Below are 70,934 nucleotides of genomic sequence, written 5' to 3'. Positions count from 1 at the left end.
AAAAATTTTTCACTGAAATTTCTGGTAAGTCTTAAAAATTTCTAACAAGTTATATTTCGCCTGAAATATCAAGGAATTTTATCATCGAAAATTCTTAATTTCATGAAAAAAATCGTGGGAACCATCAATTTCTTGTTCAATCATTCCGGAAAAATTAATGAAAAATCAGAGAAATTCATAGAAATCTCTCCTTGAATTTTAGATTTCTCTGAATTCCAAAAATAAAAAAAAATTCTTGAAAATTCAAGGAACTTTGGCAGTGAATATTAATTTTCACTTGAAGATTCATCTAAAAAAACGGGACTTCACTAGAATTTTCAAATAAACTTGAAATTTCATTGACTTTTCCCCTTAAATCGAATTCAAGGTCTTTTTCCAGAGAATTCAGCCAAATTTTTGAAACAATGTAGTTCAAAATAATTCCCCTCTTGTATTTTTAGGAGTACCAGCCGGCCCTGCTTTATTGTTTGTTCAGTCCATAAATTCATTTGATACTCACTAATAAATATTTTTTATCTACTGCATGAAGCACCTGAGCTCATAAAACGTGACATCCGAAAAAAATCACAGAACGTATGGTCAGACTAGCATCGGTAAAAATTACTACATGCGAAACGATCAAGATATCTAATCCGTTGCGTCACGCTGGGTTTTATAGTGATCATAAGAGGAGGAGTGCAGTGGTGTAGGTGACGGGGCTGCGGTTTATCGGGAGGGGAGGCTGGACGCGGTGAAACCGATTGAAATATAAGGGCGGAAACGCTGCCAATTAATAGCATTATAAATTCAGCCAAGTCGACCAGTCCTGGGCGAACAATGGACTCCGGTTCACTGTTACCATATCACTTGGTAACTCTCTCTCTCGCTCTCTTTTTCGCTTTATTAGCCGCGTGCTTGCCACTTGGTAATGGCTTCTGATTATCTTTTTTCGATGTATGATCACATTTTTTATGTCCAGACATTTTTATCTTTTCCATTTAATGAGAAAAAATTTATAAAATTCTTCTCATGAATTTTTTTTTGCAATTTTTCTTTCATTATTATTATTGCCTATTATTATTATTTATTTATTTATTATGTTTTCCTTCATTATATATTTATTGATTATTCACATTTCATATTTTTAAAGTGAATAAAAATTGTTTTTCTTTCAATTTTTCAAACATTATTTATTGCTTTTGATCTTTTGCAATTCAAAATTTATATTAAAAATTATTCAATGTTGGATTTGCTAATTTAATAATAAGGACTACATTGTTGATCCTGATACTGTTAATCATGTTTAAGCCTCCGCACTTACCTCACAAATTAATTCAACAGTAGTGAATACTCATATTTATGGGATTCGGTGATTATTGATACATTTCAACTACCTCACATTGTACCGTATGCACATTAGCTCACGCAATTTCTAACCGGGCGTGATCGTAGATCACTAATAGGATTCTCACCCACACGTGTTAGTCACTTCTCGTTCACCATGAAACAGCTACGGGAATTTAATTTTTTCTCATCGATACAGATGAATACGGCGCCACAGTGAATTATCAATTCATAATTGAACATATCCATCAATTTGTGACGCATATCACCGAGATAATACTCGAAAAATACTGCAAACTATTAAATCAAAGGGAGTAAAAAACTCTGTTTATAGAATTTTTAGATCTCGATAATTGATAATTGGATAGATTACAGTTCTATTTATCTTCATCGGATGTATAAGTGTGTAATCGAGACGCGATGTTGATGATACAAATATATTATAATGTTGCAAAGTAAACAATGTTTAATTTTTTTTGTTTTATTAGAAACAAAAAATGAAGATAATTAAATTAGTAGTGAAGTGGAAACCGGTCTAGTTTTCAATGAATATCTCGGAATGTAAGGCAGATATCAAAATTTTTGTCATGACCTTTTTTGAAGAGCGAATTGAGAGCTACAAAAAAGGTTTCAATAAAAATTGCGCTATCTTCCTTAAATTCTGAGATATTCCTCGAAAACTCAGCGAAGAGGCAAGTTGACTTGAATCGTTTTACCGTTCCACTACTGAAATTTGAAAATTCTCAAGCTTACGTGAATTTTTATGCAAAGCATTAATATTTGATACCACATAACGCTGAATTTTCGACTAACTCGAGAGATATTGGAAACTATTAATCAAATATTAATAAAAAATATTGCAACGTGTTAAACAAAGTGAGCAAAACGGACTTCATAAAATTTTTAGATCTCAATAATTGATAATTATATAGGTTACAGTTCTATTTATCTCAATCGGATGTATGTAGAGTTCACGGGCCCTTTCCGATTGACTAGATCGCGTCGTAATTGCCACCCAAGAATTAGATAGTTATTGTGTACATTATCGCCCCAGACGATCGACTCCAGTCTCACACATTATTATATTTCCCACAGATATATCTAACCCCGTGCCACCGACCGCGTGTTAATGCTCCCTGCAGCAAAAAACAAATGGAAAAATCATCTCCTTTTTTTGCCTGAAAAATATTTACGTTCGGTGGAAAATATCAACTCGGAAAGTGGAAGCGCTACGAGGGGCCTCGGCCGTCACGTTTCGCGTATACAGAGCAATAAATAACATACTCACGGTATCGGTAATCGCCTCTGTGGTACCAGTACAGGAACCGACGGTGTACTATCATGTGGGAGATTTCACTCGTATTAGTAACAGTGGAAAACAATTTGTACATTTGATTCTTCGGAGATTGTTGGAATTTTTTTATGAATTTTTTTGGCTGAAAATTTTGGGAAGTGATTTTTTTTTAAAGAGAGGGAATTATTAACCATTAATTATTCATTATTATTAATAATAAGAGAAGAGGAAAAATTGTTGAATTGGAGAATATTAAATATTCTTCATTCAAGAATCCTCCAGCCGTTGGCTCAGGAGTTTTTTTGTTATTGAATAGAAAATGTCTCCATGTTCTTTAAACCTCGATATTATTTTTTCCGTAATATTAATAGTTTTTCAATTAATAATTATTCTCCCACCATTAATCCACTTCCATTACTAAAATGCATGAAATTCTTCATACAAATGAATTAATAATTAATAATTAATTACTATTATTAATACGGGAGAGGGAAGAATTATTGAGTGGAGAATATTAAAGATTCTTCACTTATTTTTTATTTCCGGAATTAAAAAAATGTCTACGTTCCTCGAACTTTGATATTACTTCTTCATTAATGATAATTCAATTCGTCACGATTCTCCAATAATACTCCACAATAAATAACATACGGTATCGGTAATCGCCTCTGTGGTACCAGTACAGGAACCGACGGTGTACTATCATGTGGGAGATTTCACTCGTATTAGTAACAGTGGAAAACAATTTGTACATTTGATTCTTCGGAGATTGTTGGAATTTTTTTATGAATTTTTTTGGCTGGAAATTTTGGGAAGTGATTTTTTTTAAAGGGAGGGAATTATTAACCATTAATTATTCATTATTATTAATAATAAGAGAAGACGAAAAATTGTTGAATTGGAGAATATTAAATATTCTTCATTCAAGAATCCTTCAGCCGTTGGCTCAGGAGTTTTTTTGTTATTGAATAGAAAATGTCTCCATGTTCTTTAAACCTCGATATTATTTTTTCCGTAATATTAATAGTTTTTCAATTAATAATTATTCTCCCACCATTAATCCACTTCCATTACTAAAATCCATGAAATTCTTCATACAAATGAATTAATAATTAATAATTAATTACTATTATTAATACGGGAGAGGGAAGAATTATTGAGTGGAGAATATTAAAGATTCTTCACTTATTTTTTATTTCCGGAATTAAAAAAATGTCTACGTTCCTCGAACTTTGATATTACTTCTTCATTAATGATAATTCAATTCGTAACGATTCTCCAATAATAATCCACAAATTTCAAACATCGACAACTCCCCAAAGCGCCTAAAATCATAACCCCCAATAATTCCCTCACCCACCGACATCTGAATCCCTTTATTTACGATCCCTCGATACCCTCCACCGCGTTGTTGTCCCCATATCACCCATTCCAGAAGGATTGGCAAGACCCCAGGTGAATTATCGGCATCTCGTGGCAGTCATGATCGGTAAGTGGTGCGCGCGCACTTCGTCGCGTTTCAGTGGCGCCAATCGAGTGCCGAAGGAACGCGTGTATCACCGTCTCGGCTCAAAACACACTCATGCAATCCCAATTTTTCTCCCCCCGCGGACTAGAACGCGCCGGAGATTTGCCCATTATGCTAGTGTGAGTAGACCTGCGCGCCACCCGGCACATATGTGATTATTGATAGCCACGCGACGTATTTCGTCAGATTTAAGGTACCCGAGTTATCCCACGCACTGTTTCAACCACTTCCATCGCTCCATTTATACCGATTTTCCGTCAGTCGGGGCTGTATCACGCTCCATCGAAATACATATTATTCATATTGATGGGGGATTTCAATATACCGTACGTGCAACACTCTATTTAACGCCGCTATTACTCCTTGATAACAATAATTAGCGGACGATTTTCCCACGAATTTGTCGATACACCGCCGAAAAAATTGTCTACCCACTGCGGGAAATTCCGGCGATAGTTTCATGAGAAAATTTTGCCTGGAATTGCCGGTCTTTTATTGACGGAAATTCGCGACAAATTTGGTTATAAGAAAGGTTGAAGTAATTTTAGGATAACTATCATTTTTATTAATTCACATAGATATTTTTTGTCTTTGTCTATAGACATTTTGACAAATGTATAGACAATTTTTGGTTCCTTCGGCAAAAATTGCCATACGGAACGGTATAATTTATTTTACATATGATAAATTTTATTATTTAACATCATTTTTTGTCAAGCTTCGAGTTGTAAATCTCCATTAAACACGGTGGTTAGCCTTCCGGGACGGTGATTTTTACGAAAAAAATTTGTCCGTGCGCGCGATAGGTCGGGATAGTACTTTTTAGTTTCCTTAACCATCTAACTGAACAAGCGTTTTTCCGGCGGAATTCTACTGTCGTATTTTCCCAGATTGGTATTCTCGTCCCACCATCGCCAGATGTCTTGACAGATTCTGAGTACCTTAAATTGTTAAAAAAATGGATTTATTACTTAGTTTCTATTCATACTTTTTATTCAACTAATTTAAAAGTAATCTTTTGGTAATATCTCATGGTCCAAGGAGGGTACCGGAATTATTTTGAGAATTTATTATTAGGTTTTATGATATTCACCAGAAATCTGTTCTTTCCAATTTGGTAGCGAAGTGGTAAAACGGTTCAAGTCAATTTCGAATATTGGCCAGTTTCCAATGAATATCTCGGAATCTAAAGAGATAGCAAAATTTTTCTTATGACCTTTTTTGCAGAGCCGATTGAGAGCTACAATAAATGTAATTACGAAAATTTCGCTATCTCCTTTAGATTCCTCAAAAACTCAAGGTGAAATTTGAAAGTCTTCGGTTGATGACTAAGTCTAAAGCAGAATAACAATGGAAAAAATCAGAATTTAACTGCAATATCTCAGGATGACTACATTCCCTTTTTAATATAAAAATATTTACCTGCAAAATTGATGCAACACAAGGGATTACCCCAGCTTATTCCGTCGAAGAAAAATCTCCCCTCAATGATTTTCCCCAGATCCTATCCAACTCTTTGGAATTTTCATCTAAAAAACATTCGGAGACAGCGCGAAGAATCAAATAGAGAAATCCGCGGGTTCCATACTTCCCGTGCCGACTCCGTGGAATCAGATGAGTCGTCCTTTGAGTTTGTTACACTCCCCGGCTACCCGGGGATAGTACAACGTTGGTAAAAGGCAAAAGAATACAACGAAGGTGCTTGATTTAGTGATACGCGGTACACTGGGCGCCTTATGCCATCCCGGTAAAGACCCACAACTCTCAGCGTTATAGTGGAGTCTGAGGAGTGATTCATTTCGCGGTAATTACCTACCGGTCCGCCAGTCAAGATTAGTTGTCCGACTAATGTGTCGGGTGAGAGAGAGATGGGGCATTAAAGGGAGATGAGATGGGTTATACTGTAGCAAGTGAGATTTGTGAGTCTGTGTTCAGCGACGTATAATTCAAGAGCCCTGGTGGGTGCCCACTGTCCGCTGGGTTATTATATCTATTGAGAGAAAAATTGGAGAGAGTCGTCGAATCACTCGACGACAATTGGACGGTGGATTAATTTTTTTATATATTTTTTAGGCTGATGGAAATTAATTCGACCGAGTGCATGCATTTTTTCGGAAATTCGAACTCCTCGGCTACAATTATATTATCAAATTCTTGGGAATTGTCATCGGGTGACTGTTTCATTGAAATTTCAAGGAATTTTGTCGTTGGAAATTGATAATCAGGCGAAAGCAAGTGGAAAATTGCTCTTGTGTTGAATATAGTATAGTTATTTTTCATAATAAATTAGCCGTATGCTTCCGAATGGTTATTTTACACATCATTTACTTGGATCATGTATGATTCATTGCTTATTTCATTTTATTGAATTGAAGACGATTTCTATTCAACTAATTTTGTCGGATTTTTATGATAGTTTAATGTTATCATCATTAGTCTCATTATGCCTTTTTTCTATACAACCGATTGTTTTTTTTACAGTTCTCTCTTCCCCTCAGCCCTTCACGTATTTGAATAAATTTCAGGAGCGAAGCAGTAAACCGGGTCAAGTCGATTTTAACTGTTGGCCAGTTTTTGACGAATATCTCGGAATCTAAAAGAGATACAAAAATTTTTGTCATAACCTTTTTTGTAGAGCCAACTAAGGGTTACAAAAAGGTCATGAACAAAATTTTGCTATCTCTCTTAGATTCCGAGATATTCATCAAAAAATGGCCAAAAGTAAAAATCGACTTAACCCGGTTTACCGCTTCGCTACTGATTTGAAACATCACATTTGAAGAAACCATCAAAAAGCTCACTTTTAGGGAAATTCATGAAAAATTCGAAATTTTGGCAAATGAAATATTGAGTTCAAATTTAAATTCCTTTGAATTTCCGCTGAAATTTGAAGTTTCAGGATTTTTTTCCCATTTTTTCTTTGATTAAAAAAAATCTAAAACACAATTTCGCTCTTCGATTACCCAGATTGTACACAAATTTTTCGTATAATTTTTTTCTCTCCATACAATAACCATTCGCACCTTTTTCCACCGTGACATTTTCAAATCTCTCCCGAAAAAAAATACCAAATCGTTGGGAGCGTGAAATTTGTCCAGGAACTCACTAAAAAAACCCCTACATTATAGCTTTTGTCAATGTAGAAACAACTCTTCTCCGAGTCGATACGTCTTCGTATAAACTCAAACATTACAGTCCTCTGCTCACTTATTCGACAATATTTATCGCATACACTTCGACGCAAATGCGAATGTCTTCCTGGGTCCGTGGGAGTCGATAGTTTCCATGTAGCCCATTGTACATCCACCTATACCATGTATCTATGTTTCAGGGAGAATGTCAATTCGTGATGTCGATGAATGGAGAAAGAATGATCCATCAAAATTGAAGAATGCAGAGTGTATTGTTTATCCATTCGCTCTGTTGTTCATTGTCGAGGGATGAGTTGTCATAATTTTCACGGGAATGAATGGATCATGTTGTGCAGCAGGTACCATTCATCATGTTAATTTCGCCCCATTTGAGCTTTCTTGTTCACTTCGAGTTGCTTTACTAATGGTGGCAATTCAGTTCGTCATGGGTTGGGAGGAAATTTCATCCGCACTGCAGTCAACTGTCATCCCCAGTCGACTATCGACACGTGGCTTTTGTTACAGTGGCACGAGGCGAGACCATTAAAATTACCAATACTCCATCCAAGTTACTAGACGCATCGGAAGTAGATAGAGATTGAGGGAGAACGAAATGTTTCTTGTCACGTACGAAAAAAAGTCACGAAAAAGCTGGGAAATTCGATAGGAAATTCTTTTGGATTTCTGGTAAACTTTCGATCAATTTTTTAACGGTTTCATTGAAAAGTCCCACAGCTTATCTATACAATTTACTCTATTGAGATGTTTTGTATAGAAATTCCTTGTTTTGAATTTTCTACATTTTTTTTGTTTGATTTTTTTAATTAAAGAAAAGGGGAGAAATATGAAGTGAAAACCTTCAAACATTCATGTCGAGAAATTCTTCTAGAAAATGGCTCAATAGAAACAGTCGTATAAAAGAATGAAATTCTACTGATTTTTGCTATAAAATAGTTTTTACTTTAATACAAATCATCACTATCAAATTCTTCGTAAATCGTCAACACTGAACGTCAATTACGCAATTCTGATTGTTTTGACGTTCTTATGTCGCACCCGACCCGGAAAAGCCATTAGGCGATCTGGTATGTTTCTCCCATAATGGGAGAAATATGTCACTCTACTATTGAGAGGCCTAGTTCATATCTATATTGATTGTAGAACTGGTTTATCGCTGAATAATCGTAAGAAGGTTTGGCACTTGCGACAGATTCAAATCGTCTCTGTCAATACCGTTATCAGTTATCCAAAGACTGATATGAAGGCATAAAAACTTTGGAAACTTTGGATTACCACTAGTATCACCATGTTGGCCAAGTATCTTGTGTTAGCTGTGCTGCTTGTTCACAGTGGGTAACCAATTTTTCAAATCTCGAATCTTGTGCTCAATTCCACGAGCACAAGATTCTTGAGAGAATTTCTTAATTCGAAATTTCCTCTTGTCTACGTTGTCTTTGCGCTTCGCTGCGAAGGCACCATCAAAGAATATTGGAAAATATTGTTTCCGTGAATATTCCAGGTTGTCAGGCCGTGCCAAATGGCCACGAAGTGCTGCAGCATCAGTACCCATTTCAAGTAGCGATTTACACTAAATATCCCATACTCGGCAGGGAAGAAATGGTCTGTGGGGGTGTAATTGTAAATTCTGATTGGATTTTGACGTCTGCTCAGTGCATCTCCAAGTGGAAGGACATGGTCGTCAAAGCTGGGAAGCACAAGCTATCCGCGAAGGAACCACGCCAGGAAGTGCGATCTGTTAAGAAAAGTTTCAAGCACAGTCAATATAAGTGAGTTGAAGGCAGAATCTTTTTTCGGGTTTGAAGAATAATTTTTGGCAAATTAAGAAGCCGGTGAGAGACGAATAATTGTTCTCCAGTTAAGAGCGAAGTTGCATTTACTTGATAAACTTTGTTTAAAACGACGTTGATTTGTCTAATACCGTGCGGAGAATTGTGTTGAACCCTCTTGCTTTATAAAAGTTGCATTCATACTGTCATATTTCCAAACAAGAAGAATAGTTCTTTAATTGAGAATAATGTTCCTGATTCAAAGAATAGTCTTCTCAATTCTATATCTCTCATTTTCAATCTCTTACCAAAGTTTACATTCGTCCTCTTGGGCAGCAGCAAAGGCAAGGACTTTCCTGTCTTCTAATGATATTGGTCGCACTTTTTCATATCATCCTGTCTTAAAAGAAGAAGAATTGTTCTCAAGTTAAGATTGAGCCAGTTGCATTCTTTCGATAAACTTTGTTCATAACAAAATCGATTTGTCCAATTGCCATCTCTTGCTCTACCAACCTCGTCATGTTCCCAAACAGGAAAAATTGCCCTTGAATTGGGAATAACAGTCTTGATTGCAGGAACAGTCTTCCCAATTATCAATCTTTGATTCCCCATCGCTCGTCAAATCTTATCTATGTTTTCTTCAAGGCCCGTATACTGGTTCCATAAGATCGCCGAAAACGATATAGCCCTCTTGAGGCTGGCTAAGCCTCTAACTTGGAACGAGCACGTGCAGCCGATAGCTCTCCCGAAAGCCGGAGTGGAGCACACAGGAATTGGATACTTAATAGGCTGGGGTGGAGCTGACGCTGATGAAACGTCTGATGTTCTTCAAGATGGCAGAGTATCCTTCTTGGATTCCGACAATTGCACGAAAATCATCAAGAAGAAGTACAAGGTGAAGCCTATCTCGAGCGACCAGGTTTGCACCGGATCGATCGACAGAGTCTTCGTCTCGGCTTGTTCCAAGGACCTCGGCGGACCGGTTGTGCAGTACCAGGCTGACTCATCACCACAGTTAGTTGGGATCGTCTCCTGGGATGACTCGTGTCGTAGCAGAGGTCTTCCTACAGTCTACACCAGGGTGTCAGCTTACGTTGGCTGGATTGAGAAGACTGTCCGTAGCCCGAAATTTGTGAGAAGTTATGGGTGAAGGCGATCGTGACAGCTGATGACAGCGGTCATTTCCATAATGATCGATTGAGATTGAATGCATAAATAACCACTTTGATTAAATTGTCAAGGATGCAACCTTTCGATAGCATTTTAAGCTCACTCATCTTTAGAAGGATTCAGTACGAACAACAGCCACAACTTGATAAAGTCAATTTCGAAGCACATTATATTAATGATAACCATGAGAATAAATCACGTCATAAAGATCACATGTACCAACTTCCTCATCACAAATGTAAGCAAAGAAAATCCTAATGGTGAAGTTTTCAAATAAATATCATACGCTATAATTCCCTGACTATGTGACTAATTCCTAAAAAAACCTCATAACGAATAAAAGTTATACACTAATGTCGCAAATGAACAAATTACCAAGCGCTAAAAAACGTAATTTTAATTAGTGAAGTGGCTATCTTGTTAGCCGATGTAATAGAATCCAATAGGCGATAAAGTGGCCACAACACGTACGGTGCATTAACCCCTTGAGTAGTTCGATTTCTTCGTTACATAGGTTCGATAAATACAGGCCCATGGCGGCTTCACTGCACTAACGAGCTGAATTAATTTATGTCCATTGAGTCCAGTGTGGGGGGCTGAACCCGCTTTTCACTGACTCGTAATAACGAGACACGTACCAGGACAATTTGAACAAGTTAAATATGTACGTATGATGCATGTACTTGATACTTCAGGGTTATTATTTATCGCGGGAGTCGATGGGTTTCGGGGGGTGGAGATGAGAGGAGTTCCCACAGGTCCACTCGCATTTCACATTGTGTGTCACGCAGCATATTGATGCTGTTGACAATGGGATGGGGGATGCGAAGAACCCACCAACACCCCCGTGCGTGAGGGAGGGGGACAGCCTCATTGATGGGTGGGAAACCATGACCACCATCTCATTACTGGTTCCCATGAGGCCTGATCAGGGAATTGTTGATGGAGTCCCGGTGGACCCCCTTGATTCACCAACGGGGTGCGTCGTATTATGTAATTGTTGAGCGGCAGTCGTATTTTTTGAAATGAGTGGGTTGTTTTATGTGAGAAAGCAAATATCGGGTCTCGTGAGAGCTCTTTTAGGGAGTTTTTTTTTTAAATGGGCAATTAGGGAGGCAGGATTTATCGCGGAGAGGAAAATTGGATAGAAATTACACTGTTAACAATTTTCGATGGAAATTTTCGGTAAGGGTCTTGGAAATTTGTAACATGTAGTATGTCCACTGTAATTTTAGGGGATTTTGCCATTGAAAATTCATAATTTCAGGGAATAATGTGCGGGGATTGGGAATTTCAGTTTAATTATTCCGGGGAAATTAATGAAAAACCTGGAAGAGTCAGAGAAATCCCTCCTTGAATTCCAGATGACTTTGAATTTTAAAAAAATTGAAAATTTAAGAATTTAAATTCAAAATTCTTGGAATTTTAGGAATTTTTGAAGGAATTCTCTGAAAATTCAAAGGAATTTGGCAGTGAATATTTATTTTCACTTGAAAATTGATGTAAATTGGGGAATTTCCGTCTTTCAGTCGCTAAAAAATTTCGGGCTTCAGTTGAATTTTCAATGAAAAAGAAAAAGAAATTTTGCAATGACATTGAACTAATTTTCTCATTACAGAATTTTTTTCTATTAATTTTCTAGATTAAAGAAAAAATTCAACAGTGTGATATTTCCGAGACAATCAATCTCATGATCGATTAAAAAAAGAATCAACATGATAAAATGTAGTTCGAAGATAATTGAATTGATCAACATGTATTGACAATACGTATGTTTGAAGATTGAGATTTTTATTACTCGTAAGACGTAATCTCGTTCTTCATTGAAAAATATATTTTCATCCCGCTGATTCCAACTGAAAACCAAGAGCTATAAATGAAATATTCATCACTGCATATTTACATTTTAGTGTCCTTAGTTTCCTGTAAAAATCTCTGAATTCAGTGAGAAATCCTGCAGATATGCAAGATTTCCAATGATTTAAAAAATTTCTTCCTTGAAAATCCTACAAAATTGCCGAATGCTCTAATTTTATTCGAAATAACCCCTAATTTCAATTCTTTTGAAAAAAAAATTGTGCTTAAATTACAAAAATTTATATTTTTAACTTTCTCCTTCGCCCGAAAATACATTTTGATCCTCTTAATTTACAAAATAACACAAAAAAAAACATTTTTTCCAACGCAAGTAATTTCTGTGTTCCTGTCAAGATCGTAAGACACCATTTCCTTGAATTGAAGAAATACTTTAACAAAAACTTTATGTTCATAATTGAATGATTTTGTTACATCATTGTCACAAGGAGAAAAAACCTGTTTTCAAAATAATTCGGTAAATGCGCATAAAGACTCCACCCCTCGCGACTGTTCTGCAAGTTTGTAAGTTGATCCTAAGTATTACTACAACAATAACTGAAATATAATTTGCAAAAGGAAAATCAAAGGCTGCGAAATATTATTATTACATTTTCACATCAATCCCCCTACTCCAAAAATAACCAATTTGAATACTCCCCGAGATATGCGGCATTCAACCACCACTATTTCCCCTTTAATCAAAGAAAAGTGGTGGATAGCAACTGCTGACGACTGTTGTTATCGTGTGCTACCATTGTTAGCTGATAGCCACAGACAACTGGGTGAAACGATCGCATGTAGGTATCGGCACGTGGCCCCCACCCCTTCTCAAGCACTTTAGCCACAGAATCCTTGTGTACAGTATACATTATTCAATTGCGGGGCCCGTGCAGCAAAACCCGAAGCGGTACAAATGCGTCGGGAGTTTTAATGCCAAAGATATATCTACTCGATATTTTGTGGCATTGTTCGGGGGCTTTTTATCTCAATGGCACTCATATAGCACGTGCTGAGGTTCAAAAAATCTTGGAGAGATAATGGTGGAATTGTCGGAGTATATAAAATACACGATTGTCTTCGGTGGATTGTCCTCACCTTTTCCACAATCGCGGTATTCTTAACGTAAACTGGTGCAAGCGGTGGCTTCAGTGTCATTGACACCAGCGCTGTCATGCCAGTGGCACTTAGTTTAATCGTCTAGAAATCCTCTGTATGACGCACATCCGGTGGGCTTGTGACGATGGACCTCTTGTGCAAATCGGAAGGAGGAGATAACGATGAACAGTGGAAATAAAAATCGTCGTGGGGATCTTGTGCACACGCTCAGTGCCACTCGTTGCCAATCGGAAACTGGTTGTTTCGACACTCGCCCCACCCCCTCTGTCAGCGGAGACCATTCGACGATAGCACGGGGCGAGGAACGTGCAAATTAAATGCAATTCACTGTCGGATCTGTCTAGCCGGAAGCTCTCGCTCACGTTTGTCATTCTTCGGGCTGGAGAATCGGGGGAGGAAACGTTTTTTATGGGGGAGGCTTCAGGCTGAGAATTATTGAAATGGTTTGGGGGTGGGGGGCTCAATGCTAGTTTATTTATTATAATTATAAGGTGGTATTAGGTTTTTTTTTAAGTAGGGAAAAGGCGCGCTACGCGAGTTAAAGGAGTTTAGGAGTCTCAAGTTAAGTCTTCATCATAGATGCACGGAGAGAAATTTTTGATAAAAATTATCCTACCGTTCTATAAAACTGTATCATGAGTCGTCGTTCCCTCATTTCTATCCCGAAATTTAGGAAAAATTAATATATGATGATCAAATTTTATTCTACGTTAGAGATAGTTTATCCTGGCGCAGAATAAATTTTGATTTTCCAGTCCAATTGTTGTTATGTAGATAACAATGAAAATTCTAGAACGGTTGGTAAATTTTATCCGATCGGTACAGTAATTTTTATTAGAAATTTTTGGTGTAGAATTCATTGACCAATCAGTTGATTTCTTGAATATTCAAGTAATTCTCGATTTTCAGGCCCGTACGGCACTGAAAAACCTTGAAAATTGTGAAAATTCAGGCGATAACTTCTCTGAATTTTCAATCTATTGAAAATTGAATTGTATGTGATGTTCAATTTTCACAATGAATGAGAAATGTAGTGAACGTTTTCATTTGAAATTGAATTCAAACTCACAACATTGAAAATTCAGATGACATTGTGGCTGAAATTTCAACAAATTTCTAACAGTGTGCTTGAATTAAGATTATTTCTTAAGATTGAATGAAGATTATAATAAGAAAACATTTAAAATTTGTTTATTATAATATAAAAAATATAGATACATATATCTATGAATAAAAAAATTATATATTATAATTTTACTTTTACAACTCTTTCGACACAAAGAAAACATTTACCTCAGTAGAAATGCGACCAACAACAATGTTTTCGTCCTATCAGCCGTATCGGAAAAATTATTTGCGACGTTGATTGCCCGCTAGTACAGCGTGTCGACTTATGACTCATCCGCGGAACGTGACATGTACCTCAACTGATAACGAGAGAACTAGAAAAACCGAAGACAAAAATTACTTCTTCACTTCGTACGTTGAAAGAAATTTCAGTGGATATGTTACGTATCAAAAATTTCCAAGGCCCTTACCGCAAATTTCCGTGAAAAATTCTCAACAACGTGAGAGCTATTTTTATAATAACCAAAATTCAGTAGCGAAGTGGTGAAACGGTTTAAGTCGATTTTGGCGATTGGACAGTCTTCAAGAAATATCTCGAAATGTAAGGGAGATAGCAAAATTTTTCGCATGACCTTTTTAGTAGCGCTCCATTCGCTCTACAAAAAAGGTTCTCACGAAAATTTTGCTATCTTCCTTAAATTCGGAAATATATCTGGAAAACTCAACTAAAGACCAAATTGACTTGAGCCGTTGGACCACTTCGCTACTGAATTATCAATGAAAATATGCAAAGAAACAAATTCTCGAGTAAGACACCTGGAATCTCCAGAATGTACCCTCAATGTCTCAATTTTCCTCACCAAAACTCAAAAATTCTCTCAAAAAAGGACAAAACGATCCTAATTTCAGGCACCAGTTTTTCCAGTTCGGATGCTCGATGAAAAAAAAATCCAATCAATGATGAATAAAAATCACACGGGTTGTCAGCAGCAGTGCAGAGTTCTGCAGGTTTTCAGCGCGGACACGTGTCAATACACCGTGGGACCGGGTGTACATTCTGTTTGGTGCATTGCACACTAGCAAAAGGCTCGATTATTGGCACGCGGCATATTGCGATCATCCTACTTCCCTCACCCCCTTTCACCAGCGGCTGTGATTCAGTGTTTCCACGGGTAACTGACAGTTAAGTAGGGGTGGCCCTGACTGCTGGCCCCATCCACATCATTGAAGTCGTGTTTGGAGAGCAATCCCACCCCCCCTCTGGGTACACTAACCCTTGGGAATCTCGTGGCATGAATTCCAGTGACTTCCAGCAGCTGGGGGAGCTGCATTTTGTCGCAATTGATATAAATCAAATCTTAATTGGACTGTGGGCTCTTTTTTGTTATCGTTCGGATAGATATACTTTCTTTCTCAGTTCTCGCGTCAATTCATTGGGATATTGCGGGACAGTGGGACTCGGGTACCTGCACGGTGACAGGTTAAGCGGGTGTCCGGGAGAAATGGGAGAATTTTGCCTCGTGGGAGGCTAGTCGATCCCACGTTCTTTCGGCGGGGTGGCCCGCATAAACTCCAGGTGGTGGACCACAATTTTTTCGGTTTCACCGATGACGTCTGACCCGTATTAGTTTGGAGAGTTTAATAGAATAGGAGTTTGGGATTTTTAAATTATTTGAGTGATTTTGGTGAGTGGGGTCATGAGGGGGATGTCTTTCTCATGGACGTCGATTCAGTTTTGGTCAGGGAGCTCATGGGAATGTAATTCCTCTATAAATTGATGATTTATTTATATAAAGAGAGAAATTTCTAGTTCTCAGAATGAAGTTGAGTATTTCTCGTAGAATACGAGAACCTCTTTCGAGTGAAAACTGTTCTTGAAATTGAGGATTAGTTGAAGATTAATTTAGTATTGAGTTGAGAGTTTTAGATATATTTTGAAAGGTACTTGAATTAATAAAAAAAATGAATTAAATGAATGAATTAAAATTCTCTTAATAAATTGAATGAAAAAATTGAGAATTAGTTGATCATTAGTTCAATATCAATTCAGTTCAGGCAAGTACTTGAATTAATGAAAAAATAAGAACAAATTTTACATTTGAAGGATGCAAACGTCATTCTCAGGAATTGCTCCTCAATTTTTAGAAATTAATCTCTAATTTTCACGGATTCTTTAAGTTAACTTAAATTACCCTAAACTGAAAAAAATTAACTCGCTAAATTTTAGGGATAAAATTACTTGATTTCACTCATTCAATTTTTTAACGTCAGATTCTCAAAGGCGAAATCTTATTTTTCTCATTCCTTTAAACACCGGAAAATATGAATTAATTCAATTAAAATCATCCTAATAAACTGAAGCAAAAATTCCTGAGGATTATAAAACCATTGTTTAATTTGTTGGAGAAAATCTTCTCAGAAAAATCCGAAATTTCACATATTTTGTATTTTGTGTGGGGAAAAAAATTGGTCATCAACTCGTGTTAGTCCTCCAAAAATTCACGTAAAACAGAATTCATCACCCGACGCCTGAAAAACCCGCGAGTTAAACCCAGCGTTCAAACTTCTCAATCTCTATGTTAATATTAATCACCCAAATTTCAAGATAAACCTCTACAGAACCCAAGGCCTCCCAATAACACGTTCTAACGTCACCACACGCCTCGCATCTCCCCCGAATTCACCCAGGAAAACTAATAAACCTCCAAATCAGCCGCCAAACTGGGTGCGTAACAGTGATCAGCCTCATGTTTCTCCACGGAATACATATTCAAAAACCATCCAACAACGGAGAGCCCGCTGAGAGATCCGCTCCTCCACTTGTGCGATCATTTACATGAAAATCGACATCGATAACACACGCCGTTGAGTCCCTGAACATAAATTAAGAATTTTACAAGTACCTGCCGAGCCTAGTCATCACAAGACGTCACTGATTTCCCCGTGAGTACACTCATCGATAAATCGACGTTTCTCGTAATTTTCTAATTATTTTATAGCTGTATTCTCGCATTATTCTGTCGTCACAGTTAGAAAATAATGGAAATTTCGTGGACAATTGAATACTAATGGAATTTCAGATTTCACTAAAGATTAAACGAATCTCAATTTTGTTTTACTTCGCGAATTTTTGAATTTTTTGAAATTGAAAAATTAATTTTCCTTAAATTTCCTTGGTTTCGATTAATTTTCATGGAATCATTGAATTAAAATTTACAGTTGCCATTGATTTTTCCATAAAATGTGAAATTTTCAATCATGAAATTCCTTGGAGTTTCAGTGAAACTAAGTGATAAAAATTTGCGAGAAATATGCCGGCAGTTTCAGTGAAATATTATCAACAGTGTAGTGCATAAATGATGAATTGACTACTGATTTCCAGGTGAGTGACATTAAATTCAGTTTAGGGCGAAAAAATCATAAAACTTCAGATTGCACAAAAAATTAAACAAAATTCCGAATTTTTCAATTATTTAAAATTCAAAAACAATTTTCCCTAAATTTCCCTGGTTTCTATTAATTTTCAGTTTACAATTAAATTAAAATTTACAGTCTCCACTGATTTCCCCGTAAAATGTTGAATATTCAGTGACGAAATTCCTCAAATTTTCAGTGGAACTGTTAAAAATTTCCGAGAAACGTACCGGAAATTTCAGTGCAATATTTTCCACAATACTGCATAAAAATGAATAAATAAATAAATAAATAATCATTAAAATAGAAACGAAGGAGACAACACTAAGAATTGCTTCAACAAATCCAATAAAATTCAAAAAGAATATTTAAGCGTAAATCGTGAATTATAGTAAATCTAAATATTGTCAGTAATGTACTTGGTCGGATTGTCCTCGGGAAATTGTTTAATCCCAGGGCTCAATAAAGCGCATTCCCACTACCCTATCTATCACCTTAAAAAAGCTACAACAACAATAGCAGCGTATAAATAAACATTTTTTTTCTCCACCTATTTCGCCTATTGAAATGAAGCTCACTGGCGATAGCACTCTATCCGGTTACTCCACAAGATGATAAATAAAGTGTCATAAAACGTAGTTCCTTCATATTACCATGTGGAAGCGTCACAAAATAACAGTTCGATGGTAACCGTTCAGCGGTGCCGGTCTTCCCTCCACATGCTCTGTTGGACATACGAATTTTTCTGCATTAGAAATTATTATTGAGATTATTACCAGCTTTTCAATGTGAGTTTAATTAATATTATTCGTCATTCATTTAAATTCCGGAAATTGCTCATTTCAATCTTGCAATCTTGATTCCACATCAGCAATCACAGCGCAAATAACAGGCTTTTAATTCCTTGAAGCCATAATTGCGATAAAGTGATAATTCGCGATAATATTTAATGTGACAATAATATAATAGTAGTATTTCTAGCGATTGGCCTTATTCTTACTGTGATGATTATAATGTCACCTAGTCGTGCTATTCAATAGATCAATTGGTATGTGTTGAAATTATTCATTATTATTTGATTGAAAAAACGAATAAAAAAAACTTTATGGTATTTTTTAGTCTCAGTTTTACAACATTTTGAGTGGATATAATATTAAATTTAATCAAGTGTTGAGTGTTAATGTTAATTAAATGGATTATAATCATGTAAAATAGTACAGCGTTAAAAATTATCTATTGAAATCCGTGACCTCCATAAGAGAATCCTCTTCCAAGGGCCTTGAACCATTGTATTATATCGTTTGGCCCACATTCCGATGAAGGCCCGTTCTCTGGCGTCAAGGTCATCGGGAGTATCCAAACGTACACGCGAAAACCAAAGTATTCCATCCACACGAAAAAGTCAATCCTAAATAAATCAAATTAATCGAGATGAGAATACACTTATTTTTACAAAAAATTAGATTCCAGATTCTTACGAAGATGAACACTTCGGACATCCTGGCGCCATTTCTCCTGCTGTTATGCATGAGCTGGGGTGTTATGGGTCATCATTATGGGCGAGATAATGCTGGTCTTCCAAACTTGAACACCGATAGATTGAAATTGATTCATTCCTGGAAATCCCTGGAATTCGATTATCCGGATGCTAATGCACGCCGGGTGGCAGTAAACAGAAAAGAGTTCATTCCCGGTGTCCCAGTTCCAATAGATGTTGATGTTATACGAGGTGAGATGTCTCAACAATGATATATTCATTGAAAAGTAGGTGCTGATTGAAAGAAACCTAATCGAAGGGAATTATTTTGCTCTCTTTTGCGTCAAATGTTAGTGGGACCGTTCTATTTTAGTTGCTGAATACTTTAAAAAGTCGATTTCGTCCCATCATATGCCTTGAATATTTCCCGATGCACTGAACTTCTGTGTAACCACAAAGAAAATGAAAAATCAACTGCGAAAAATCAACACTCATCGCTTTATCCTCAGAGACTTGTTTATCTAACGTCGATACTCGTCGGACAAGTTGATTATCCATCAATCAACATACACTTGTGATAAAAAACTTGTCATTCCTATTCTCATAAAATCGGAAGAAGCTGTGATTAGGGCGGTAACGCTTCCTTCATCCTGACGGGTAATTACCGATGAATATGAAAGTATTAATTATTCTCTCGGTTGCAGGCCGTCTTCCCAAGGTGCTGATAACGATTCCACGGTTCCAAGACGGTGTCCCAGTGACCCTTGGTTATGTTACGAATAAAGTAACCTCTGAGGGCAATCCCATCATTGCGCCATATCCCAATTGGGAGTGGAATAGTCTGGGAAGTTGTGATCACATAGTCAGTGTTTATCGGATTAAGGTCAGAATTAAGAATGATTTTATTGTTCTAAAATTTAAGAAGGGAGCCGATTTTCTATCACAAAACCTTTTTCGCGCTTTCTTTTTTTACTCTTTCCTTCAAAATACCTGAAAATAATCTCTTGTCATAACAAAAAAATGAAGACCATTAGATTTTCAGATTCTCTCAAATCAATCCATGACTTGTTGCTAACTTTAACAATCTTTATATTTTAGGTTGACGAGTGTGGAAGACTTTGGGTCCTCGACACCGGAAAGCTAAAAGAGGATCAGATCTGCCCGCCCAAACTCCTGCTCTTCAACACCCAGACCGACCGCTTGATCTCAGTCTATCGTTTCCCCTCCGATCAAGTCCTCCCTGATTCCCTATTCATAACCCCCGTCGTCGACATCCGCGACCCCCAGACATGTTTCGACACCTTCGTCTACATAGCGGACGTCACCGGATACCAATTGATCGTCTACGACCACAGACGCCAGATGTCCTGGAACATCCAGAACAACCTGTTCCACCCTTACCCCGACCACGGCACCTTCAGCATCGCCGGCCAGAGCTTCGACCTCATGGACGGGATATTCGGTCTGGCGTTGAGTCCAATTCTACGGAATGGCGACAGGACGCTGTACTTCCACTCCCTAGCCAGTGTTGTTGAGGGCTGGGTGCCTACTTCCGTCATCAGGAACTCTTCCGCTTTTGTGGATGACCCGGAAGCTATGGCTAGATCCTTCCGATCTTTTCCGAAAACTAGACCGTCGCAGGCTGGTGCCGAAGCGATGGACAAGAACGGTGTGCTGTTCTATGGGCTGATGTCGGAAATCGCTCTTGGCTGCTGGAATAGTCATGTCGAGTTCGGTGGAGATAATTTGGATATCATTGTTGTCAACAGGGAGACACTTCAGTTTGCCTCAGGATTAAAGGTACAGCAGCTTTTGTTCTTATAGAAAATGAAGACGAAAAAATCAGGGCATTCTAATTAATTACTTAATCTCATTACAGGTTTCAGGTTCGACGCAAGGTAGGCAAGAAGTCTGGGTGTTGACGAGTGCCTTCCAGAAGGTAATGAACGAATTGAACCCAAACGAGGTCAATTTCCGAATTCAGGCGGGTTTTGTTGATGAACTCGTACGTGGGACCAAATGCCAGGGTGGACTAAGTGCTTCAGGTGACAAAGGACCTAAAATTCATTTTAGGAAGCCCGTTGTCCCCCCTGCTGCGTCGTCTTCCTTCGATCCTTCACAGCCCTGGAATCTAGCGCCTATCAGAAATTACTAATGTTTATTCCTCAATGGTAATGACAAAAGGCTATCTTGTCGCAACTATTGTCATGAAAATCCTCATGAATAAAAATCATTCAGTTCGCATGTAATTTACGTAACTCTTTTAGATTTTTCCGCACAAGGAATATTAAAATCTTTTGAAAAAAACTTTGACTTTATCTCTCATTTTATGTCTGGCATTCTCACATAATCAAAAAAGTTTTCACCAATCTCACAATGTAAGGTATAAATTCGGTCCGAAAATCTCAAAAGTCATCAAATCCCAGCAACCCACCGGCTTTCCCAACAATTCCAACGAAAAAAATTCACATAAAGAAATCGATTGCAACAGACATCCGTAAAAATCCGTAAAGCAATCTCCATACGAGGCAATGCGATAGTTTTCCCGTAACGAGCATCGTTGCTCGTGAATCTCGTGCGTGAGTCCAACAAAAATATTCACATCTACAAATATAGAGTCACAGCCATCGATTTCGCAAGCAAAATAAAACCCCCTAGGCAGCCAACGATTGATAAATCGTCCAACAGTATTTTCTTTGTCTTCAACATTTCAGAAAGAAAAAATTCAGCAAATAAAATACCTGAAATATAACCAAGACGGAGAATTATTAATAATCCTTTTAATGAGTGACCATGAAAGATTTAGGACCGCATTAGTATCTCGAGACCAGCCCATGTATCTGGACCTCCTCATTACCGTCATGCATTATTCCTCAGTATTTCTATTATCCTCCCTCCGGCATTCCAACTATTACATCCACCTTGCATGAACTTACAATTTATATTCCCCACCCGTTCACATCAATTACTCACAGGATTTTCCCTTCTCCCCTCCCTTTTCCGAAATGCACGCGCACTATTCTCGCCAAATAAAGAATTTCTATTGGCGCCTTGGGTGCCAACGCATGCGCAGATGAACGACGAAAAAATGAGGGGAATCCCAGAATAACGCGCACGCGCCTCGGCTATCTCATCGTCTCTGCAACGTCTGTAATGCATTATCTCACCTACACAATGAGATTTCAATGCGGATAGAGGTGCAATGAGAGAAAATGATGGTAAAGTGAAAAATTGTGAACACGTGTGTGGTATCCAGATGCACGTACCTACATTCTACCATTACCAATGACCCACGAGAAATAAATGTACACAATGGAGCGATGGTGGGCATCGGTATTGCCCAGTGGCGAAACATGAAATAGTTGGCGGCGGAGGGGGGAGACGCCGAGAGGAGGAATAGGATGCGTTATATTTTATCGGCTGGGCATTATCTCTTACCGATGGAGCGTACACGCGCTACAGAGACTCGATAAAACGCGAGATATACCCGTGTCTGAGATCAGTATTACTGATATTGGAAACCTGATGGGCACAGGTTGATCTCGTCCCGGAGTTGGAATTCTTGCCGGGAGGAAAGGATTTATTATTTAATTTGTGAGGCAAATTGTTTATCATTTCAGATTATTTATACGCTTTATGCCGTTCATTTTGGTAGTAGCATTTCCTTTATCCTGAGTGTATTGTTATTTTTCAATAAAAATCACTAAAATCAAGTGGCCAACTTTTAATTGATTCTTCTCAAATCATAAATTTTTGAAAATTTAAGTAATTTACGAAATTTGATTACTATGGAATTTTTTCATGTTACTCTATCCATGTACAGGAAATAGTATCAATTGCATTTTAAATCGAATTGAGATTTACAATAAACGACAAAAGATTGAACGAACTTTAATAAAATAACGATTACTCGTGTAGGAGTTCGTCAACGACGTCTGTTACAATGAAAATACATCGGGAAAATGAATTAGAGAGAGTATTTGGTTGTACGCAGATCGGCGACATGCAAGTGGGCGTTGAGGGAAGATTCAAGAGTGGTAACAATTTTATGAACCACTTTGGAGACATACAACACCCACATATCAATCCACATCTAAAATCATGAATCGGGGGAAAAAATTGATACTGGGGGATTATTGAGACAGAGTTATTTTACTATTTAATTTACAACTTGTTCTGGGCATTTCGAGGGGTAATAAAAATATTTTCATGTTTCCGGTGTGTTGTGTGCAGCATTGCGCATAACGAGGGAATTTCTTGAGCTGGAGAATTTATTTGATGAAGTTTTTTCCCAGGGTATTAGTTTTATTTTCAATGTAAAATAATGTTTTTTTTATTATCTAATAATTGCGAGGTGCATGGATTGGTACCGAATGGGGGATAGGGAGTGGATACATCCGTTGGTTACTAGTACTATTTGCTGAGAGTGCAGTTGGTAATTTATTCAATTATCGATCGACTTTTCTGATAAAGCGTGAGTATGGATTATGTTTCTATTGCGGTGGTAGGGCACAAATGGAGGTTCTTGGCGAAGTGCCTGGCAATTTGACATAATGTATTAGCTGCGATTGTAAACCATTGTGATTTGATTTTTTTTCGACGGGTGCGCGGCGGTAATACTTCGTATTATGGGATTTTTTTTTGCCGGTGGAGATTTTTTTGCGGTGGAATCGGTGTTGTTTGCTGGGTCATGGGAGATGTCAGCTGTTTGATGAATTGGAAAATTCAATCAGTTCAAATTCGAGGTGTCAGAATGTTTTTCTTCAAACGTGGGCCTTAAAATTGAAAAAAAAAATGAATAAATTTTAATTAAAATCGTGCTCTTCATAGATTTTTAAATATCAACGAATAATTGGTATTTTGAAATTTATTGAGTGTGGCGACTAGAATAGATTCCCAATTAATTGACTGACGAATAATAAATCATAATTATTCAGAATAATAATTAATAAATCAATTGATCCTAACAGATAAAATTTGTCAATTAAATTTAGTGAGAACAATTGAAAAGAAATTGCAGATAATCAAAATAATCGAGAGGATATTTCGCGAAGAATTATTTTATTTTTCATATTCCCTCGTTATGAATAAATAATGAAAATTCTTTGAATTTTCCTAAACATAATTTTTTTAACCCAACATCGATACATGAAAAATGAATGAATGAATTTGTCCATAAATTATTTTATAAAAAGAGATGGTAATTTTAAAAAATTGCATTTTTAAAATATAATTTTATCAATCATTCTCAAATAATTGACCTCATATTTCTCCATAAACTTGAAAGAAAAGGAAAAAGTGCTTGAATATCCTTAAAATAATTTTTATTATAATTAGAAATAAAAATAATTAACCCCTATTGACTCTCCCGAATTACTACACCCGAAGTAATCGATTAAAATACCTTTGCATCCACCATGTTCCCGCCCAAAAACGGAAAATGAAAAGATCGGAATGAATCACCAAGGTGTTGAAAACACCCAACCGCAATTAGGAATGAGTAGTCATGACCCCAAGCACCTCTTGAATTTTTAATTCCCTCAAAACAGGTAAATATCGCTTTTTCAAATCGCCGCCTAATAGACGGAGTGAATGTTCCGCGGTGATAGGTAATAATAAATTTAATTATCCAACCCCGCGCACTCTTGCGGGTCATGCTCGAAAGGACAAGCGCGGCGTGTGTTTGTTGGGGCGGCATTAAAACTTCATACCAAACAATCACTTTACGTGAAAGTATGAAAATCATTCCGCACATACTCCCGATAATGTTCGGTTCATTTGCGTATTATTTTTACATCTCCGCGGGGTATCATTACGCCTGAGTAGCGAAAAAATAGGTGAGGAAAGAATATTTGTAATGACAAAAGCAAATGTTTCACGCTGGTATTTACCAGCTGATAATTGAATAACACGTGATATTTCACACGTATCTGAGTGTAATATTTTTCCACGCAAATTCGTATCGATGATTTCAGCGTTTGGAAATAGCCGGACACTCGCCTTGGGTTATAATGCGTTAGGAAATTCCGCACAATGATATCTAATAACTCGAGCGGGAAAACAAAAGTGAAGAGTATGAGGGGGAAAAAATTGGATAAATTTACACTGCAGATCCAATTGGTTTTCCCGTTGTGGGTAGAAAGGCGCGTGGTTTAATGCGGGTGTATCGACGTCGATTGAGCGGGGGGAGGCCCTCCCGGGGGGCAACAGCGCAGACCGGTGCGTGTCGTAAGATGGAGAATAATGGCTGGTCAGCGCCGGTGCTTTAATATGACGAGAAAATATTGGGTTCCAAGCGCGCTGTATTCTCTTTGAAATATCGACGGTTTTTCTCGTGCTATCGTAAGCTTGTTCATAACGTGAATTGCGGTGATTTTCAATAAACAGAAATTCTGGGTCAGATGAGCTTTTTATGATTTTTTTACTCACTATTAAGAATTGTTCACTGAAATTTCAGTTTAATTATTCCGGGAAAATTAATGGAAAGTCTGGAAAACTCGGAGTAATCCATCCTTGAATTCCAGGTTTTTATGAATTTTCAGGGAATTACTTGAAAAATTTCTGGAATTCCAAGATTTGTAAAGGAATTTAATAAAAATTCAAGGAAATTTGGCAGTGAATATTTATTTTCACTTAACAATTCAGGTAAATTGTGAAATTTCAGTCTTCGATGGGCAGGCATTGATTTAATCTGAAGGGCGACTGGGAACCTATTTGGATTGTAATGTTAAGAAAATTATGAGTTTGCATTGTTATTCCAAATTTTTGAAAATTCTGAATTCTGAAACAAAATTGGGAAATCTATGTTGTCAGATAAATTCAGATGAAAAAAATTGCAATTTTTTGGAGATTACAACCTTTCTCATAAATAATTTATGAACAATCAATTTTTTATGTTAATAATTATTCGATTATTTACCACTAATAATCGATGTTCCTAAATTTTTGTTGATCCTTAAATCACCAGAAATTTCGAAAAAATTCTCGAATATTCATCCTAAATCGCCAGGACTCAATAAAGATCCAATTTTTTCAACTGATAACTGTTTAAAAATTGCAGGTTATAAATTTTCTACCATATTCTCAAAAAAAAAATATACATTTTAATTTTTCTCATCCGTTCAATTAATTTCTACCATTTCAGATTAAAAAGTAAGAATAAAACTGCCAAAGTCACTGCAAAATGTGTCGAAAAATTAATTTCTCATTAATTCAGATCAAACGAAACAGTTCGAATTGAAAAATAAGAATAAATACATTTAAATCATTGCAAAATTTGTTATTAATTTCCCTCAATTAAACGATTTTGTATCCATTCACATCGTTAAATTACACTCCCCCCTTCCCCTCTGCCTCCCCCAATATTTCTCCAGCCCCGGATGACGCCAGAGATACCGAGGAGTAGTAACAGCCACCCAGTGTGGAACCTGTCGATATAATGCACGCATCAGAGGCTCATGTGGCTTGTGGACCCGTTACTCCCGTACACAGATCGTGTATACAGAGTCAGGGAGAGCAAAAGCCGATCATTATGCGGGTGCTCCGGTGGTACATAACGTAACGCGCGCCGGCCACGCGCTCCGGCACATACACACTCCACCCATACCCAAATGATAAAAGGTGCACTCGGATCTAGATTAGGCTCAAAGTTAGTACACAATGGGAACCTCCGGGGCGTACAAAAGCGCTCATGTACGCACTCGTGGTCAACTTTCATCGGGGCTGAAAGAATGAAAAAGAAAATGAAAAATTCTGGCTGCGAAGGAGATCGCGGGATAACTGTTTTTACGGTGAATTGAAAAAAAAAAATTGGGTAAAGAGGGAATTTTTTGTTTTTGCGGAATAACGTGAAGTGGATGGAATTATTCTGATTATGAGGTTTTTGCTGCAAATTTTTATCTTAATTTTATTTTAGGGTGGAATTTTCGTTGAATATTTAGGGTGAATTATTCAAGAGAACGAGATTTTTTGCAATTTTGTGATTTTAGAGGGAAATTCAGTGAATGTTGCTGAAATAATGAGAACTGAATCTAAATGTTCTGAAATGGAATGGTAATTTTATGAAAAAATAGAAATTCAACAAATCGAATGAATTAGAATGGCGAAAATCAATAATTTAATTGAAGAATTGAATTAAAATTTACAACATCCATTGATTTTTCAAGTAAAATTTGAATTTTCAATGACGAAATTTTTTGAAATTTCGTTGCTATTATAATGTGATAAAGTGTATCGAACATTTCGGCCAAAAATTGTCAACAGTGTAAATCGAATGAATATGAATCGAGGAAATATTTGATTTTATTTTCATTGCTCTTCTTTTTAAATTGAATAATTGGATTAAAATCGTCAACTTCCACTGATTTATCAACAAAAACTATAATTTTAAATGACGAAATAATTATAAGGTGGTTATAACGTGCTGAAGCATACCGAAAATTTCACTAAAAACGTTTTAACAGCGTCAGTAGAAATTTAACAAATCGAATGAATATAAATGGAAAAAAATATTGAATTTAGTTTTCAATCCTCTTTATTCGAAAACCCCATACCTGTATGGGATTTTCTGTACTATCACAAGACGTTTTTTCTCCATCGCTGACCAGTTTACATAAATCTACGTGCACTATCGAATTGCAATTTTGTGATTTTAGAGGGAAATTCAGTGAATGTTGCTGAAATAATGAGAACTGAATCTAAATGTTCTGAAATGGAATGGTAATTTTATGAAAAAATAGAAATTCAACAAATCGAATGAATTAGAATGGCGAAAATCAATAATTTAATTGAAGAATTGAATTAAAATTTACAACATTCATTGATTTTTCAAGTAAAATTTGAATTTTCAATGACGAAATTTTTTGAAATTTCGTTGCAATTATAATGTGATAAAGTGTATCGAACATTTCGGCCAAAAATTGTCAACAGTGTAAATCGAATGAATATGAATCGAGGAAATATTTGATTTTATTTTCATTGCTCTTCTTTTTAAATTGAATAATTGGATTAAAATCGTCAACTTCCACTGATTTATCAACAAAAACTATAATTTTAAATGACGAAATAATTATAAGGTGATTATAACGTGCTGAAGCATACCGAAAATTTCACTAAAAACGTTTTAACAGCGTCAGTAGAAATTTAACAAATCGAATGAATATAAATGGAAAAAAATATTGAATTTAGTTTTCAATCCTCTTTATTCGAAAACCCCATACCTGTATGGGATTTTCTGTACTATCACAAGACGTTTTTTCTCCATCGCTGACCAGTTTACATAAATCTACGTGCACTATCGAATGGCAATCAGTTTGGCCGCTCCACAGAGTAACGAAACCCCATACACATATACGCGTCTCTTTTGTCTCGGCTGGACCCAGGGTCTTATCCTGCCGTCTTATCCGTGTCTGGTTCTCGCCCGCGTAAAACGATCGACCCGTGACCGCATGAGTGGAGCCTTAGGGGAGTGTCGTAACAGACACTACACCACAATCAGGATTTCGGCCGTGAGAATAAAATTTCCATCTTTTATTTTCCGTCAAATTTTTCTTTTGCACTTATGAACTACATGCGTGCCGCTGGTAACGTGTAGGCTAGCACGTCTGGGCCATGCAGGGACGTCCTACTATTCATACGAGAGAGAGAGGCTGTAATTATTGAGAGATTCAGCGAACTGATACAATGTGACAATTAACAAACCCTACGCTTTGGAATAATCTCATTCTCTTGTTAATTGATTTTTAGTTTGTCTTGAATGGGTTGTAAAGAGTATTGTCGAGTGATTGGATTTCATTATCCCACGCGGGATTTTTTAAAGTGAAATTCATGACGTATTCAGAAAATTGATTATAAAAATTCCTATGAATTCTGAATCAGTTTTTTCATTCATCATTTTGAGAGCAATGTAACACAGTATGAAATTTGAGGAAATGCAAAAATCGCCAGAGGTTGGATTTAAGAATTCTGAATATTAGTATTTATATGACATCATGAAAAGTTCAGGACAATTTCGTTATGGAATGTGCAAAATACGGAACAAATTAATTTTGAAATATTAAAAAAATTACGTTCTTCGTGATAATTCGATAAAATTAGTTTTCTAAGAATGGTCAAGTACTTTGGATATTTGTTTTGTTGAAATTTCTTTAAACTTGGGTCGTTGAACATCCCATTTAAGCCAGTGAACTTTGAAGGTGTAAATTTAATTTTTTATTCTGAATCGTCAGTAAACATTTTAAAAAATCTGCATTTTGAAATAGAATTATGAAGTCTACGCTGCAATTTTTCAAGATTACAACCTTTTTTATCCACCATTTATAAATAATCAATTTTCCATTCTAATAATGATTTAAAAAATTCACAGGAGTCGGAATTTTATCATCAAAAATTGTTTACGCAATAAAATGAGGTTTTCCAATAAATAAAAAATCCATTCAATAAATTCTTCGTTGATTCAACTATTTCAATAATTTGAAGAATTATTCAATTTTTTTTCTGACAATCTTTTTCATGAATAATCTATAAATTGGTAAATTCAAAATATAATTTTCAAATTATTTGAAAATTTGGAATTTTACCATCAGAAATGGAGTTTATCCCAAAAAAGTTAGGCTCCCCGTAGTAAAAAAAAATCCATCCTTCATTTATGCAAACAAAATGTTAAAAAAATCGACAGATAATTAAAAAAATCCACATGAATAACGCAGATTCTCCATTAATTATTTTAAAACCTTCTTTCTCACCTTAACGAACAATTTCCATGATTGAAAATCTGCAAAAAAAACACTTGACTATCCCTAATGCGAGTGCGAATAAGAGGACAACGGAGGAGGAGTCCCTCCGAGTATCGCCAGCACTCACGTCACCTGTGGAATTGCGTAAATACGACCCCAGTTACCAAGCACTTTATAACCAGCGTTAAAGGTCGCATTACCCCCCTTTTTAAAATTGTCACGAACGTCAGAATAGGGTGTTTCGCAGACCTATCCCCGTGGTAGCGATTAATCGATGCCACATTTATCGATTGAGCGATAACACTTGAGATGGTGATTCGCGAATAACAAAACGCCCATTTCACTAATTTCGCAATGCCACATGAATCTGTAACGTGGGAAATTTTTCCCCTCGAAAAATATAATTTGTGGTAAATGTTACGGGATTGATTTATTCGTTTCAAAATTTCCCTAATGGTCCCGGGGCATATCAAACAAATTTACTATGCACACAATTCTGCGATCTCGTATCGGCATTTGTATAAGGTAAATGCCAGTAGCTTCAGCGCGTGTCAGAGACCGCTGGCATAATGAGCGACATGAGATCGAGAACACGTAATTGCGTGTTTGCCGTTGGATGCGATGTTATTAGACCTCTTCAAGTCTCACACGCGAGCCCTAACACGTGTGAAGTCTATCTTCACTCGTCTGCGAACAATGAAGAGCTCCAGTCCCCGAACGGTCTTCACCCCCTTTTTTCCAACCGTTTCTTGTTCCTTTTTAACTCCTGCGTGCGCTCAAAGTCGTCTCGGTTATCGACGCATCTGTCCCAATAATAGGGCCGTGATTTATTGCTGCGCCATCACGTGTCCAAAAAACGGATCATATAACCCTTGGGAACCCCATTATTACCGACACTTCTCCGGTTTTTTCAAACTGAAAAAGAGTTTTGGGAGAACAAAAATCGCGGTGAAATTGATTGCAGGAACGATTCAGGGAAATTGATTGGGAATTGATTGAATATGATTAATAATTATTTTTTGATATTTATTTTATTTTTTATTTATATTGATGAAACGGTTAACTATCGACGCAGCAAAAACGAATGTCTGAATTTCACACACATTTTGTAGACATTTTTCAGACACTAAAAAACGGCTGAATGAAATGAAAATTTGGTTGAATTTCAAACATGAAGTAAGATGTTTCAGCACCGGTTCGTCTGAAATTCAGACACGTTTTCATTTTATTCAGACGTTTTTAGTGCCTGAAAAATGTGTAGAAAAGGTGTGTGAAATTCATACATTCGCTTTTACTGTGATATTACACTTTTATTTTTTCTATTAAGTTTCTATTATGTTTTACGATAGCTTAAGATGTTCTCAAAAAACTCTGTCCGAATGAAATCGACTGAATCTATTTCATCAAGTTACAATTCAACAGAAATCTCACAGAACTTCATTATTGAACAACTCTTAATTTCATTTCTGTTCAATTATTCCATAAAATTCATATAAATTAAAAAACTTCAGCTAAATACGTGAGTTCTCGACTAATTTAAAATTCTGCGAAATTTGCTGCTCAAAACTTCGAAATTAGTAATTTTTAAAAGCAGTTTACCTTAAATTAATGAAACTTCACAAATTTTTCTTAAAATTAAAAAATTATTTTTAATTCTCAATTATTATTAAACAATCAATTCTAAATTTCCGAATTTGATTGTTCGATTAATCAAAATAACCGTCAATCTTGAAAAATTACTCACAGATTTAAAAAAGATTTGAAAATGTGAAAACTCGATTGAAATAAAAAATTGCACAATATAATTAACTGCTTTAGTATGTCGCGAAATAATTTTAATTCTGCATTAAATAAATCCTGAAACTTCAATTTTCCCCCGTGAAAAAACCCTCAAACAATTTTACTTCTCCTCACAACTTTACTAAAATGAAATCATCACTCGCAGGGCAAAAAAAAAATAGACACGAATGAATTTCACAATCCCGGAAGATGTGAGTAGGATTGGGGAGGAGGTTTAATCAGGTGGGCGGAGCTACTGTAAACCGCATTAAACCGTCGTCCCGACTGGCGATTGGTTCATTTGCTATATTAAAAGGTGAGAGTAAAAACTAGCTACCCATTTCCCGTGATAATTATGTCGCCCATGTAGACTGGCTGCACCGAAGTAAACCCGTCCCGAGGAGTCCCAGGTAACTGCGTAATGGAGTAAAACTCGCGGTGGTATTATGCTCATAAACCACACGATCATCCCACACGAGCCCCACCTGTCAGTGTGCGCCGACGAGGAGGAGAGGAGAAAAAAAAATGTACACGCGAGACATTCCGCGGGGAGCAGAACGGAACAGAACAGACGAGTAATATTGCAAAATTATGGTACGCTGGAATTGCCGGTCTGAGATAACGTCCTCGAAATTCCTGCTATTGAAAAGTCAATGAGCAACTGGGATCAATATTAATGCGATCATATTACGGTGGGAATAATTATGGAAATTGTGTATATCCCTGTGGTATACCGTTGGACCGTTAAAATGTACATTAGTCAAACAATTAAGAGCGCGTAATGGAATACGTCACATAAATAATAAAGCGAGACACAAGTGGTTGTCGTTTATCTCATCCGGTCTTGTACATTCATCAGTAAGTTGTGGTTCAGGGTTGAGAGGAAATTATGGTGCTTTGATTTTTTTTTGGTTCAGAGGATTTTATTGTGAGTAGAAGAATTAATTTTGTGAAGATTAACAGAATATTTCAATATAATGATTTTTTATTTTATTGATTTAACATTATAGGAAATTCCTCGAACGTCGGCTTATGTAATATAACAAAATTATTTATTGGTATATTTATTTATTTATATTTCTTCATTTTTATGAAGTTCTAAAAAATGAAGCGTTGTGTCTAAATTTTGGTGATTTGATTTCGTTTTTATTTTTTGAGTCGGAGAATTTTATTACGAGTAGAAGAATCAATTTTACGAAAGTTGATAGGATATTTCAATATATTTTTGAAGATACATATAATTTTTACTTTGTCTATTTTAAAATACATCAAATTTTCTCGAAAATTATCGGGAAAATTCACGTAATATGATCAAATTTACTGAAACTATAAACAAAAACCTCAAAAATGAAGTATTATTTTTAAATTTCATCCAAGAAAAAATTGAAAGAAATTTTGAGAAAATAATAAACAATGTAATTGACATGAAATTTGAATTAAATTTTTCACTTTCAAAAAAAAAAAAAATTTCACTTCCGTTGTTAAATATCCTCACCTACAAGATACAATAAAATTTCATTCAAATGCCAATGAATTTACATATCACCGAGCTCGTACAATCATAAAAAAAGTAGGAGGGTATTCTCAAACACATGAATTAGCATAACACCGGTGATGGTAAGACAGCACGTGGGGTATCTGCGATCGAATGAATATAATGAGACATCGATTTTATGCATTAAGTCAAGTGATACCTTCCAGTCGATCCCCCCGCCCAATTTTCAATCACAATCACACCTCGGTGAATCATCTGCATTAATACCCCTGAACAATGTATGAAATTCAGCGAATGTTCTTTTTTTTCACCACAAAATCGAGGGGACATAATAAATTAAATTGTCCGGCTAAACATGTGTGAAGTGAAAATGTGACGGGGGCGAAGGGCTTAAGACAGTCTATTCACTCGCATAATGTAGGTATTACATCCCATACAATGCCCTGTGCACAGTACATATGCATCGGGCGAGTTATATGAATGAATGTGGCGCCAAAAGAGAATGGAGTGCGTCTGATCCCTGGGCCTACGCACAAACTCGAGTCAAGAGTAAAATCTACGAACGTTTTATGGTGAAAATAAAAAAATACGGGGGATTGCAAAAATTTTGGTTCAGATAAGCCGTTCAATTTCCATCTATTTCGTCATACTTCAGTTTCAAAGGAATTGATACTATTCATCATTTCGCTATGTCACTTGTGACAAAACATGAGAGAATAATTTTTTCATAAAAGTTAACATAAAACACATGAAAATAAATATGAAGAAATTTCTCAATGTCGAAAACGTCCCGCGGAAAAAAATATAACAAGGAATGGATCAATTTATTTCCTCTGCAATAGTAAATGCAGCCAATTGTGCAATTGTTAATTAAAGTGATCATGTAATCGTGATGCTGTTTTGTAATTAATCAATTGAGTCGTGGTGCATTGGGTATGGGATGCAACTAATCGTGCAACGAACCCGATTAGGATTTGATTGTCCAGCTCAATTGCACCTCTTTTTTTCCTCCATTGTCATCACAACAATTCCGTCAACTAATTAACGCAATTTCACGACATCTCCATCATTAAAGCGCACGGCCACCATGCACGTCAATTCTAAAGATTTTCATTCGTCGTTTTTCTTCGGTTGTGAAATGTTTGTTCAGCTTAATTACTAATTAAGCCGTAAATGGTGATGGGTCTCAAATATGATTTTCCGTTCGAGTGGCGCTTCTTCCCGGTTTTACGATCAAAAACTCATTGCACGGTTCGTAATTTATGGGGTTTCAGATGCCTCGAGAGGTTGATTCTATTAAATAAGTAACTGTTTTCAGGGAACATGCGAGGATGTTCACACGATGAGTTATTTATATAATGTCATTCGTTGTTTTACGGTTGAAGATTCACTCGTGTGAATCATTTGAGTTCATGTAATCATTCGAGAATAATTCCATATTCATCTGCTACGCACGATAATATCGCTGAGTAGAACAGAAAATAAAAAAATCAAAAAGTAATTGTTATTCATTAACCAAATATTAAAAATATATAATTAATTAATTAAATTTTCTTGCGACATCTATTCACAACTCCGTGAGATCCCTCGTGGGAATTACCACCGACTGTTGGTCGCCGAAATTCCTACACTATCGACTGATCATATGTTACCGACTGATGGTAACTAATATAGAAACATCTGATGGCTTCATAAAAAATGAAGAGGATTTTATATTCAATAAAAATCAGAAGACCGAAAGGTACATTAAACATGAATAATGAATTATATTTTCTCTCTACATGATAAGAAATGTCAATTAATAATACTTCATAACGTACTCGCATATTTGCCCCCGTTTCCATAATTAAATTGCATTCCATCACAGAATTGAATTTCCCATAAAACAACATTATCTAGTAAAAATAAATACCAAAATTCATAACATCATACATTCAGAGAAGCTACAACAATCGAAAGTACATCACCCATCGACGAATAATCTTGCCAGGCGACTGTGTTGACTAGAGCGTACATCGTAAATTCTATAATCCACATGAATAAAAAATATTAAAAATTACAAAAATAGACACTAATGTTCCTGACTTGGGTGAAAGCACAGAGTGTCGGGCGACAATGAAGGCTCACCTGTGATGCTCACGCTCCACTTTACGAGACATTTCGATTCAATCTCAAGCAATGACTCACATTTTATCACGAAATATAATCTCAGACTTCGCCCAGCTTCATTATCTCTATCAGAATCGCATTATCCATTTGTCGATTTCAAAACTCTCGTCGTGCTTTCAAATCCAATTTAGAAGCAGTCATCGTGGACATGGGAAACCGCAATTTTTGTATTTATTATTTTGAGAATACACATGTGGGACAGTCTCTGCAATCGAGTAATTGCAATGATTGACAGTTGACATTTCTCATTTTTAAAGCATCCGGGGTTTTGTGAGAACTTTCTATCCCGCTCACTTTTCAGTTATACTAGAGCACAATATTGAGAATTTTCCACTGAAATTTCCGATGTTTTGGGAATTTTTAACAAAATAACATGTTCGCTAAAATTGTAAGGAATTTTGTCATTGAAAATTCATAATTTCATGGAAAAATCGGTGGGAGCTGTGAATTTCAGTTTAATTATTTCACGAAAGTTGATGAAAAATCAGGAAAATTCAGAGAAATTTCTTCTTGAATTGCAGATTCCGATGAATTTTCATAAAATGCCTCAAAAAAGCCTGGAATTCCAGGAATTTCAAAAGAATTCCCCGAAAATTCAAGGGAATTTGGCAGCGAATATTCATTTTCACTTACAAATTCATGTAAATTATGCTATTTCCGTTTTCCTGCCGCAAAAAATTGGGATTTGAATTGAATTTTTAGACAAACTTGAAATTCCATTGACTTCTTCCCCTCAATTGCCTTCAAGATCTTTTTCCGAAAAATTCAGCCAAATTTTATTAACGATACACCATTAGTTGGAAAGTGAAAATATACTCATTGCCTTAAGATGATGAGTGTACAATACAATATTCATTACGGTATCTACATTTTCCTTAATGACCACATAGCTGCGCATTACTTGGTCATTCCAAGAAAAATACTTATTTCCTCAGTAGAAAATCAATAGTGAAGTCTCTCGTATATCCTATGCCTATACCTATTGACATCAGCGCCTTGTTTTCAAATTACAGATGTACATGACCTGAAAAATCAGGATTTATCTGGTTCCAAATTTCGATAATGTTTTTTAAATGGTGTACGCTCAAATGCATTTGACATTGAGCCTTGATATGGTACTTTAAATCGTTCTTCATGTTGATAAAATTATCGCCTCGATGGCTGCAGGCAACATTGCAACATTGTCGCTTAATATCGCTATAAACATCGCAATGTGTTACTGGCTACACCACTGAAAAATTCTAACGCACACACTTGAAAAGTCTATTATCACAATCAAATAGATTGTTTCCCATTGAATCCCTCATTTTCCATTCTACATTCCCCTGAAATTTCTAAGCAAATTACTCACTCGGTCATTAGCGAAATGGATAAGATGCAGAACAATAAAGAACTGAAGGCTAGAGCGAATTCTGTACCCTCCAATCAATCCCTAAATGTTCTTCTTATCATCGCAGCTACTATCCCACTTACTCATCCTCAAACAATAACTACCTCAAGAGGAGTTCCAGTCCTCAACGAGTCTCCCAACCCTCTCCATCATTTCACCTACCACTTCATACTCATTACGCTTTCACCATCGAGTGCTTGAGAATAAAGGCCCATAAATCGTGTCACCTCAGTTGAGTCCCACATTATTTCAGAATATCAAAAATTTTGTACTTGAATCCTTCAGAATACGGAGTCACTCTCAGTCTCCCTGACATCCCCCTCAACATATCTCTCCTGCATCTGCAATCCCCCATTCTGCCTAATTTTCATTTCACAAGGTTGCAGATTCACATACCGTGGAATGTCTTCAGGTTTAATATTAATCGGTGGAAATAGTCTCGAAGGCTCGCCAGAAAACAGCGGCATTGAGCCGTCGTGCACCGCAACCATAGGATCCACACTGTCATTAGAGTCGTGATGAATATCCAGAAGTGGAGTATTAGTCGGATCGGAGGATATGCGACTCGAGGAGTTTGACGCGGCCTCCTGTCTCTTGGATAGCGGCCAGGACAGCTGCAACGAGAACTTAGTGATGTTGTCGTGCAGGGGATAGTCAAGTTGCCTGGAGTTCTCTAACTGTACACTGGCAAGAGGTACGTCTAGGCAAGGGCACAAAGCTCTCGGGTTCGTGGCTAAGAAGTCCACGATTTCAGGAGCTGTCGGTCGCTTCGAATGATCAACAGCCCAACAGGACTTAATCAATCCTTCTAGGGTAAGCTTCACACCCTTCGGAACGCACAAAGAGTTCCCCGCTTTGACATGCACCAGCACTTCGTTGTTACTCATCCCCTGGAAAGGAAAACTCCCGAAGGTGATGATCTCGTAAAGGAGAACCCCATAGGACCAGACATCGGAGGCCGGTGTGAAGATGCCGAGCCCAAGGGACTCGGGTGCCATCCAGCGAACGGGCAGCATTCCCTTCCTGTTGAACTTATAGTAATCGTTCTCGTACATGGGTCGAGTCATGCCAAAGTCCCCGAGTTTGACGACGCGCTGAGCATTCACGAGGCAATTGCGAGAGGCTACATCCCTGTGAACGTACTTCAGCTGGGCCAAGTAGCTCAAAGCTCTCGCCACGTCCAGCGCCATCGCCGTCAGCCTTTTGTTCGATATCTCGTCGGAATCTTCGTAGTTCTGGTCGTTGACCAAATGCCTCCTGGCGAGTAGATAAGTCTTCAAATCGCCATAGAGCATGAACTCCATGACCGTCAGTACCGGCGCTGACTTGATGCAGACACCCAACAGTTTTATGATATTCTTGTGCTCAAATCGCTTCATCACTTCGACTTCGCTGAGGAAGTCCAGCTTCTCCTCGGTTGAGCTGCCTGATTTCAATGTCTTAACGGCAACCGCCAGCCATCCCTTCTCGGGGAAGAATGTCTCGCCACCGTACACTGTGCCAAAAGCACCTTCCCCGAGCTTACGATTAATCACCACCCGATCACGTGGGATTTCCCACTTGTCCAAACCGCAAGTTGTGTTCCGTGGATCGAGACCAAATGACTCCATCACCTTCTCGTGCTGGCGCACCTTCGCGTCGTATTTACGCTTCACTATTATGAAACCTGTTATGAGGAAGGCCATTAGGAAGCTCAGACCTATGATATTGGCGATTACTATGGCGACCTCGCAGGAGACGTCCAGGTGCTCGGCTATGCTTCCTAGCACACAGCGGGCCGGCGGCTCTGATCCGTCATCGGGGATGGAGTTTGATAGCCAGACGATTGCGGACATGTTGAGGGTCAAGTTGCCACCGATTACTTCGTTCTTCTCGAGGGATACTTCGGGGTAGAACGTGCCGATCGTTCGGGTTTTGTTGTCTATTCGTTGGAAGAATTTTACTGTGGTGAGGCGGGACGTACTGCCGTAGAATTTCACGTTTCCGGATACCTGTGGAGATGAAGACGTGGATTAGATTGAAACTTGCGATCAAATACCAAAAAATTGCACGCGGCTGTATCTTTATTGTCTGTTATATTTACCCCGTTAAAATCAGACTCAGCAATAATATCAGTCAATCGATTGACTGTCTTCTCCGAGTGAAGATCAAACACGTAGCTCTGATTCTCTTTGATAAGCCGATCCAATGCGTATGCATACATCCACACTGAGTCGTAAGCATAGCTGGCGTAAAGGGATGGCGCCTCGTTGTTCTTCCGGCATCTTTGTTCATACCTATCTCGCCAATCCCTCACTGTTAATCCTGTTTGCATGATGTCCTCGTCGGGCGCAAAGCGTGCATGGAAGATTGTAAAGTGGCCGTCGATAGCTACCAACATCTCTGCTGTCGTACAAGGGACATCTTCGTGGTTGTAAATGTTGTAATAGTCTGTGTCATACCAATTGGCTTCAAGCCAAAGAGGCAGAAACCATACGTAGCCCTGAGGGAATGCGGAACCAATCAGTAATTTAAAATAAAAAATTGATTTCAGATTAATTGCTTTCTTCCGAAGAAAGTGAGCAATTTGTAACAATACATTACCTTCGCCGGTAACATCTCCAATTTGTAAGCCTGACACATGACCTGCCTGGTCAATCTATCGTAAACATCGGCAATGATAATCCGTGCACGTTTGCTCTTGAAATCCTCCAGATACTGCGTTATCTGATATCGCTCCCACTCCCTCGGATACTTAATATTAGCGATAAAATCAATTTCATTATCTCTCAGCAAGTCCTGCATGTAAGCTAGGTACTCAGTGTACTTTTGCCCATCCTCAGAAAGTGCCGCAACACGTTTCCATCCGAAAGCCTTCAACAATTGCAAGTAAACATAACGATAGTCCATGTTACCACCAACTGTTCTGAAGAAGTACGGATACACGGAGCGATTGTTGCCGCTCCAGCCCTCAGCACCGTAGGTCACTATGATTGTTCTGTAATATTTGGACACACCCACAAGTGGCTCGACGGTTTCCGTACAAGCGGGACCAAGAATACCGACGAGCTTCTCGTAGGGATTGTACAGAATGAAATCGATGAATGATTTCATCACCGTTTCTGGTTTACACTCACCGTCGCTAGCGAGCAACATGATATCGTAATCCCGGAGAATTGTATTATCGGCGTTGATGGCTTCTTTGGCCATGTTCGCAGCTAGCAGAATGGACTTGGCTTTATAACCAATTCCAGACATCGGAAAAATCCCCCTGATGTAGAGTCTATTCTTGTCTGTACGATCTGGCATCCATTCTCTCAGTGTATAATTCAAATTATCCCGCAGCCAGCTGCAAGCCACATCGTCCTCTGTTCGGTTCGACATCATGTTGTATCGATCTATTAAGTCTTCGTACATGTGCGGCTGAAATCTAGCCCGACTGATCGCCTGCCAGGCTTGTTTGGCGATCAGCTCTAGCCTCGACCAAGCAAGCTTGACCAATCTATTCGTCTCGTAAGTGCAGCCAACACTAAGATCCTTGCTACCGCATCTTGGAAATTCTATGGCTACGAACTGACGCTCGTTGGGGATGACTTCGCTGGGGGTCCAGTGGAGCACGACCAGGGATTTCTTGCGGTTGTTGGGGTTCTTATTGGAGGCCTTGTATTCTTCCGTTAGAGATGTCGTCAGGTTTCGGAGGTTTGGACCGACCCAGATGACTTTGACGTACAGTTTCAGCTGGTCGATATGTTGCTTAACGACTTGCGTGATGTTCGTCTCGGATGTGAGGAGCAAGGCGCATGCCTGGCTCTTCTGCGACTCACAATAATGAGGGATGTACATGCCCTGTTTACAGAAGGACTCCTCGCAGTAGTATTCGCCAGTTGACGGATCAATTGCCGACTTTTGGATGCGTTGGAGGGTGCTGTCGTCAATGGAGAAGCGTTCCGCTGTTTTCTTCTCGGTGAATATCTTCCAGTTGTCACCGAAGTCACTCAATTCCTCGGGTACAAACCAACCAAATCTCCCAGGGGAGGTGATAGCTCCGCATTCCGTGACATCGAAGCGATTCAGAAGAGATGTGGCGTCATTCTGCGGCGGAATCCACACCTCCATGTTCACCATTGTCTCCGGGATGCGTCTGTCACCATTGGAATCGAAGCTCTCTGCCATCCTGATGAAGACTGTTATTGCGTCGAACTCGTCGTCCAGCTCTTTTAGGGTCACACCTGCGTACCCCAGGACTTCAATCAGGAATATTCTCATCACTCTTGTGGCTAGTCTCTGAGTTGTTCGGTGAGTCAACTCCAAGGGGATCAGCAGGGATTCGCCGTCGAGGTGGGCTACACGTTTTGGATTCACCTCTGTGGAGAAGATGGAGATAAAATTTATGTGATTAGTTTGAAATTTATAAGTTTATAAGTATTGAAAGAATCAAAATCCTGTATGTTTGACACATCCGAAAGGATCAGAAGTCTGATAAGGGTCACTAGAGAAATATATTATCCGAATGGCGAAATAACTGATGACAAAAGAACATCGTATTCATTTTTCTCAATTTTCTCAATTTGAACGAGACTTCATAATTCATTTAGATTGTACCTGGATAATCTTTGAGACACTGATTCGAACTCGTCGCCCGCAGGTTCCCCATGATAACCAACATAACGATGATCTTTCCATACCCCTCCATATTGACCTCCACCTGCAAGTAAAATCGATACACACCTACGTTAGTTGAATCAAAATAAGAGATAAAAACGGGAGGGAACGTTTCAATCTATGATTGCTGTGTATGTACCTGCTTATTACGGATTGATGCCCCCGGGGGAATGGGAATATTGAGTAGGCGCATAAACATGAACCGCTACATTGTTGGAAACGGATACGAATCTGAGGCCTTCATTGTTTTGAATTAATGAGAATTCAGTATTTTACATTCCTACCGATGGAAAAAATGTTTCTTCGCTCGATGCAACGGGATGTTGAGTGTTTTTCTATTATAATACAGTTATCATTGGATACTCGGGATTATTGATACTCGAATGAATTATCAATTCGTCACGTGAACCTCATAAATGTAATTTCGCCTGATCGCATTTGTGACATTCTCTCTTTATTCTTTTTACAATGGTAGATCAATGTTTTTGAATGTCAAAGAATTGGTGAAGTTATCGTGAAAAACATTGAATTTCTCACGATAAAATAATTCAAAAATCAGTACTTTATTTTCTTCCGAATGGAAAAAAATGTTTTCTGTCTTCTCGCGATACAGTTATCATACAGTTATCATTAGGTACTGGAGATTTTTAATACTCAAACGCATCATCAATTCGTCACATGATCCAGGTAAACGTAATTTCGCGTGATTGCACTTGTAGGAGATAATACGTTGGCAGTAGTATCATGCGGCATTCACAATGATAAACAGTGAAGCGTCGTGTGCGGTCGATTTGCGGAGGTATGCATATTCGTTTGAATTGGATTTAGCATGTCATTAAGAGCTGAGCGAAACACACGAGTGAAATTTTCTGCCAGTGCCTTCCTCGAGCGGAGAAGTCTTCAAATTACCACGCGAAATTAAGATTTTTAGTATTTTCTTTTCAAGTCTCGTTTATTCAACGGTTCAGAACACTTGTTTCTTATTTATCCATTCGTAAATCCACACTCATGTGAATTTATTGCACCTGATGTACCAGAGACGGCGATACGCGTCAGCGAAAAACAAAAGAATTCAAGAGAAAGGGAATTTCATTTTTTAATTTTTTTTATTTTTCAATTTTTGCATTGTTTCATAGTTTTATTCAATCACAGCCACTTGGATATCATTGAGAATCAGTCGTCATAGCTACTGAATATGCATTACCGCCTTTCTATCAGACTGTCACCTTGATAATGAATTTTTCTGAAATGCAAATAATTTTTTTCCTCCGATGATTAATCCGCCTTCCGCTTGCTAATGACTCTCCGCACGAGCTAATCACCAATTATTCGATGCACATGTGCGAGATGACTCAAGATTAATGCAATTAGTGCGGGCCCAGTCATTCAATCCAATTTCAACTTCCTCGTTTGTTTCCCCAGTGCTCTTAACGCTCCAGATATGGATCTGGTGAGTGGAGACAGACAAAACTTACGTTATACTTCACCCAGAAATTGCAAGAATGATTAATTCAACAGGAGGTGAATTGTCAGAGTTGAAAACAGTTCCACTTGTGACAATCATCAAATCCGCCGTGTCGTCATTGCATTGAGTATGTCTGGGAAACTTGTCGTCAAGAGTGATAAATTTTTTTTAGGTATTTTTTCAGTGAATTGTTAATGATGGCCTTCGATATGGCCTTCGAGGAGTTGTTAAATAATTAATTATTCAGTTGTGGAATTAAATAATGGCGAGAGTTCACTCGCGAAAGTTTTAACAATTTAAATAAATTCATGAACGAAAAAAATCGTGGAAAAATCCAGCAAATCAGCTGGAAAACTCTTGTGGATTTCTATTATTTCGTAGTTATTGACCTCTGCGGTCATTAGCTTATTCGAACATAATGAAATTTAAGTTTAAATGACAATCAAATTTTATCTTTTGGACATTCCAAATTTTATCACTTTCGAGTCAGCTGATGACCGCAGAGGTCAATGACTACGAATCGTTGGATTTCTACTGAATTTTCTATTAGTTTTTGTCTGCGAGTTCTTTTTCAATAGAAATGGTGAAACAAAAGCGGCATAATGCAATTATTCAATTGCAGAATTAATTTTGGAAAATTTTAAAATATCATGGAAAAACCAGACAAATTAGCTGGAAAATTCTGTTGGTTTGTTGTTGGTTTGTTGTTATTGGCTTCTGCGCCCATTAGCTTATTCGAAGATGATGAAATTTATGTTTAAATGGCTTGATCAATTTTTATCATTTGAACGTCCCAAATATCTTCGAATCAGCTAATGACCGCAGAGGCCAATGACTACAAAACAATCATCAGATTTCTATTGAACTTTTTTTAGTTTTTGGTCGATTCTATTTAAAAATTCTGCATTCTATTTGCGAGTTTTTTTTCTATAGAAATGTTGAAACAAAAACAAACTATTTTGTCACAACAGTTTAAAAATTACTTAAGAGATGAATAAGAAGTTTTGCAGGTGCTTCTAGAAATTTTGATAGATAATTGAAACAGGATTCTCAATTATAACTGCATTTGCGTGATCGATGGAATTATTCCATCGATTAAGTTTCATATTTTCCACATGTGACCACTTGCGTCTACTATTCATACTTGTTTACATTTTTTTGTTTTCAATACTTTAAATGTTCAATGAAAAAAAATATTCTATAACAAAAATCAATGGAATTCGATTTTTCTATAGAAATTCTTCAGTTCAAATTTTTTTTGGTATAATTTTCTTCTATGAGGAAAGAAAAATAGAGTGGAAAAAGCGTAGAAAATCCATGTTGAGGAATTCCGATAGAAAATGTCACGATAGAAAAAGCTGTATAGAAAGATGAAATTCTACAGATTTTTTCCCTAAAATACCTTCTACTGAAAATTTTCCGCAAAAAAAAATCGCAGTGAAACAGCGAAATTTTTTATTAGAATGGGCCAAAAACTAATAGAACTTTCCATCGAATTCGAAGAATTTGGTACTGATTTAGAATAAAAACGACCCATTGTACCCCAACATTTTAAAACAGTCTAAAATTACTCAAAAACCGAATAAAATGATTCGAATTTTAACACAAGAATCCACAAGAATTATCCGCAAGAATTTTAATAATAAAATAGTTTTTCACGTGCATTCCAGAAATTTCTACAGACAATTGAAACCCGAATTTCAATGATAATGGCATCTGCGTGTTGAAAGGAATTGTCCTATCGATTCAACATCATATTTTTTCACATGTCCCCAATTACGTCTATTATTCATATTTGTTTACGTTCCCTGATGTCGCATGTGGGCACATTATGAACTTCTTTCCTACGCAACTGGAGAATTCGCCATCCATAATTCACCGCCAACTTTCACCTCACCAATTGACAGATACTCAACATCGGATACAGCGACATTGACTCATAGACTGAGCCTCTCAATACGTTGCAATTACATGAGTATCCCGGACGGTCAATGTCAACTGAATTAATGAAAGTTTTACCGACGTAATCAGGGAACGTGCCCTCCTGTGGCTACTTGTGGGGGATATTTATACAGAGAATAAACTGATCCTTTTTCGTCCCACGGGGGAGGGTGTCTCAAGGTTGTCTCAGTATTGAACACATTCCAAGGGTGACGAGACGTTCCGGCGCCCTTGTGAGGATGCCAGGTACTCTATTGAATTTATTCAACTGTTATCATGTGAATACAGGGGGGGGATAATGCGATTTTCACGCGATTCTTCGAATTTTACTATTTTTAGACATACAATGGATTATTTATTCATCTCTGATTTTAAAAATAACACTGTTAGAAAAAAAGTGAATTTTAATGGACAATGGATTCTTGATTTTCAGAAGAGCGACATTGAACTCGATTCAGTGGGGAAAAAAATGAAAAAATATCCTGATTTTTTATTGGAAGTGAATGAAATTTATTTGCATCAAATAAATGGATACATTCAAATTTGAATTTCATTTTCGTTTGGGTTTTTATTTACATAAAATGAATCGTTTTTAAAACATAAAAAATTAATGACAATAAGAAAACTTTATTGAGAACAAATGAATTATTTATTTCATATTATTAGAGTATTTTGATATTATTCATTGTTCACAGCTGTTTTATTTTTCTCTAGCTTTTTGAGTAAATAAACTTAATATGGATTAAATGAATGAATTTATTCAGATATTATTTATTAAAATTCGAATTTGATTTTTATCCACATCAAATTAATAATTTTTCAAACAAACAAATGTTTTCTTCATCCAAATAAAAACTTCATCACGAACTAATGAATTATTCACTTTATGTAATAAAAAAATCCCACTGAAATGACTATAATAATTTAAATAGACTTCTATTCAACAATACAAATATCCACAACATAAAATTATCATAGTCAATGTCCCTCATCTATTCATTCCAAATCCTGCACATCCCCTTCCGATTGAATAATATTTCAACCCATCCCTCAATACATCACGTTATTCCCCCGGATAGACAAAACCAAGTCCACATGACCCCGGTGCCTTTACAAATGTTTCGACAGGTGTATAAACGTCGCCATATCTTGTGTACTCTCCAGCGCATGTTTTGTTTGTTTTCGGGAATTGAGGGAGAGACCGCCGCTTCTGGTGGCATCCAAAATTTATTTCTGTCCTTTCCGCCGTAGATACGCCCGTAGATACGGTGACGTCGGGTGTCGACGTTCTTCCCCCAATGTATCCAAAAAATTCCTAGTTCTCTTCATTTAACGGGCTCTGCTTGTGACGGAGTCACGTTGCTCCTTCCCTCCTCATTCTCATCATCAACTTGTCTAAATTCGTCAGAAAACACTGTCAATTATCTCAACATTATCCGGAAAATAATATTTCTCTGAATGAACGAAAATATGATGTTAACTCTTTTATCGTGTATACATTAGCATCTTTTTTTAAATGCTTTATCAGCATTCATTGACGTCTTTGGCATTCATTATTAGTGTTTCTGGTTATCAAACAGTTGGTCTAGGATTCATAATCGTCAAGACTTTTTATTCTCGATAAAAATTACTTTTTGTGTGTTGTCCCGTTGGTAGGAGAATAAAAAATTGCAGGCTCGTTAAGAATACTGAATTTCCATCAATAAAATGTTCTTCACGTACAGTATACAATTTTTGAACTGAATAAATTCTTATTCTCAGTGGGAAATATAGAATTTCCTTAGACGCTTGTGCATAATTTTTTTCATTCACTCTTGAAAGGACGAGCGAAAAATTTTTATAATTATTATTTACTAATGCGTAAGGATAGAATGACCTATTACACAGGGAGAGTAAATACATAAATTTTCTGACATTCATAATTAGTATTTTTAATTAATTTTAATTTTTAACGAAGTTTATTGCAAGAAAAATACACAAAAAAATAATTTTCTTACAATAGACCATCGCCCGAGGGCCTTCAGCCATTAGTATTTTTATTTATAATGAAATTGGTCGATTTTTTATGTGTTTTTGTATGAGAAGATCAATCAGCTTGAAATTCGCAGTGCAATTTGTGATTTTTGTGCAGAATAAATTATTTCTCTCAGTCCAAACATGTTTGTTTTCTAATGAAATATGGAATTTCTTTACCACTCGTGAATAATTTTCCATTCACGCTTGTTTAATCGTTACAGATTTATCTCTCAGCGAGAATGAATGAAAAGTTGGGGTTGAGATAATCCAGGGAGACGAGGCGTTAAAGTGGCACCATCACACTGTGACCCAGTGGTATTGCCAACGAGTGGAGTCAATTGCAGGCGTTATCAATCCAATAATTCTATCGTTGAGACTCTTATTAATTTCTTTTGACAAGTGTTTGTGACATTGTTGACTATTTCTGATTATTGAGTCCAAATGTCGATGGGCTCTCATTGAGATAATGCATTCAGAATTATTTATTGGCCATTTTTATTGGCGTGGGATAATAGGGGAATGAACAGAATTATAATCTGTCACTGAATGTAATTTACTTCCTCTGCATTGACATTGCGCATCGTTCGCGTCATACTCAGATAGTGAGTGACCTATCGGTTTAGTCGAGCGAAATGGCGCCAGTAATAATCGGAAAAATACGTTACGAGTGGATTAATATTCTGGAAGTGAGGAATTCGTTAAATACGCGATTTCGCCATGAAAAAAAATCAAAAACCGTAAAGGAGAGAAGAAAGTTTTGATTGTCAGGGTAAGGGGATATGTCACTAATTTTCACAATGACGAATGCCTAATAATTGGGGATAAATTCCTGATAATCAGTGACATGTCCCTGAAAATCAAAAAATTTTTTTCTCTGTGATTGTTCGTTGAGGATTTAATTCCGATGGATAGCGATTGACGCCCAAAATTGTATCGCAAATGTTTTCACGCCAAAATTTTAAAGTCAAATGTGCATTTACATCAAGAACTACTGATTTTACGAAGAAATTTCAAGAAACTTTTATTCTGTCGAGAACTGAATTTCCAAGAAATATATCTTTCAGTTCTTACACACCTATGCTTCATCGATGTAATTAAATCTTGAAAATCGATGAAAGTATAAATGCCTTCTGTTCCTCCCCCCTTCACTGAATTTAATTTCCAAAATATTCTCAGTCTCATAACGATTGGTTTCTTCATGAAAAAAACAACAAAATCATCGTTTATTGAGTATTTAATCAAGTTGGATAGCGACTGACGCAAAGAACTATATCTCAAATGTCTTCAACCCAACATTTTAAAGTCAAATGTGCATTTACGTCAAGAATTAGTGATTTTAGGAAGAAATTGCAAGAAACTTTTTTTCTGTCGAGAACTGACTTTCCAAAAAAATCATCTTCAAATATTTCTTCACCTATTTCCTATTTATTTATTTCTTTACCTATTTATTCTTCATCGACGCAATGAAATCATGAACAAAATATGAAGAAATAAATGCGTTCGGTTCCATTACGTCTCCCCACTTCACTGAATACAATTGCAGAAATATTCCCACTTTCATAATGAGTTGCATCAGAACCGACTATTTCCGGCAAATTAAAATCACACTAGAACTAGGCTGACGTATTGTATCAATGGGAATCCAGAGAATATCTCTTATCCACAAGAAATCAAATCCCGGGCTATCTGTTGACCTCAAAACAGCAGTATCCAGCAGTACGAAATACTGATAAGAAATCATCGAGCACTGTCAATTGACCTCAAGCCCACTCATTTTCAACGAACACTAGGTCGTAATGATATTCGTGATTGCACGCATGCCAGTGACAAACCAGCGCGTACGGAATGTAAAGGATCGATGTTATCAGTCAATGCGGAAAGGCTAATCAGGCGAGGGGAAACACCGCTAACTGACACGCGAGGGAGGAATGTTTTTTTCAACCAGATGACAAAATTTTCTGTTGTTGTATTATTCTATATTTCCCACTATTAAAAAAAAATTGATTTATTGGAATGTCCTGCTTTTTCGCATTTTCACAGAGAAATAAAGTTTATTTTTCCGTGATTTTCCTTTGAAATGTGAGAAAAAGTCGTAAATTTCAGTAATTTTCCGCATTATTGTACTTGAATCAACCAACATTCTCAATTATTTTTAGGAAATTGATTATTAAATTAAAAATATTAAGAATTTTCTTGTGTTTCAGTTGATAATTCAAAATTAAACTACTCATGATAGAAGTAAAACTGGAATTTATAATTCTATCTCAATACAAATCGTACCTTCTTTGTGATTAAAATATATCACCTGACACATTGACTCAATTAATGATGAATTAATTGATCCTGAACTCAATATTCATTAAAATTTTCTGTTTTTTAATTTTCGCAGAGACAAAAATTCAAATTGATAAAAATGTTGTTTATACATCAAACAATCAACTTGTAATTCTCATTCATTTTAGCGTGAACCTAGCATAATTAAATCTAAACTTTCATTAATTTTAAGGAAATTTGGATTCTTGAATTCCGAGCATTTGATTAAAAAACATTCTAATTCTAATTCTTCAATTGAACAGTTCTCATCAACTGCCGAGCATTCCCTCGACTTCAACAACTCGTCGAGATGAATAAACAGATCAATGCTCTCTCAATACTAATGCTTCATTCTGTCCATAAGTATCCATGTAGTTTTTATAGTGCAAAAAAACAGTAAAACACTAGCAGAAATAATAAATACAAAAGTAATGCAGAAAATCCTCGCGCAGGCCATTCGAAAAATTGAACGACTATTTCAATCTCAAAGCAATATTTATGAGATTTATGAAGTACAGGAGAGAATAAGAAGTTGACAGATTACAGACATTTTCTGTAACCAAAATGCCCAGTGTTTACTCTTGCATGGGGAGCTTGGTGCTAAAACCAAGCGCTTATTCCAGGCGTGATTTATGTCGCGAGTCTAGACGTGGGTGTACTTTCACTCAACTGGGTAACCGTGTACGAGCTACCCCATTATACTTGGGGTAATTGATCATCCCAGTGGGCAAAATAGAACAGTCGGTTTATCTCAACTGTATCCAATTTTTTGGAGATAACGTTCGGTCACAACAACGAGATTATCTCCGGCTAATTTGTATTTGCTGGGCGGTGAGGGGATTACGTGGATCGGGGACGGACAGGATGAATCGGGTCTGTCAGAGTTTCAATCCAGCGAAACGAATCACAGATCAGGGAGTTAATGAAGGAGATGTGATGGACGTACGCTTTTCTCTTCGGTGAAAAATCTGATATTTGATGTGCATAAAATGTTGGAGATGTTTATTTTCTTGATTCAAAATCAACTGATTTCATATTAATGTGAAAAAACGATTTTGGTAGATAATTTTAAGGGATTTCGGCTGAAGTTTCTATTAGCTTTTGACAAATTCTGAAAAATTCTTGAAAATTTTCACAGCTTTTCCGCGCGTGTTTTTCTTAATAGAAATGTTTAATGGAATTTATTCTACATAAAAAATCCATAGAATTCAATTTCTCTATGAAATTTTTTTATTCAGATATTTTTAATAGAAAAAATTTTTTTGTTCAAATTTTGGAACTTTTCTTCGCAGATTTTTTCTAATACAAATATTCAATGCAATTCATTCTATAGAAAAAAATCAATAGAATTCGCTAGGTTTTTCCCATTTCACATGATTCATATTTTTTTAGGTGTAATTTGAAAAAAACAATATTTTCTAAAAATATTCCAGTCATATCCTCACGACATTCTGAATTTTATTTGCGAGAAACTGTGGGCGTCGGAGGCATAGTCCGAAGTCGTACGAAAACACAGGATGAGCCTGAGCACATGACGAGTGTCAAAATGGAGAAAATGAGAATTAGTTCTGCTGCAGTGGAAATTATTCGTGTATTAACACTGGGGCATGTAATAATAGAGTCAAGCCGCTTGTAACATGATACATGCTATTTCAACTGATGTTTGTTAATGTCTTCTGCAAGGAGAAGAAAATTCCCTTCACATGGAGAGATAAATCTGTTAAAAATTACCCCTGAATTTTAGTATTCAGAAAAAAAATTATAGGACTATTTTTCTTTTTTCTAAAAGACTGGACGAGTTTGATGGCACATTGTTAGGACAAAATTCAGTAGTGAAGCGGTAAACCGAGTTAAGTCGATTTTGACTATTAGCCAGTTTTTGCTGAATATCTCGGAATCTAAGAGAGATAGCAAAACTTTTCTCATGACTTTTTTTATAACGCTCTATTGGCTCTGCAAAAAAGGTCATGACAAAAATCTTTCTATCTCTTTTAGATTCCGAGATATTCGTCAAAAACTAGCCAATAGTAAAAAACGACTTAACCCAGTTTACCGCTTCGCTACTGAATTGGAAACTGTAAATTTTGGAAACTGTAAATTTCAGTTCAATTATTCCCTAAAAATTCCTGGAAATCAGCAAAATTCAGGTTAATATATTTTCGAATTTCCAATTTATTGAAAATTCGCGTAAGTGGAAGAATTCTCGTTTTTTGCGACTCAAAAATCTAGCATTTCACAGAATTTCTAATTAAATTTAAAATTTCCATTTTTATCGCACAGCATTTTCAATAAAAATGTCCGATAAACTGTAATAATTCACGTAACAATTGATTACCCCCAACATTCCAATTTACCTTCAAGTATCTAAAACTGCAGTCACGGCCCTTCCGTCGTCGCCCGAATGTACGCCAAATAATTTCATTTCAAATTATCCGACTCCTTTTCAATTCACGGTACTGGGGACGCCCCTCGCCCCTATAATTATTATAATTCCTCCACGGATGAGAATCCCCAGTCCCAGCAATGCCACCACTCGCATCCTTCAACTCTCCGACTCCCCAAACAGGCAGAAGACACTCGCAACGCGGCTGAAGGGAAAGAGAACCCGTTATTCATACCACGAAGGATCATACCTATTTGGGTGAATTAAGGTCTGGCGCATTGTAACTGATTGGAGAAAGTACGGGATGAGGCGAATTTCAAACTCTGATTGCTCTGCGGGATAAGAAACGGGAGGTGTGGTTCCACCGACTCGTGGGGCTGCACATTAATTTCCCAGAGATGCATATTATTTTTTTCATTCGCGTTGGAATGTCCCTTACGATATTCAGAGATCATTTATGCGACTGCGGGGGAATTGCTGTGATTATTGCTGCGTTACCCTGCGTGAAACGACCACAATAAGCCCTAGACGGACGCGAGGTTAAAATTGTTGTGAGGCGAACGATGAGGAGAGAGTGAAGGGGGCGTATCGCGAAAGGGCGGCGATGCCAATGACCTGGATACCATCCGAGTTGTTCAAGGGTAGACTAGTATTATGTGGAATGCGATGGGAAGGCCAGGGCAATAAACGAGCTGTACCGAGACTGCAATTACTGTGGTTTTTCATGGGGTTCGCTATTTTTTTAATGGGTTTATTAACGGGGGAATGGGAAATAGTTCGCGGAAATCGAGGGAGATTGTCATATTGGTGGATTCTTACGCAACATTGGGGCTTTAAATGCAATTTTTTATTTTGGTTTAACGATGAGATATGAAAATTCGGTGCATTATTAAAAATTTTCTACTGAAGTTTTCGGTAAGTCTTGGAAATTTGTAAAATGAAATTTGTTCCACTGAAATTTCAAGCCATTTTGTCATTGAAAATTCATAATTTCAGGGGAAAATTCGGGGGAACTGTGAATTTCAGTTTAATTATTCTGGAAAAATTAATGAACAAGTAGGAAAATTTGGAGAAATCTCTCTATGAATTCGAGATTTCTCTAAATTTTCAGCGAATTTGGCAGTGAGTATCTATTCTTATTGGAAAATTCATGTAAATTGTGGAATTTCGGTATTCCTCCCGCTAAAAATTGGGACTTTACTTGAATTTTCGGAGAGACTTGAAATTCTATTGACTTTTTTTCCGTAAATAAAATTCAATGTCTTTTTCGGAAAATTCAGCCAAAATTTTTTAACAGCGTGAAACGGTTTTGACGCATTTTTTATTGTTTAGAGAAATAAAAAAATTCGTGATTAATATTTTTCATCAAATTTACACGTCCAGCAATAAGAAAAAATATTGAAAACCAAAATTGGTAATAAAAATAGCGATAACGTTCAGTACATTTTGATGTGTTTGGATGTTTTTTCAGAGCTTGGAGGAGTCAAAATATTCAAAAAAAGTCGCACATCTGATGATTCAATCAATATTGTCATTATTTTCTCCAACTTTTTTTGGGTTTCTTTCAAAATTTTTTCCTCCAAATGTTTATTTCTCCTTCGTCGCTCGCTTCAGCGCGAATTGATTATTTTTTTATCATTGAATTCAATGGTTATTTGCCTTATTACAAAATTAAACTGTTGAGACTCCGCAATTAATTATTAATTAGCACCGGATCAGTTGAGAGAATAACAATAATTGATGATTGAAGGACGGGACGAGATTAATATTTTTTCAATCAATGTTTTCAATTTTTTAATTCTGCACACGATTATTGTTTTAAAGAAACATCATTGATTGTAAAAACAATCTGGATCATCAAAATTTAGAGAAGTTTCCGGTATTATATGGAATTTTTGTTGAAACAATATTTTTTCGTCGTTGAATAAAAAATTTCTACATTAAAATTAATTTATATGCTACACCAATATTTATTATTCCACAAAAAATGTTAAATTTCCGCAGTATTCATCCCTGAATTCACGTCACATCTAAAATTTTCAATGAATCGACAAAAACCTACTTTTTCCCCAAAAATCCCAATAGAAAATTCTCAGTTTCATAAATAGTGATGAAGCCTCAATTCTACTCATCAAATATTCTATCGAAATCGTGAGTATCACAGTCGCATTTGCACAATCTGTGACTCATTGAGGTTAACAACCGAGGTAATAACACGTGCTCTTCTAACGGTCGTCTATCCCCACCCCGTCATCTCCTCAAACACTCAAAAATACGAGAGCAGTTCATTTTTAGATTATCATCCAGCAGATCTACGAGATCTCCACCGACAGGGTTGAGGTAGGCTATCGCCCCTATCATCCTCGCGTTTCGTGGCGCTTAAGTGAAAACTGGGGGAGATTAAAAACTCATCAAAATAAACGGAGGAATAAAATATCTCGGAGGTTGACATCAAGGTTGCGGTGGCTAATATGCCATCGGCGAAGTAATTCCGATTATTTCCACATCATTAGAACTCGTTTTTTCCCACCTCTTGCGCGTAGTATAAATGTCGTAAAAAAACAAATATATATGAATCGAAGATTTAATATTTCGTTTCGAGTGAAAATCGCAAAAATATTTTCAAATAATTGAGTTGAATGAATTTTCTAATCGATTTTATTCCGGAAAAGTAAATGAATTGCATAAAATAGTGTTAATAATTGTGAGAATTTCTAAATTTTAATGGCTAATAAGCACAATTAATTACAAAATTCTTAAATGATTTGATCTTAAATTCAATTCAAGATCATTACATTTTTCAATTACTATTAATTAAATCATTGTAGATTCCCGAAATTTACCCTCGACTGTTTGTTTGTTTCATACAAAAGGAAAAATATATCGACTGATAGAGAATTTCATCTAGAAATATCAGAAAATAAGTGATTTGAATGAAATTTCGAACAGATTTTATTCCGGAAAAATAAATAAATTGTGTAGAATAATGGTAATTGTAATGATTTCTCAATTCATTAAAAAAAATTAAACTCAATATGCAAAATTAATCCTGAGATTTGCAAATAATTTAATTTTAATTCAATTAAATTCAATTGAAAATCTCAGCATTGAAGAATGGCCCTGAGTAATTAACAATTACTCTCCCGCTTTTTACTTATGATCTTCTCTCATTACACTGGTCCTCAATTACCATCAATTATCACTAAAGGATTGATGATTGCTCGAAAATTCTGCCATCTCATCATTTTAATATTTAATCAATATTTATATTTTTTGAATAATTACTATAATCGTGCTGTAGTGATTGGATTTTATGGGATATCGATATAAAATTGTTGATTACATCAGTGACCCCATGCACGGGAAACCACACGTAAGAATCAACCCTTGCTGCGTATTCTACCCCTCATTTTGGAGTGCTCCCCTTTTCAATTTAGGGTGAAAAATAATCCACCGAATTGAATTGATTCTCACCGAAAAGGGTAAAACAACCGATTCCGAGGATAATTCAAACCCAAAAGATGAAAATAAATCAACTTAATCTCAATTGTACAATAAATTCAGGAGAATGATTCATTTGAATAAAATTAAAGTTTTTATTCACACTTAAATACATTTTTTATTCGTGGTTAAATTCACATCACATAAACCGTCCGTTGAATTCTCTTAAATAATGTATTTATAACGAACTAATTATTTGTTTCACATCACCAAAAAATTTTAATTGAAATAAAAATATAAGTTGAAAATAAAAAAGTTCAACGGAGGAATTTTTTTTTTATTCAAAATGCGTCTTGTCTCTGGGTGAACATCGAAAGCAAATGCAAATGCTTGAAAATCATCAGAATTCAGGCGCCTATTCAACTGAGAATTCAACTCAATGCAATATTTTTTGTGCATAACGAATATTCTTGAATTTTCAAGAAGAATTAGGAATTCAAAAATAATAAATAATTTTATATAAATTTAACTAATTTACTTGGTAATTAGTCATGAGAAATTACTCTCAATGTTGCGCACGCCAAGCCTGAATGAGGCATTACCTGTATCTCTCTTCTTATGTCAGCCCTCTTCTCCTTATCATATTGTCAGGGCCCCATCTGCGCGACTCCAAAGAGTCCAAATAAAAACCTGTTAAGTCACGGTCAAATACAACTAAAGTAAGAAAAACCGATGATTGATCTCAGTGATTATCCGGCCACGGAACATGAAAGGGAACGCCTGAATGACGGAACATGAAAGGAGAATAACAGGTGGAAGGAGAAGGGGGCAACAATGGAGTTAAAAATAGATATCTTCAATTTTTCCTTCCCCCAATTTTCGGATTTATTCATCACGCATTCGTCTCCTGAGACCGTTATTCGTCAATTACTCGCATGACTCAATTACTCATAATGGCACTGATAAAAAATTTATTCATAATTGCATTAATCGTGGAGAATGATAATTGTGTGAAGGTTGAAGTCGGTAAACAGTTATTATCGCTGTGCAAATAGCAATTGCCAGCAATACGTGCAATGTACCACATACACACACGCGATTCGAGAAAATTTTGGCACCAACTGTGTGTTTACTACTTCTACCATATCGCAGCGCCCCTTTAGGCTTTTAAAAAGGATAGGTCAACGTAACTTCAACTCCCGAATTTTCGGCAAATATCTCCGAATCCAAGGGAGCTAGCGAATTCATCATCTGAACATTCTTTGTAGCTTTCATTTCACTGCATAAAAAAGGTCCAGATGACAATTTCGCTATCTCGCTTCAATTCGGAGATATTCATAAAAAACTGAATTAATATTTGGAGTAAAATCACCATTTATGTATATTCTAGGAACGAAGAACAAGAATCTTTAATTTTTTATTCACCTAATTTTCTAGTTCATTCATTATTCAACTCTTTCCAAATCCGTTATTCATCCATCCCTCATATACCTCCATGATTCATAATAACATTGATGAAAAATGTATTCATAATTGCATTAATCGTTAGGAATGATAATTGTGTGAAGGTTGAAGTCGGTAAACAGTTATTATCGCTGTACAAATAGGAATTGCCAGCAATACGTTCAGTGTACCACATACACACACGCGATTCGAGAAAATTTTGGCACCAACTGTTTGTTTACTACTTCTACCATACCGCAGCGCCCCTTTAGGCTTTTAAAAAGGATAGGTCAACGTAACTTCAACTCCCGAATTTGCGGCAAATATCTCCGAATCCAAGGGAGCTAGCGAATTCATCATCTGAACATTCTTTGTAGCTTTCATTTCACTGCATAAAAAAGGTCCAGATGACAATTTCGCTATCTCGCTTCAATTCGGAGATATTCATAAAAAACTGAATTAATATTTGGAGTAAAATCACCATTTATGTATATTCTAGGAACGAAGAACAAGAATCTTTAATTTTTTATTCACCTAATTTTCTAGTTCATTCATTATTCAACTCTTTCCAAATCCGTTATTCATCCATCCCTCATATACCTCCATGATTCATAATAACATTGATGAAAAATGTATTCATAATTGCATTAATCGTTAGGAATGATAATTGTGTGAAGGTTGAAGTCGGTAAACAGTTATTATCGCTGTACAAATAGGAATTGCCAGCAATACGTTCAGTGTACCACATACACACACGCGATTCGAGAAAATTTTGGCACCAACTGTTTATTTACTACTTCTACCATATCGCAGCGCCCCTTTAGGCTTTTAAAAAGGATAGGTCAACGTAACTTCAACTCTCGAGATTTCGGCACATATCTCCGAATCCAAGGGAGCTAGCGAATTCATCATCTGAACATTTTTTGTAGCTTTCATTTCACTGGACAAAAAAGTTTCAGACGACAATGTCGCTATCTCGCTCCCCTCCAAAGGTATTCGACAAAAACTAAATGAATATTTCAAGTAAAATCAGCATTTACGCCTTTCAAGAGGCAATAAATACTTTCATAACTTCGTAACGTCACAGAACAACGTAAAATCCCAAAAAAATATTCATAGAATCTTCGCACGTATTCAGAATCAATAAAAGAGAGAACGTCATTAGCGATAAAAGCAGATACGCATCTACTGCGCGTCTGGTATTAATAAACAAAACTCAATGTTTCCCGGATCATACAGTTTGTACGCATCTACGTAATTTCAATGTCATCGTCGTCGGCAAACGGTAGAATCGTCTTGTTTTCTCGTGAACACCACGCCACAGTATCAGCTGATTCCACTTACCTCATGACCCAGTGTTGAAAGCAGTCCAAGTTTCGCGCTCAATCTCCCTGTTCTGCACTTGTTATTCGTGATCTATTCGGAGCAGCGACTTACACCGAATCAATTTATCAAAAATATTTCCTCCCCGCGATTCCATTATTCAATGTCATCAGCGCACACCAAAGGTTGCCCGAAATTTCGATTAAATTTTGTTGACGAAAATTGTTATTCCACTTTGTAGATTAATCACTCGCTGTTTGTCCTCTTCGATTCGAATCAACACTTTTGCCGGAGGTCTCGCGCAAATTAAGTCAATTTCTCAAATAAATTTGACAGTTACGTTCTTGCGTTTCAAGTGAGGCGGAGACACGCTGTGCGCACGACAGCTAGCGCTCGACTGACAACAACCCGGCGGAGTCGGATTGATGAAACCCGGGAGTGCAATGTGAGAGGCTCGCCGACAAGTGCGATAGCCAGAGGGGGCAGAGCTGTGATCAATCCCGACTGTTTTCGTCGTTTCTGTGTGTTTTGTCGGCTCATTATACACTCAGGTTTTTTACGAGTGAAACACCTGACGCTACAGACTATCTCGTTCATGCGTTATCGTACGGCGCTTCGATAACTGAGAAATTAGCTGAGCTGATTCAATGACTTTTATCGATTTTTCTTGCAATTTTTTGCAAGTTTTCGCCTTTTTTTCAAACGAAAAAATTATGGTTAAAAATTTTGAGCAGAGAAAATTTTATATATTTTTGATTCTCTCTAAGATTTTTTTATATGTATCGAGATTTTTACCTGAATTTTTACTGTAATTCCCGAAACTTCTCAACATTATTCAGTTGAATATAATACTGTGATTTTTCCCTCGATTCAATCTCCAAATAAGAAATTTCATAAATATTCCCATTTTTGTTTCAAAATTTATCCGAAAAGATGCAAAATTCAATGAAAAAAAAAACAAGTTATTAAATTTTTACATAATTTTCCTTTTCAAAAATTCCAATCACGACGTGAATACTGCACTGAAGTTATGATAATGGAAGCATAATTGGTTGAATTTTTAATGAAAAGCTAAAGTTTTATTGATGCAATACATATTGCCACTGAAATTGTTATAGTAATTTTCCAATTTAGGAATCAGTAAAGCAACTGATAGGATTAGATGAATCAATCTCTGAAGAATTTTCACTCGCTCAAAAAAAACAACACGAGAAATACGACTGCAGCTTCAATTCGCATCAATTTCTTTATTTTGCCAGACTACAGACGATAACAAAATCACACTGATAAACATCTCTGAGTGGAGTCTGGCGTCATCGAAGCAATGACATTGACGGCTGGCGTCTGCTAATCACACGTATCAAACGCGTGCAGCAAACGCCTCCAGCCGTGTCTAATGTAACTTAAATTTACAGTCAAGTTCCTAAATTGCCGCTGATGATAGAAGCTACGAGGGCTAAGTAGACATAAACTAAATGATAAAAATAATCAGCAGTGTGGGCCATTCCATTGGTAAATCATGTGCGCGGCGGCGATGTTGGGTCCATAACCGAGCCGCAGGACTTTGAAGACACCATGAATTGAATGAGGATGAGGAGATAGGTGGTAATGCCCCCGACGATCTAAAAAAATCACAAGAAAAAGTCGTTAACACGATACCTGTTGTGAAGAAAAGAAATTCCATGGCTGACCGATGTCAGAAGTGTTGCGTCCAGGGAGAGTCCTCGGGCCGTGAATGTATTGTCGCGGTGGAGTACTTGTAAGGAGAATAACTGCAACTGGAATGAAAAAATTCTCTCGTCATTTCACGAATTATTTCACCAGTGAAATGGTGAAAATTGATTTTGAGCATGTCCAGGGGGGGTAGTGCGTACAGTTGAGTTTCTGAGGCTTTAGACATTCACTTTACCCAAATGCCATCATGAGGGACTCCTTACCCATTCGCGTCACGAAGTTCATTAATAAGCATTTCATTTTCTACGATTTTGAAATAATCGAATTTTGAGAAAAATTCCAGAACAATCATAAACTCCTCAAAATTCCTTCTGGAATTCTTCTTCATTACTTTTCCGGGTCACCTACACGAAAACCTAATACAATCCACGAGAAATCAAGGGAAGCTCTTGAAATTGTCAGACCAAACACCAAAATCTCCGAAAGAATTGAAAAATCCCTCCAATATTCCACGCTGTTGCCTCAGATTGCATCAACACCCGTACTTGGACATCCTCAATCACCAACCCTACCCACCTCCTCCTTCACTTGCTTGTCCACCGTATCAATCAGCACCTCATGCACAATAATTCCGGTCTTGACAGCCTGATCCTTCGAAATCTCGCAGGCCCACACAATAGCCGCCAATTTCAAAGTATAATAAGTAACCGAAGTGCTGAAGTACGAGTACCATATCTGCTTCTCCAGATTGATCCCACTCTTCCCAAGTCTCTGCAGAATATAAAAGTACAACGAGAAGGTGACCTCAGCGAACGTCAAAGTGACAGTCGCAACAAGCTGAAGACTGAACGTCTGATTGAGACTGTGAACGAGCTCGCTGACGTCATTGTGCTGGCTCTTGATGCCCCGAATCTCCATCAAAATCATGGGATTACGTTTCTCATGATAAACCCTCCTCAGTAGATGCGGCTCGTCCTTCTCCATATTCGTTTTAAGTGTCAACAGCTTCTCATTGATGTTCTTGAAGCATTCGCCGATGACGAGAACGCAATCAGCGTACAGCATATCCATCAAGAATACAACGAGAGTTGCGTACATGTTGATGACCTTGCTGAGAGTGAGATCGAGCTTCGACGAGTAGAGGTTCGTAGCCTGCGCCATGAGGAAGAGAAATCCCATAATATCTTTGGCATGAATAATCTTCGATAATTGTCTGAAGGATAGAGCAGACAGGCTGGCTGAGACACTGGCGATGTCCCGAAGGAGTCGCATCCTCTTGGAGCTCAGGATATAGGACACTATGGCTATCCACTCAGCCAGCAGCATGTAACAGTTGCCCTGCAGCGTTCCCGGAACCGAGTCGAAAGCCAGAGATTTCGAGATGTCCATCATGTAAAGGACGACAGCGTTGACAATTATGCAGAGTACTGAAATGAGCGTTGCATATATCCATCCGTACTTCGATGACACGATGACACCCTTGTTGTTGTATTTGTAAGGAAATAACCCGTGAATCCTCAGTAATTCGAAGCAGGGCCCCATCAAGGACAGGTAATTACTGGCGCGAAAGAGCTCCCACTTTTTTTCAACTTTCTGAATGGATGCACCCATGCTCTCAGATGAGAGGAAGGACGCGCAAAAAAAGGGGGAAAGGCAAGTGAACTTGCTTTCGCAGAGTCACAATTGCATTTCACTCCATCATGACTCTATAATTTTTATGTTGCACTTGGTGTTGCTATGACGATGCTCAATCCATCAATTTCAGGTATTTCTTTTACATCATTAATTTTTTTCATTCACATTGCCGGGGTAGGGAAGAGGTAAATTGGAAATAGTACTCCATTGGGAAGTGGTTTGCATCGATTGAGTGACGGTGGGATAATAGGGCCTAATGGAATTGCATTGTGGGCATGTCATGATTGGGTTGTGCTGGTTTTTTTTAAATATCCAACTATCAACGCGCACTTAGCTGATTGTAATGCTTGACATTGTGTGCTGCGAAAAAGGAGAAAAAGTGGTTTGCATTGAGGAGCATCGATTGGCCATGAATTCATTTCATCCAGTCGATCATTTTTTGTAGACTCCTTTTGCCATTCGTGCATGGGAGTGTGATGTAGCTGGGATTCATCAGGACTAATGACGTTTAATTGATGCATCAGTTGTTATTTCTGTTAAACCGGTTTTATCAGATGGTAATGCCATCATTTATCTTTGGGTATTTTACGATCAAAACATGTTTTTGTGAGTTATTTATGTCCCGGGGAAGACAACGATTTTTGGGAAACTAGTAAGTAAATTATTCGGCGTTTATTTTAAATTTGAATTTTATGCATTTGTGGGAAATTAGGAGACGTCTGTCAAAACCGTTTTGTCGGATATTGGTGATATGACAAGCGATGGATATCAATCACTGGATTATTCACCTCCAGGAAGTGATGAAAAGGTAAGGTATTCAAAAGCAGACGGAAATGAATTAAAAAGAGTTTTTTGAATTAAAAGGGACGAGAGGAAAACTGACATGATGAATCAAGAGGAGGAAAACACAACAACTGAACTAACTGAAAGATACAAATTTAAAATGGGGAGTTCAAGGGAAAAAGAAAAGCATGTTGGCATGATGGACTACATTCGGAAAAATAGATATTCGTAACACAACTCTGAAAGACAGATTATCGTCCCGACAGACAAACAAACTTGTTAAGAGCAACGGAAATTTCAGAAATCGAAAAATTTAGAGATTTGAGTTATCTGGGCCCTCGGACATCTGGTCGCCTACTATTCAGGAAACATCCGCCATCACCCAACAAAAACCCATCAATAATAAATTCCCTAGAATGTATGTCCTTACGGGTGATCCTCATTTTCCCAATTTCAAGCTAGATAGATGTCAAATAGATATCAATCACCACTTAATTATTCACCCAAAGAAAATAGCGAGATCCAGGATATTTATCAGTGGAATCTGGTACATCTGGTCGCCCACGATTCAGGAAACATCCACCATCGCTCAACAAAACGTCTTCAGTAGTTAAGCTTCCAAAATGAGTGTGTCGTTACTAAACTCCGAGGCCGACGTTTTCATCCTAAAACTGAATTTAATCATCCTGAAATTATTGGGACTAGCTCCAGTGTCCTTTAACATCACGAAATCCACTCTCAATGAGAGTGGACGATCAGTCACTTGCAAGATTTCCCTCCCAGGAATAATCTACAACATCTGCCTCATCATCTTCTCCTGCATTTTGGTCTACATCTCCCTCCCAGAGCTCTACAACACCGAGTACATCAATAAGACGCCTCTGACCCAGACCATCGACGTCACCCTGGCTCTCATCGGAAACATCGTTGCAGTCATGGTGATCGTAATATTCTCCTGTCAATGCAAGTTGGTAGTTTCCATCTTCAACAAGCTATTCCACATCGAAACCAACTTTTCGAAGTTGCTGAACACTTCTAAGAACAGGCGCAAGAAGTATCCCTCGATCCTGTTCTTCTGGACGAACATCTTCTACTGCATTTACGTTGCTCTCGTCCATATCGGAGCTTTACACAACGATTTTATTTCCCTGTTCGCACTGACCTTTCCGACAACTGTCTGCGGCTGTCTGATAACTCAGTATTCGCTGGTCGCTACGTTGGTTGAGGACAAGTTCAAGAGGCTTAATCAGGCTCTTCTGAAGCTGCTGACCATCGTCCAGACGTCCGCCTGCAGCGAACGGACGATTCTGTCGAGGCTTTTTGCAATTAAAAAGCAACGGTTCAGCTTGTGCGAACTCACAGCGAAAATATCCCAGTTTTTCGGACTCCCTCTCCTGTTTACGATCACCTATTTCAGTGGCGCGTTGATTTATGCTACTCATCTGGTTGTCAGACAATTTATCATTTTGTTGGAACCTAATCGACCACTCACCTTGAACACACTGGCATTCATTCTGCTCATTACCATGCCGATAATCTCGCTGTGCATACTCGTTACGAGAATAAATATTGAAGTGAGTTGATCAGCTTAAAATATTTGTCGAGATGTATTCGATTATTATTTTTTTGGGCAGATGGACAAAACCGCGGACATTGTGAGAAAGCTGATGATGCAATTCCGCGACTACGAGATTATCAAATCCGAGGTGAGTTTACTTTATCGATGATTTGTAAATGGGTTGGTAATTTGTTGGATTATCAGCTTCAAGATTTTTTCCTGGAATTGTTGCATCCTAGTGTACAATTCACTGCGTACAATGTCTTCTCGTTGGATTGCTCTCTGCTGTATTCGGTGAGTGGTCAGTTGATATCGCGATCATGTTCCCAACGAAAATTGTCATTCGATGTTACGTTCTATGGATATCTTCTTGAATTATGAGTTTCTTATCTTTAGATTTTTAGTGCGGTGGCAACTTACTTGGTGATTCTTGCGCAAGTTCCGGATGAACCGTGCACAGGTTCACATGAGGGACATTACGGTTGCTCAGGAGGAAGCAATGTAACTCTTTGAGAAACCAATATTATTAGTCACAATCACATGAAGTAAATAGCACAGTAGATGTATTATTAAAAAATTGGAATGAATAGGTGATTTTTTGTCATTTAAAAAACTATCAAAACATCAATCACAATGAGCAAACAAACCTCGATATACCTCAACCTCTCGGTCGTTACACTCCACATGAATATCTAATACCACACCTTCCGCAAGTCTGTGTCAACACAACTTACCTCCGGGATCCCCCAATCTACTCAATATCATACACTTGATCAGTCTCGTTTGAACCCCGAACTAGTGAAATGTTCCCAAATATCGACATATTCACATTGAAAACATCTCTCCTCTTGTTCAAACTATCCGGCATCGCTCCGTTCACATTAAACATTTCGAAAACCTTCAGAAATCAGAACAGAGTGCTCTACATACCCTCCTTCCGATGCTCGTCAGCGAGTACCATCTACAACTTAACGTTAATAATCACCTGTCTAATGCTGAATACCTATCTCCTCTATTACATGAGCGGATTGGACCGTCTCTTCGAGTCGGAGATCGTCCACGTCATTGAGATCGCTCTGGGACTCATCGGAATCTTCGTCATGCTATTGATCTGGTCATACTTCACATATCACAGAAGAGCTATTGTTGATGTCGCCAATCAGCTCGTGGACATCGACATGATACTGGCGAAGCATGATCTCCGTTACTACCAGAGACGTCATATCCATTTTGTCCTCATAATAATCCTCAACACAGCCATGTCTCTAATCCTCCTGGTCATCGAACTCATCTCTCATGATTTCGAAATCGTCAGGATATTCGTTCTAGTCCTCCCCATCTTCGTCGCCAGCTTCACCATCACTCAATATGCATTAGTCCTGCATCTCCTCAAGCCGAGGTTTCAACATCTGAATAGAGCACTGGGAAATATTCTGAAGGAGCCATCGGAAATGTCATTCATTCCCCGTCAGCCCGTCGCTGGGAAAATCGTTGACCTCAGGAGGGTTCACGGAGAGCTTTGGGAATTGTGCCAGAGAGTCGCCGATTTCTACTCCATTCCAGTTCTATTCACGATGATTCTCATGTCTGGGTTCATTATTTATAGTGCATATGACATGATTATACCTTTTGTACTGCCATTGAGGTACAAAATGTCCATTTTGACGGTTTCTGCGTTCACATGGTTCATGATGCAATCCATACCGATTGTTGTAATGACTACTACTATCAGTGGGACTATCGGTGAGGTCGGTATGTTTCATTTTTTTATGGAGAAAAATATCAACTAAAAATTACAGTAAAATTGAGATCATCGGAATGTGAAATTGTGTTGCGGGTATTTCTATCTCGAATTTTTATTGATTTTTTTTCTCCGGTTTCATCATTAAGATGATTGATTGATGATGAATAAATGATTTATTGAATTGCAGATGAAGAAAGTTAGTCATGTAATCCACAAAATTATTGCTCAGAATGAAATACATCGCGTTGTGAGAATTCAGGTAAAATAATCATTATCGATAATTCAATTTTATAAATGAATCATTCCTCGTTTTATGTTCAGCTGAGGGACTTTTCATTCGAAATGATCGAGAAGAAAATAAACTTCACTGCGTGCCATCTTTTTCCGCTGGACTGCACTCTCCTTCCAGCAGTCAGTAATACCGTCTTTCACGCACGAAAAAATTTCATAGAAAAACCAAGGGAATTCGGAAGAAAATTGAGGGCGCGTTTTTTATATAGAAAATGTCCACAGGAATTGCTCGACTTGCATTTTCCAAGTTTTTCCACTATATTTTTTTGCTATTTTCATTTAAAAAATGAAAAAACTTGAAAATTTGAGCCGAGCAATTTCTATAAATATCTAATATAAACTGAAAAGAAAATCTATAATACGAAATTATAAGGATAAACCGCGAAATTTGTCTATAGAATCGGCCGAAAATGAATGGAAATGGCAACCGGAATCTAGTGAAATTTCCAACGAATTCGCTAGGTTTTTCCCTGAAATTTTGTCATACGTATTTTAATTCAATCAATTTTATGATTTTTCATTGATCAATTTTCTCGATTTTCCAGACGTTTAGCATGACAATGGCATACTTGATAATTCTTCTGCAGTTGAAATCGAGGGTTAATCCAAAACTAGATCATGTGCATCATCACAATCATTAAAAATATACCTCTGGATTTTAAAACAACATGCAAATAAATGAACAAATGAACTCTTTGTGACAACTTAATTTACTGACTGTGTTTAAAATGACCCTATTGAAATTTTGCTATTTTGTAATTAGGTTTTAGATTAAATACATTGCGCTGATGACAAATTCTTAGTGAATTCGAAACCGTTATGGTTGGGAGAAGTTGAGGAGCAAGGAAGAATTTAATCACTATGCCTTGACCTTTCTTAAATTAATTAGCATCATGGAGATGAGAATTTTCATTCGAATTTTTTGGTGTCGGCCATGTCGATGCGTCTGCGCCGCCGCCTCCCCGCGTGACGAGGTGAACATTAAGCACGTAGCGGGGCGGGGGGGGGGGGGGGTTGTTTGAACAATCACAGATGGACACATTCCGTGTGAACACATTCTAAGGAAAGTGGCGACAGTACAAAAGGCGGTGGAACAGGCGGGTACGAAAGTTTGAGGGGGGTGGGGTGGTTTGTACAATATCAAATGGACACATTCCGTTTTGGAACACGTCCTAGGGAAAATGAGGACAGAATTTCCAGATGGGCAGATGGTGAGGTGGTTAAACAGGGCTCGATATTGGAGATATCGTCAGGAAATGTCTTACCAGTCGAATTTTCTAGTGCAGCGGCACGTTGAGAGATGGCGGGATTACTCTCGTTTCAAGCGAAATTACAAACTGAATCGAACTGGAGCAATAGGTTGTCAGCCGGAAGCTATTATTTATAAACAAATGACGAGGGTTAAAAATTTGATTTTGGCGAATGTCGACTTTCCTCCTGGAAAAATCCAAGATCGGACACTTTGGCCCCGGGTGAAAAAAATTTTTTTTGTTTTTTACTTTCTCCGAATACTTTTGGGAGTTCTGGATAGCCCGTCGCTTAAATAGTCAGAATTGACTCAATACAATCAACTCAATCAACTTCAATTGAAAACCAGAATTGAAGACCAGAGTTTGTACCAGAAATGTCAGACAAGATATGAATGTTTTTTTGGGCTCAAATGAAAAAGCGGGTCGAGAAATGGCGTGCTAGGACCTCTAAAGATGGTGTTGAACCAGGGGAGACTCCTAGAACCCACTGGAAAATGTTGTCACAATTGCGCTTTTCAATTGAAAACAGACATCATCTTTAGAGAGATTTGTCATCTTTAAAGACTTCTGCACGCCATTTCTCGACCCGCTCTTTCATTTGAGCTCAAAAAAACATTCATATCTTCATTCATTCTCTCAAACGAAAGAGCGGGTCGAGAAATGGCGTGCTAGGACCTCTAAAGATGGTGTTGAACCAGGGGAGACTCCTAGAACCCACTGGAAAATGTTGTCACAATTGCGCTTTTCAATTGAAAACAGACATCATCTTTAGAGAGATTTGTCATCTTTAAAGACTTCTGCACGCCATTTCTCGACCCGCTCTTTCATTTGAGCTCAAAAAAACATTCATATCTTCATTCATTCTCTCAAACGAAAGAGCGGGTCGAGAAATGGCGTGCTAGGACCTCTAAAGATGGTGTTGAACCAGGGGAGACTCCTAGAACCCACTGGAAAATGTTGTCACAATTGCGCTTTTCAATTGAAAACAGACATCATCTTTAGAGAGATTTGTCATCTTTAAAGACTTCTGCACGCCATTTCTCGACCCGCTCTTTCATTTGAGCTCAAAAAAACATTCATATCTTCATTCATTCTCTCAAACGAAAGAGCGGGTCGAGAAATGGCGTGCTAGGACCTCTAAAGATGGTGTTGAACCAGGGGAGACTCCTAGAACCCACTGGAAAATGTTGTCACAATTGCGCTTTTCAATTGAAAACAGACATCATCTTTAGAGAGATTTGTCATCTTTAAAGACTTCTGCACGCCATTTCTCGACCCGCTCTTTCATTTGAGCTCAAAAAAACATTCATATCTTCATTCATTCTCTCAAACGAAAGAGCGGGTCGAGAAATGGCGTGCTAGGACCTCTAAAGATGGTGTTGAACCAGGGGAGACTCCTAGAACCCACTGGAAAATGTTGTCACAATTGCGCTTTTCAATTGAAAACAGACATCATCTTTAGAGAGATTTGTCATCTTTAAAGACTTCTGCACGCCATTTCTCGACCCGCTCTTTCATTTGAGCTCAAAAAAACATTCATATCTTCATTCATTCTCTCAAACGAAAGAGCGGGTCGAGAAATGGCGTGCTAGGACCTCTAAAGATGGTGTTGAACCAGGGGAGACTCCTAGAACCCACTGGAAAATGTTGTCACAATTGCGCTTTTCAATTGAAAACAGACATCATCTTTAGAGAGATTTGTCATCTTTAAAGACTTCTGCACGCCATTTCTCGACCCGCTCTTTCATTTGAGCTCAAAAAAACATTCATATCTTCATTCATTCTCTCAAACGAAAGAGCGGGTCGAGAAATGGCGTGCTAGGACCTCTAAAGATGGTGTTGAACCAGGGGAGACTCCTAGAACCCACTGGAAAATGTTGTCACAATTGCGCTTTTCAATTGAAAACAGACATCATCTTTAGAGAGATTTGTCATCTTTAAAGACTTCTGCACGCCATTTCTCGACCCGCTCTTTCATTTGAGCTCAAAAAAACATTCATATCTTCATTCATTCTCTCAAACGAAAGAGCGGGTCGAGAAATGGCGTGCTAGGACCTCTAAAGATGGTGTTGAACCAGGGGAGACTCCTAGAACCCACTGGAAAATGTTGTCACAATTGCGCTTTTCAATTGAAAACAGACATCATCTTTAGAGAGATTTGTCATCTTTAAAGACTTCTGCACGCCATTTCTCGACCCGCTCTTTCATTTGAGCTCAAAAAAACATTCATATCTTCATTCATTCTCTCAAACGAAAGAGCGGGTCGAGAAATGGCGTGCTAGGACCTCTAAAGATGGTGTTGAACCAGGGGAGACTCCTAGAACCCACTGGAAAATGTTGTCACAATTGCGCTTTTCAATTGAAAACAGACATCATCTTTAGAGAGATTTGTCATCTTTAAAGACTTCTGCACGCCATTTCTCGACCCGCTCTTTCATTTGAGCTCAAAAAAACATTCATATCTTCATTCATTCTCTCAAACGAAAGAGCGGGTCGAGAAATGGCGTGCTAGGACCTCTAAAGATGGTGTTGAACCAGGGGAGACTCCTAGAACCCACTGGAAAATGTTGTCACAATTGCGCTTTTCAATTGAAAACAGACATCATCTTTAGAGAGATTTGTCATCTTTAAAGACTTCTGCACGCCATTTCTCGACCCGCTCTTTCATTTGAGCCCAAAAAAACATTCATATCTTGTCTGACATCGCTGCTACAAACTTGACACATGGCGCCATCCATATTTAATATCGACTGCAAATATAACGAATGCAATTTCTACTCTACCGACACTGTTTGGTCGACCGCAAGGATGGTGGACAGATGTGGTTATGGACAGTTTTTTTCACGTATAGTTGAATTTATGTACAGTTGTTCCTTTAGACTTTTCACAAGTCTATGCACAATCGTGAAAGTAAGAAAGGAGCCCCCCCTTTCCTTGTCCCCACTGTTCCACCGCCTTCCCTATTGTCGCCATTTTCCCTAGAACGTGTTCAAAACGGTATGTGTCCATCTGAGATTGTTCAAACGAGCCCCCCCCCCCTACATCTACCTTTCCAACATCAGAACCAACATCAGAACCAACATGGCTGCCATAATGACTAACTGATGTGACAATCGATGGTGCTCCAATTGTTTTATAAATGTTATACAAAGAATCTACATGTTAATAATCAAGTGATAGAGTGAATTGTAGTAGTTGAGTTGAACGATGAGTTTTTCGGTGAAGAAGACGGGTGGGCGGATGTGGCACGAGGCCAGGAAGCAGGAGAAAAAAATTCGGGGGATGCTGGTCGATTACCGTCGACGGGCTGAACGTCGGAGGGATTATTATGAAAAAATCGTGAGTAATTTTATATAATAAAATCTTCAAGTAGAATCGCCTTCGCCAATGGGCAAATTCTAACTCATGTTATATTCACAGAAATCTGATCCCACACAATTTCTTCAACTTCATGGACGACCCTGCAAGATACACTTGGATGCGGCTATTGCAGCGGCCGGGGACAGCCCAGCAAACATGTGAGAATTGAACAGTTAAATTAGACATCAATTTCTTCGAATTCAATTTAATAGTTTTTTTGTCTCAGTTGACCTAGTATAGCATAAGATAGTATTTAAATTAGTTATTGAAAGTGAAGATGAATAAAATGAACATATTTTTTCATAAAAATAACTATATAAGGTTTTCTCATACTTATATTTTTTTTTTTATATAAAAAAATGATATTAAACATATATATTGTTGTGTTTAAAGGAGTAATAATTCGGGATCAGTCAAAGGGGCATATTTATTGACAGTTCTCAGGAATCAATAATAAATTAAGTTAACCCCAACATTAGAGAGAGACAATCAACCTTTTATTGTACAAAAGAGGGGAAGAGGATTGATTAAATTATTCGATTCCATAATAATATATACATATATATATATATATATATATATATATATCTATTTTTGTACATTTATTTATTTTGATATTAAGAAATTTTCCTATTATGTGTGAGATGTTCAAGTTTATGATGGAAATAATCCTAAGTCAAGCATGCCGGAATAGATTGCAAGCCAAAAACGTTACATTCTTCTCTTAAAAGAGGAAAAGAGAATCCCCATGACCGAATTAACCCAGACAACCTGCTAAATAACTCATTCCCCCACTAGGATGCCCTGGCAGGGTCACGAGGACAACCTAATCGACAGATTCGACGTCCGCGCCCACCTGGACTGGATCCCCGAGCCCCCCAACACAATCGACATGGACGTGGCCCTGACGAGTGAGGACAGACACATAAACTACGAGCGCTA

General features: G+C 37.4%; 7 protein-coding genes across 9 annotated transcripts in view; 5 read left to right on the top strand and 2 right to left on the bottom strand.

Moving 5' to 3' along the window:
- The first annotated feature begins 8,582 nt into the window (after nt 1-8,582).
- On the top strand, nt 8,583-10,233 carry LOC107036298 (trypsin I-P1). The gene is made up of 3 exons (XM_015254177.1): nt 8,583-8,625; nt 8,796-9,063; nt 9,709-10,233. Exons 1-3 carry the CDS (start codon nt 8,583-8,585, stop codon nt 10,211-10,213), a joined length of 816 nt encoding a protein of 271 aa, XP_015109663.1. The 3' UTR covers nt 10,214-10,233.
- Nucleotides 10,234-18,380: 8,147 nt separating this feature from the next.
- LOC107036287 (major royal jelly protein 1) lies at nt 18,381-21,444 on the top strand. Of its 3 annotated transcripts, none has more exons than XM_015254162.1 (5): nt 18,381-18,476; nt 19,159-19,417; nt 19,870-20,048; nt 20,264-20,965; nt 21,045-21,444. In XM_015254162.1, exons 2-5 carry the CDS (start codon nt 19,171-19,173, stop codon nt 21,318-21,320), a joined length of 1,404 nt encoding a protein of 467 aa, XP_015109648.1. In that variant the 5' UTR covers nt 18,381-18,476; nt 19,159-19,170; the 3' UTR covers nt 21,321-21,444. The 3 variants fall into 3 exon arrangements, with proteins under 3 accessions (XP_015109648.1, XP_015109645.1, XP_015109646.1); XM_015254159.1 differs by having other exon boundaries at nt 19,152-19,417; XM_015254160.1 differs by lacking the exon at nt 18,381-18,476 and adding an exon at nt 18,697-18,736 and having other exon boundaries at nt 19,152-19,417.
- Nucleotides 21,445-36,055: 14,611 nt separating this feature from the next.
- Nucleotides 36,056-58,079, bottom strand: LOC107036360. Its single transcript, XM_015254295.1, has 5 exons — nt 57,719-58,079; nt 41,313-41,415; nt 39,315-41,074; nt 38,815-39,213; nt 36,056-38,722 (listed from the first exon to the last, which is right to left on the bottom strand). The coding sequence occupies exons 2-5, from the start codon at nt 41,401-41,403 to the stop codon at nt 37,013-37,015; spliced, it is 3,960 nt and encodes a 1,319-aa protein (XP_015109781.1). The 5' UTR covers nt 41,404-41,415; nt 57,719-58,079; the 3' UTR covers nt 36,056-37,012.
- A 1,135-nt stretch (nt 58,080-59,214) lies between these two features.
- LOC107036308 (putative gustatory receptor 28b) lies at nt 59,215-60,982 on the bottom strand. Its single transcript, XM_029125974.1, has 3 exons — nt 59,948-60,982; nt 59,389-59,469; nt 59,215-59,319 (listed from the first exon to the last, which is right to left on the bottom strand). Exons 1-3 carry the CDS (start codon nt 60,980-60,982, stop codon nt 59,215-59,217), a joined length of 1,221 nt encoding a protein of 406 aa, XP_028981807.1.
- A 1,430-nt stretch (nt 60,983-62,412) lies between these two features.
- On the top strand, nt 62,413-63,860 carry LOC114841108. Its single transcript, XM_029125981.1, has 4 exons — nt 62,413-63,363; nt 63,424-63,495; nt 63,552-63,641; nt 63,744-63,860. Exons 1-4 carry the CDS (start codon nt 62,413-62,415, stop codon nt 63,858-63,860), a joined length of 1,230 nt encoding a protein of 409 aa, XP_028981814.1.
- A 290-nt stretch (nt 63,861-64,150) lies between these two features.
- LOC114841105 (putative gustatory receptor 28b) lies at nt 64,151-66,023 on the top strand. The gene is made up of 4 exons (XM_029125975.1): nt 64,151-65,095; nt 65,279-65,350; nt 65,413-65,502; nt 65,928-66,023. The coding sequence occupies exons 1-4, from the start codon at nt 64,151-64,153 to the stop codon at nt 66,021-66,023; spliced, it is 1,203 nt and encodes a 400-aa protein (XP_028981808.1).
- Nucleotides 66,024-69,670: 3,647 nt separating this feature from the next.
- Nucleotides 69,671-70,934, top strand: part of LOC107036288 (CLK4-associating serine/arginine rich protein) — a 4,852-nt gene continuing 3,588 nt past the window's right edge. The window contains exons 1-3 of the mRNA XM_015254163.1: nt 69,671-69,971; nt 70,053-70,150; nt 70,791-70,934. The exon at nt 70,791-70,934 is cut by the window's right edge and continues 1,176 nt beyond it. Coding sequence (XP_015109649.1) covers nt 69,840-69,971; nt 70,053-70,150; nt 70,791-70,934 — 374 coding nt within the window. The 5' untranslated portion in view covers nt 69,671-69,839. The remainder of the gene's footprint in view (nt 69,972-70,052; nt 70,151-70,790) is intronic.

Source organism: Diachasma alloeum, unplaced genomic scaffold (assembly GCF_001412515.2).
Source record: "Diachasma alloeum isolate Michigan unplaced genomic scaffold, Dall2.0 Dall_scaffold_00208, whole genome shotgun sequence".
Classification (NCBI taxonomy): Eukaryota; Metazoa; Arthropoda; class Insecta; order Hymenoptera; family Braconidae; genus Diachasma; species Diachasma alloeum.
The sequence above is the reverse complement of the archived record's forward strand: the minus strand, read 5'-3'. Positions and strand labels throughout refer to the sequence as shown.

What these genes read in the sequence shown, in the direction of transcription:
- LOC114841108 (XM_029125981.1), top strand. Translation starts at nt 62,413, where the DNA reads ATGAGTGTGTCGTTACTAAACTCCGAGGCCGACGTTTTCATCCTAAAA. An exon ending in TTACGAGAATAAATATTGAA is followed by an intron (nt 63,364 to 63,423) that starts GTGAGTTGATCA and finishes TTTTTTGGGCAG; the next exon opens with ATGGACAAAACCGCGGACAT. An exon ending in ACGAGATTATCAAATCCGAG is followed by an intron (nt 63,496 to 63,551) that starts GTGAGTTTACTT and finishes TTGGATTATCAG; the next exon opens with CTTCAAGATTTTTTCCTGGA.
- LOC107036298 (XM_015254177.1), top strand. Translation starts at nt 8,583, where the DNA reads ATGTTGGCCAAGTATCTTGTGTTAGCTGTGCTGCTTGTTCACA. An exon ending in AGCTGTGCTGCTTGTTCACA is followed by an intron (nt 8,626 to 8,795) that starts GTGGGTAACCAA and finishes TGAATATTCCAG; the next exon opens with GTTGTCAGGCCGTGCCAAAT. An exon ending in TTCAAGCACAGTCAATATAA is followed by an intron (nt 9,064 to 9,708) that starts GTGAGTTGAAGG and finishes GTTTTCTTCAAG; the next exon opens with GCCCGTATACTGGTTCCATA.
- LOC114841105 (XM_029125975.1), top strand. Translation starts at nt 64,151, where the DNA reads ATGTTCCCAAATATCGACATATTCACATTGAAAACATCTCTCCTCTTG. An exon ending in TCAGTGGGACTATCGGTGAG is followed by an intron (nt 65,096 to 65,278) that starts GTCGGTATGTTT and finishes ATTGAATTGCAG; the next exon opens with ATGAAGAAAGTTAGTCATGT. An exon ending in ATCGCGTTGTGAGAATTCAG is followed by an intron (nt 65,351 to 65,412) that starts GTAAAATAATCA and finishes TTTTATGTTCAG; the next exon opens with CTGAGGGACTTTTCATTCGA.
- LOC107036308 (XM_029125974.1), bottom strand. Translation starts at nt 60,982, where the DNA reads ATGGGTGCATCCATTCAGAAAGTTGAAAAAAAGTGGGAGCTCTTTCGC. An exon ending in ACAAGCAAGTGAAGGAGGAG is followed by an intron (nt 59,470 to 59,947) that starts GTGGGTAGGGTT and finishes TTCCAGTTGCAG; the next exon opens with TTATTCTCCTTACAAGTACT. An exon ending in ACGCAACACTTCTGACATCG is followed by an intron (nt 59,320 to 59,388) that starts GTCAGCCATGGA and finishes TGATTTTTTTAG; the next exon opens with ATCGTCGGGGGCATTACCAC.
- LOC107036360 (XM_015254295.1), bottom strand. Translation starts at nt 41,403, where the DNA reads ATGGAGGGGTATGGAAAGATCATCGTTATGTTGGTTATCATGGGGAAC. An exon ending in TGGAGATGTTACCGGCGAAG is followed by an intron (nt 39,214 to 39,314) that starts GTAATGTATTGT and finishes GCATTCCCTCAG; the next exon opens with GGCTACGTATGGTTTCTGCC. An exon ending in CTGAGTCTGATTTTAACGGG is followed by an intron (nt 38,723 to 38,814) that starts GTAAATATAACA and finishes TCATCTCCACAG; the next exon opens with GTATCCGGAAACGTGAAATT.
- LOC107036287 (XM_015254162.1), top strand. Translation starts at nt 19,171, where the DNA reads ATGAACACTTCGGACATCCTGGCGCCATTTCTCCTGCTGTTATGCATG. An exon ending in TCAGTGTTTATCGGATTAAG is followed by an intron (nt 20,049 to 20,263) that starts GTCAGAATTAAG and finishes TTTATATTTTAG; the next exon opens with GTTGACGAGTGTGGAAGACT. An exon ending in AGTTTGCCTCAGGATTAAAG is followed by an intron (nt 20,966 to 21,044) that starts GTACAGCAGCTT and finishes ATCTCATTACAG; the next exon opens with GTTTCAGGTTCGACGCAAGG.